Source organism: Oncorhynchus masou, chromosome 33, assembly GCF_036934945.1.
Source record: "Oncorhynchus masou masou isolate Uvic2021 chromosome 33, UVic_Omas_1.1, whole genome shotgun sequence".
Lineage (NCBI taxonomy): Eukaryota > Metazoa > Chordata > Actinopteri > Salmoniformes > Salmonidae > Oncorhynchus > Oncorhynchus masou.
The window spans coordinates 20,325,897-20,386,844 of NC_088244.1; the positions used below are offsets into that span (position 1 = coordinate 20,325,897).

General features: G+C 44.0%; 1 protein-coding gene across 1 annotated transcript; it reads left to right on the forward strand.

Moving 5' to 3' along the window:
- The first annotated feature begins 24,652 nt into the window (after positions 1 to 24,652).
- Positions 24,653 to 58,122, forward strand: LOC135527532 (dysbindin-like). The gene is made up of 4 exons (XM_064956032.1): positions 24,653 to 24,706; positions 50,654 to 50,803; positions 51,320 to 51,463; positions 55,659 to 58,122. The coding sequence occupies exons 1-4, from the start codon at positions 24,658 to 24,660 to the stop codon at positions 55,913 to 55,915; spliced, it is 600 nt and encodes a 199-aa protein (XP_064812104.1). The 5' UTR covers positions 24,653 to 24,657; the 3' UTR covers positions 55,916 to 58,122.
- Positions 58,123 to 60,948: the final 2,826 nt, after the last annotated feature.

Sequence of the window (60,948 nt, forward strand, 5' to 3'; positions counted from 1 at the left end):
GCACCTTTCACGAACGTTTGTGTACACACACACACACACACACACACACACACACACACACACACACACACACACACACACACACACACACACACACACACACACACACGGACACACACGGACACACACGGACACACACGGACACACACGGACACACACACACAGACACACACACTCTCTCACAGTCACCATGCTTATTAATATAATGTTTTAGTTCCACAACCCTGCAGAGAAGTGCAAGTAAGGCAGTTTTGATTCGGGGGACCATAGATGACGTTACTCCTCTGGGGGTAAAGTTACGTAAAGTAGCGACTGAAACTGCCCATTTCTTCCTGGAAGGCCATGGTTTATGTGAGTGGCATGACTGAGTGTGAGAAGACCCCTCCACCCGCTAGATACACCCCCCTACAGATACACCCCCCTACACACACACACTACACAAACACACACACGCACGTGTGTGTGTGTGTGTGTGTGTGTGTGTGTGTGTGTGTGTGTGTGTGTGTGTGTGTGTGTGTGTGTGTGTGTGTGTCCGTGTGTGTGTGTGTGTGTGTGTGTGTGTGATTAGTGCAATACAACGTTTTGTGACTCAACAATTTATTTTGCACTCCCACAGACATAGAGACTCATCTGAATCAATCCACCTCCACAGACATAGAGACACACCTGAATCAGTTCACCCCCACAGACCTAGACTCACCTGAATCAATCGCCTTCCACAGACCTAGAGACAGACACCTGAATCAATCCACTTCCACAGACCTAGAGACTCACCTGAATCAATCCACTTCCACATACCTACAGTAGAGACTCCAATACAGCATGTCAGACAATATTAGGAGACACTCACACAAAAACATTCCTTTCTTACAGACATACGCACACGCACAAACACACACACACACACTTTCTTTTTTGATCTAATATCTCTGCCAGTGTCAGCATCTGAGTGAGTCTGAGTAACTCTTAAGCTGCGGGGCCAGAGAGAGAGATAGAGCCAGAGGGAGGGATAATACAGGAACACTGCTGCTGTTGAGACGTGACCCAGTCATTCTTTTGTTCTGTTTCTGTATCCCAGTCGTTCATTTTAAATGTTCCATAGCCGTTCTGGCTGGCAACGTTCTTATCCAGTGCTTGCTAACAAGCCTAGCTAACTTACAGTCACGTCAAACAGTGCAGCCAGAATAACAACAATATTTTTTAAGCTGTTTTCTAGTTACATTTATGTGGACACATCCATATCAATGAGCTAATGAGGCGTGATTTCGCTTGACATTGAAAATGTGCTCTCGTCAGCACATTGTTGTTCAGAGGAGCTAGCCAACAACACCGCTAACACAATCACTTCAAACTGAAGCTGGAAAGACGGCAAACTAGCTGCACTTTGTTTAATTTGATATTTTTTCAACTGTCAACTGTCACTTTGTATATATCCATAAAAATGATGCCAGTTGATTGATGATTTAGACCGGCTGAAAACCGTTGCCTGTCTGTCTGTCTGTCTCGTTCCGACTCACGACATGTTCATTACTATGGGACAGCTGGAGATCCAATTTGAATATTGAAACAATGTTGCACATGTGGGCGAGACAGACAGCAAGGTTTATATTATATTATTAATATGAGGAAATATTAGTCTAAAAAGAAATGTGAGATAACGTCTAAATAATGTCTAAATGCTTTTTATAGTAGCGTTTATAAATTGCCTGGCTGGGCTGATTAGACAGTGGATTGCACAGTCAGATGGAACAGAGTAAATGGGTGTTTTAGATTTAGCTGGTGGTAACTTGTGGAATAGACACCAGCTGGAATGCGGTTTTAACAAATCAACATTCAGGATTAGAACCACTCGTTGTATTATCGCACATAATTCTGAAATTCCACAGAAATTGTCACAATGGTTTTGGGAATATATTCTTTCCTACTGCATTTATTCTACTAACCACTACTGTTTATCACAATATTCACTATTTTCACTCACTGTCAACTAGCTAGTTCTGCTCTGCACACATATTGTGCTCATTGTGAATAATATGACTCAGAATGGCCTTTAGTTTCACTGAATTAAACCTTCACACACATGGGAGAAACAAATCGAAACAAAGAGTAAGTACAAGACATGGTGAGAATGAGAGATTCAGAGACTAATACAGATACAGAAACAGAGACAGAGACAAAAACAAAGACAGAGATTGACAGACATAGACACAAACAAATAAAGAGACAGACTGACAGACAGAGACAGACATACAGAGAATTAGAGACAGATGCATAACAGAGACAGAAACATTGATAGAGACAAATACAAAGACAGAGAAAGAGACAGAAACAGAGACAGAAACGGAGACAGGAAAAAGAGCCATAGACAGAGACAGAGACAGACATAGACAAATACAAAGACAGAGACAGAGACAGAAACGGAGACAGGAAAAAGAGACATAGACAGAGACAAATACAGAGACAGAAACAGAGACAAATAGAACGACAGAGACAGAAACAGAGACAAATACAAATACAGAGACATAGACAGAAAGAGAGACAGAGACAGAGACAAATACAGAGACAGAGACAGAAAGAGAGACAGAGACAGAGACAAATACAGAGACAGAGACAGAATGAGAGACAGAGACAGAGACAGAGACAGAAAGAGAGACAGAGACAGAGACAAATACAGAGACAGAGACAGAAAGAGAGACAGAGACAAATACAGACAAAGACAGAAAGAGAGACATAGACATAGACAGAAAGAGATACAGAGAGACAGAGACAGAGACAGAGACAGAGACAGAGACAGAGACAGAGACAAACACAGAGACAGAAAGAGAGACAGAGACAGAGACAAATACAGAAAGAGACAGAGACAGAGACATAGACATAGACAGAAAGAGAGACAGAGACAGAGACAAATACAGAGACAGAGACAGAAAAAGAGACAGAGACAGAGACAAAGACAGAAAGAGACAGAGACAGAGACAGAGACAGAGACATAGACATAGACAGAAAGAGAGACAGAGACAGAGACATAGACAGAAAGAGATACAGAGAGACAGAGACAGAGACATAGACATAGACAGAAAGAGAGACAGAGACAAATACAGAGACATATACAGAGACATAGACAGAGACAGAGACAGAAAGAGAGACAGAGACAGAGACAAATACAGAGACAGAGCCAGAGACAGAGACAAATACAGAGACATAGACAGAGACAGAGACAGAGACAAATACAGACATAGACAGAAAGAGAGACAGAGACATAGACATAGACAGAAAGAGATACAGAGAGACAGAGACAAAGACATAGACCAGAGACAGAGACAGAGACATAGACCAGAGACATAGACAGAGACAGAGACAGAGACAAATACAGACATAGACAGAAAGAGAGACAGAGACATAGACATAGAGAGAAAGAGAGACAGAGACAGAGACAAATACAGAGACATAGACAGAAAGAGAGACAGAGAAAGAGACAAATAAATAGACAGAGACAGAAAGAAAGACAGAGACAAAGACAAATACAGAGACATAGACAGAGACTGAAAGAGAGACAGAGAGAGAGACAAATATAGAGACAAATACAGAGACAGAGACATAGACAGAAAGAGAGACAGAGACAGAGACAAATACAGAGACATAGACAGAAAGAGAGACAGAGACAGAGACAAATACAGAGACAGAGACAGAGACAAATACAGAAACAGAGACAGAAAGAGAGACAGAGACAGAGACAGATACAGAGACATAGACAGAGACAGAAAGAGAGACAGAGACAGAGACAAATACAGAGACATAGACAGAGACAGAAAGAGAGACAGAGACAAATACAGAGACAAATACAGAGACATAGACAGAAAGAGAGACAGGGAGACAGAGAGACAGAGACAGAGAGACAGAGACAGAGACAAATACAGAGACAGATACAGAAAGAGAGACAGAGACAGAGACGAAGACAGAAAGAGACAGAGACAGAGACAGAGACATAGACAGAAAGAGATACAGAGAGACAGAGACAGAGACATAGACAGAGACATAGATAGAAAGAGAGACAGAGACAGAGACAAATACAGAGACAAATACAGAGACATAGACAGAGACATAGACAGAGACAGAGACAGAAAGAGAGACAGAGACAGAGACAAATACAGAGACAGAGACAGAAAGAGAGACAGAAAGAGAGACAGAGACAGAGACAAATACAGAGACAGAGACAGAAAGAGAGACAGAGACAGAGACAAATACAGAGACATAGACAGAGACAGAGACATAGACAGAGACAGAGACAGAAAGAGAGACAGAGACAGAGACAAATACAGAGACAGAGACAGACAGAGACAAATTCAGAGACATAGACAGAGACAGAAAGAGAGACAGAGACATAGACATAGACATAAAGAGATACAGAGAGACAGAGACAAAGTCAGAGACAGAGACAGAGACATAGACAGAGACATAGACAGAGACAGAGACAAACACAGAGATAGAAAGAGAGACAGAGACAGACAAATACAGAAAAGGAGACAGAAAGAGAGACAGAGACAAATACAGAGACAGAGACAGAAAGAGAGACAAATACAGAGACATAGACAGAAAGAGAGACAGAGACAGAGACAAATACATAGACATAGACAGAAACAAATACAGAGACATAGACAGAGACAGAGACAGAGACAAATACAGAGACAAATACAGAGAAAAATACAGAGACATAGACATAGACAGAAAGAGAGACAGAGGCAAATACAGAGACATAGACAGAGACAGAAAGAGAGACAGAGACAAATACAGATACATAGACAGAAAGAGAGACAGAGACATAGACAGAAAGAGATACAGAGAGACAGAGACAAATACAGAGACAGTTACAGAAAGAGAGACAGAAAGAGAGACAGAGACAGACAGAAAGAGAGACAGAGACAAATACAGAGACAGAGACAGAAAGAGAGACAGAGACAGAGACAAATACAGAGAGAGACAGAAAGAGAGACAGAGACAGAGACAAATACAGAGACAGAAAGAGATACAGAGACAGAGACAAATACAGAGACAGAGATAGAAAGAGAGACAGAGACAAAGACAGAGACAGAGACAAAAAGACAGACAGAGACAGAGACAAATACAGAGACTAGAGACAGAAAGAGAGACAGAGACAGAGACATAGACAGAAAGAGAGACATAGACATAGGCAGAACGAGAGACAGAGACAGAGACAGAGACAGAAAGAGAGACAGAGACAGAGACATAGACATAAACAGAAACAGAGACAGAGACAAATACAGAGACAGTTACAGAAAGAGAGACAGAAAGAGAGACAGAGACAGAGACATAGACAGAAAGAGATACAGAGAGACAGAGACAAAGACAGAGACAGAGACAGAGACAGAGACAAACACAGAGACAGAAAGAGAGACAGAGACAGAGACAAATACAGAAAGAGACAGAGACAGAGACATAGACATAGACAGAAAGAGAGACAGAGACAGAGACAAATACAGAGACAGAGACAGAAAAAGAGACAGAGACAGAGACAAAGACAGAAAGAGACAGAGACAGAGACAGAGACAGAGACATAGACATAGACAGAAAGAGAGACAGAGACAGAGACATAGACAGAAAGAGATACAGAGAGACAGAGACAGAGACATAGACATAGACAGAAAGAGAGACAGAGACAAATACAGAGACATATACAGAGACATAGACAGAGACAGAGACAGAAAGAGAGACAGAGACAGAGACAAATACAGAGACAGAGCCAGAGACAGAGACAAATACAGAGACATAGACAGAGACAGAGACAGAGACAAATACAGACATAGACAGAAAGAGAGACAGAGACATAGACATAGACAGAAAGAGATACAGAGAGACAGAGACAAAGACATAGACCAGAGACAGAGACAGAGACATAGACCAGAGACATAGACAGAGACAGAGACAGAGACAAATACAGACATAGACAGAAAGAGAGACAGAGACATAGACATAGAGAGAAAGAGAGACAGAGACAGAGACAAATACAGAGACATAGACAGAAAGAGAGACAGAGACAGAGACAAATACATAGACAGAGACAGAAAGAAAGACAGAGACAAAGACAAATACAGAGACATAGACAGAGACTGAAAGAGAGACAGAGACAGAGACAAATATAGAGACAAATACAGAGACAGAGACATAGACAGAAAGAGAGACAGAGACAGAGACAAATACAGAGACATAGACAGAAAGAGAGACAGAGACAGAGACAAATACAGAGACAGAGACAGAGACAAATACAGAAACAGAGACAGAAAGAGAGACAGAGACAGAGACAGATACAGAGACATAGACAGAGACAGAAAGAGAGACAGAGACAGAGACAAATACAGAGACATAGACAGAGACAGAAAGAGAGACAGAGACAAATACAGAGACAAATACAGATACATAGACAGAAAGAGAGACAGGGAGACAGAGAGACAGAGACAGAGAGACAGAGACAGAGACAAATACAGAGACAGATACAGAAAGAGAGACAGAGACAGAGACAAAGACAGAAAGAGACAGAGACAGAGACAGAGACATAGACAGAAAGAGATACAGAGAGACAGAGACAGAGACATAGACAGAGACATAGATAGAAAGATAGACAGAGACAGAGACAAATACAGAGACAAATACAGAGACATAGACAGAGACATAGACAGAGACAGAGACAGAAAGAGAGACAGAGACAGAGACAAATACAAAGACAGAGACAGAAAGAGAGACAGAAAGAGAGACAGAGACAGAGACAAATACAGAGACAGAGACAGAAAGAGAGACAGAGACAGAGACAAATACAGAGACATAGACAGAGACATAGACAGAGACAGAGACAGAAAGAGAGACAGAGACAGAGACAAATACAGAGACAGAGACAGACAGAGACAAATTCAGAGACATAGACAGAGACAGAAAGAGAGACAGAGACATAGACATAGACAGAAAGAGATACAGAGAGACAGAGACAAAGTCAGAGACAGAGACAGAGACAGAGACATAGACAGAGACATAGACAGAGACAGAGACAAACACAGAGACAGAAAGAGAGACAGAGACAGACAAATACAGAAAAGGAGACAGAAAGAGAGACAGAGACAAATACAGAGACAGAGACAGAAAGAGAGACAAATACAGAGACATAGACAGAAAGAGAGACAGAGACAGAGACAAATACATAGACATAGACAGAAACAAATACAGAGACATAGACAGAGACATAGACAGAAAGAGATACAGAGAGACAGAGACAAATACAGAGCCAGTTACAGAAAGAGAGACAGAAAGAGAGACAGAGACAGACAGAAAGAGAGACAGAGACAAATACAGAGACAGAGACAGAAAGAGAGACAGAGACAGAGACAAATACAGAGAGAGACAGAAAGAGAGACAGAGACAGAGACAAATACAGAGACAGAGACAGAAAGAGAGACAGAGACAAAGACAGAGACAGAGACAAAAAGACAGACAGAGACAAATACATAGACATAGACAGAAACAAATACAGAGACATAGACAGAGACAGAGACAGAGACAAATACAGAGAAAAATACAGAGACATAGACATAGACAGAAAGAGAGACAGAGGCAAATACAGAGACATAGACAGAGACAGAAAGAGAGACAGAGACAAATACAGATACATAGACAGAAAGAGAGACAGAGACATAGACAGAAAGAGATACAGAGAGACAGAGACAAATACAGAGCCAGTTACAGAAAGAGAGACAGAAAGAGAGACAGAGACAGACAGAAAGAGAGACAGAGACAAATACAGAGACAGAGACAGAAAGAGAGACAGAGACAGAGACAAATACAGAGAGAGACAGAAAGAGAGACAGAGACAGAGACAAATACAGAGACAGAGACAGAAAGAGAGACAGAGACAAAGACAGAGACAGAGACAAAAAGACAGACAGAGACAGAGACAAATACAGAGACTAGAGACAGAAAGAGAGACAGAGACAGAGACATAGACAGAAAGAGAGACATAGACATAGGCAGAACGAGAGACAGAGACAGAGACAGAAAGAGAGACAGAGACAGAGACATAGACATAAACAGAAACAGAGACAGAGACAAATACAGAGACAGTTACAGAAAGAGAGACAGAAAGAGAGACAGAGACAGAGACGTAGACAGAAAGAGATACAGAGAGAGAGACAAATACAGAGACTAGAGATAGAAAGAGAGACAGAGACAGAGACAGAGACAGAAACAGAAAGAGAGACAGAGACATAGACAGAAAGAGAGACAGAGACAGAGACAGAAACAGAAAGAGAGACAGAGACAGAAACATTGACATAGACAGAAAGAGAGACAGGGACAGAGACATAGACAGAAAGAGAGACAGAGACAGAGACAAATACAGAGACAGAGACAGAAAGAGAGATAGAGACAGACATAGACATAGACATAAAGAGAGACAGAGACAGAGACAGAGACAGAAAGAGAGACAGAGACAGAGACATATACATTGGCAGAGCGAGAGACAGAGACAGAGACAGAAAAAGAGACAGAGACATAGACAGAGACAGAAAGAGAGACAGAGACAGAGACAAATACAGAGACAGAGACAGAAAGGGAGATAGAGACAGAAAGAGAGACAGAGACAGAGACATAGACAGAGACATAGACAGAGACAGAAAGAGAGACAGAGACAAATACAGAGACAGAGACAGAAAGAGAGACAGAGACAGAGACAGAAAGAGAGACAGAGACAGAGACAAAGACAGAAAGAGAGACAGAGACAGAGACATAGACAGAAAGAGAGACAGAGACAGAGACAAATACAGAGACAGAGACAGAAAGAAAGACAGAGACAGAGACAGAGAAAGATACAAATACAGAGACATAGACATAGACAGAAAGAGATACCGAGAGACATAGACAGAGACAGAGACAGAGACATAGACATAGACATAGACAGAAAGAGATACCGAGAGACAGAGACAGAGACATAGACAGAGACATAGACAGAAAGAGATACCGAGAGACAGAGACATAGACATAGACATAGACAGAAAGAGATACCGAGAGACAGAGACAGAGACATAGACAGAGACATAGACAGAAAGAGAGACAGAGACTGAGACAGAGACATAGACATAGACAGAAAGATATACAGAGAGACAGAGACATAGACATAGACAGAGACATAGACAGAAAGAGAGACAGAGACTGAGACAGAGACATAGACATAGACAGAAAGATATACAGAGAGACAGAGACATAGACATAGACAGAGACATAGACAGAAAGAGAGACAGAGACTGAGACAGAGACATAGACATAGACAGAAAGATATACAGAGAGACAGAGACATAGACAAAGACAGAGACATAGACGGAAAGAGAGACAGAGACTGAGACAGAGACATAGACATAGACAGAAAGATATACAGAGAGACATAGACATAGACAGAGACATAGACAGAAAGAGAGACAGAGACTGAGACAGAGACATAGACAGAGACATAGACAGAAAGAGAGACAGAGAGACAGAGACAGAGACATAGACATAGACAGAAAGAGAGACAGAGACTGAGACAGAGACATAGACATAGACAGAAAGATATACAGAGAGACAGAGACATAGACATAGACAGAGACATAGACAGAAAGAGAGACAGAGACTGAGACAGAGACAGAGACATAGACAGAAAGAGATACCGAGAGACAGAGACAGAGACATAGACAGAGACATAGACAGAAAGAGAGACAGAGACAGAGACATAGACAGAGACAGAGACATACACAGAAAGAGAGACAGAGACAGAGACATAGACAGAGACATAGACAGAAAGAGAGACAGAGACTGAGACAGAGACATAGACATAGACAGAAAGATATACAGAGAGACAGAGACAGAGACATAGACAGAGACATAGACAGAAAGAGAGACAGAGACTGAGACAGAGACATAGACATAGACAGAAAGAGATACCGAGAGACAGAGACAGAGACATAGACAGAAAGAGAGACAGAGATAGAGACATAGACAGAGACATAGACAGAAAGAGAGACAGAGACTGAGACAGAGACATAGACATAGACAGAAAGAGATACCGAGAGACAGAGACAGAGACATAGACAGAGACATAGACAGAAAGAGAGACAGAGACTGAGACAGAGACATAGACATAGACAGAAAGATATACAGAGAGACAGAGACAGAGACATAGACAGAGACATAGACAGAAATATATACAGAGAGACAGAGACAGAGACAGAGACAGAGACATAGACAGAGACATAGACAGAAAAAGAGACAGAGACTGAGACAGAGACATAGACATAGACAGAAAGAGATACCGAGAGACAGAGACAGAGACATAGACATAGACAGAGACATAGAAAGAGAGACAGAGATACAGAGACAGAGACATAGACAGAGACATAGACAGAAAGAGAGACAGAGACTGAGACAGAGACATAGACATAGACATAAAGATATACAGAGAGACAGAGACAGAGACATAGACATAGACAGAAAGATATACAGAGAGACAGAGACAGAGACAGAGACAGAGACAGAGACAGAGACATAGACATAGACAGAGACATAGACAGAAAGAGAGACAGAGACTGAGACAGAGACATAGACATAGACAGAAAGAGATACCGAGAGACAGAGACAGAGACATAGACAGAGACATAGACATAGACAGAGACATAGACAGAAAGAGAGACAGAGAGACAGAGACAGAGACATAGACATAGACATAGACAGAAAGAGACACAGAGACTGAGACAGAGACATAGACATAGACAGAAAGAGATACCGAGAGACAGAGACAGAGACATAGACAGAGACATAGACATAGACAGAGACATAGACAAAAAGAGAGACAGAGACTGAGACAGAGACATAGACATAGACAGAAAGAGATACAGAGACAGAGACAGAGACATAGACATAGACAGAGACAGAAAGAGAGACAGAGACTGAGACAGAGACATAGACATAGACAGAAAGAGATACAGAGACAGAGACAGACAGAACGAGAGAGAGAGACAAACATAAGCCGGTGTAAGTTGTGTGTGTGTGTGACTGATATCTTCCACAGGAGAATATGAAGGTCGCTCTTCTCTGCTCAATTCTCCAGGCAGTCAAACCGATACTGTCAGTCAGCCAGCCTCAACAGCCTGCACTCTCTCAATGACTCACCAACCCTCATTTAGACACAGAACAAACACTGCCTACCTTGCCATATATCACCATCCTCGTCACAACACCTACTAAATAGAGAAGACCTAACCAGGGGCCTTACGTATCAAGCATCTCAGAGTAGCAGACCTGACTTGATCAAACCTGATCAGTTTTGCCTTCTAGATCATAGGGACAGGGGCAACCTCATCCTATATCGGCACTCCTACTCTGAGATGCTAGATACTTACAGACTCAGATCTCCTACCTGTCCCTTAGATCACAACCCAACAGAGACATAACCCTACAGAGACATCAGCCTACAGAGACATAACCCTACAGAGACATAACCCTACAGAGACATCAGCCTACAGAGACATAACCCTACAGAGACATAACCCTACAGAGACATAACCCTACAGAGACATAACCCTACAGAGACATCAGCCTACAGAGACATAACCCTACGGAGACATAACCCTACAGAGACATAACCCTACAGAGACATCAGCCTACAGAGACATAACCCTACAGAGACATAACCCTACAGAGACATAACCCTACAGAGACATAACCCTACAGAGACATCAGCCTACAGAGACATAACCCTACAGAGACATCAGCCTACAGAGACATAACCCTACAGAGACATAACCCTACAGAGACATAACCCTACAGAGACATAACCCTACAGAGACATAACCCTACAGAGACATCAGCCTACAGAGACATAACCCTACAGAGACATAACCCTACAGAGACATAACCCTACAGAGACATAACCCTACAGAGACATCAGACTACAGAGACATCAGCCTACAGAGACATAACCCTACAGAGACATAACCCTACAGAGACATAACCCTACAGAGACATCAGACTACAGAGACATCAGCCTACAGAGACATAACCCTACAGAGACATCAGACTACAGAGACATCAGCCTACAGAGACATAACCCTACAGAGACATAACCCTACAGAGACATAACCCTACAGAGACATAACCCTACGGAGACATCAGCCTACAGAGACATAACCCTACAGAGACATCAGACTACAGAGACATCAGCCTACAGAGACATAACCCTACAGAGACATAACCCTACAGAGACATAACCCTACAGAGACATCAGCCTACAGAGACATCAGACTACTCTCAAACATGTATAGAAAGGCCCCAAAAAACAGAAACGTATCAAACGTCTCAGAGTAGCAGACCTGACTTGATCAAACCGGATCAGTTTTGCCTTCTAGATCATAGGGACAGGGGCAACCTGATCCTAGATCGGCACTCCTACTCTGAGATGCTAGATACTTACAGACTCAGATCTCCTACCTGTCCCTTAGATCACAACCCAACAGAGACATAACCCTACAGAGACATCAGCCTACAGAGACATAACCCTACAGAGACATAACCCTACAGAGACATAACCCTACAGAGACATCAGCCTACAGAGACATAACCCTACAGAGACATAACCCTACAGAGACATAACCCTACAGAGACATAACCCTACAGAGACATCAGCCTACAGAGACATCAGCCTACGGAGACATCAGCCTACGGAGACATAACCCTACAGAGACATAACCCTACAGAGACATAACCCTACAGAGACATCAGCCTACAGAGACATCAGCCTACGGAGACATAACCCTACAGAGACATAACCCTACAGAGACATCAGCCTACAGAGACATAACCCTACAGAGACATCAGCCTACAGAGACATCAGCCTACAGAGACATCAGCCTACGGAGACATAACCCTACAGAGACATAACCCTACAGAGACATAACCCTACAGAGACATAACCCTACAGAGACATCAGCCTACAGAGACATCAGACTACAGAGACATCAGCCTACGGAGACATAACCCTACAGAGACATAACCCTACAGAGACATAACCCTACAGAGACATAACCCTACAGAGACATCAGCCTACGGAGACATCAGCCTACGGAGACATAACCCTACAGAGACATAACCCTACAGAGACATAACCCTACAGAGACATAACCCTACAGAGACATAACCCTACAGAGACATCAGCCTACAGAGACATAACCCTACAGAGACATAACCCTACAGAGACATAACCCTACAGAGATATAACCCTACAGAGACATAACCCTACGGAGACATCAGCCTACGGAGACATAACCCTACAGAGACATAACCCTACAGAGACATAACCCTACAGAGACATCAGCCTACAGAGACATCAGCCTACGGAGACATAACCCTACAGAGACATAACCCTACAGAGACATCAGCCTACGGAGACATCAGCCTACGGAGACATAACCCTACAGAGACATAACCCTACAGAGACATAACCCTACAGAGACATAACCCTACAGAGACATAACTCTACAGAGACATAACCCTACAGAGACATAACCCTACAGAGACATAACCCTACAGAGACATAACCCTACAGAGACATAACCCTACAGAGACATAACCCTACAGAGACATCAGCCTACAGAGACATCAGCCTACGGAGACATAACCCTACAGAGACATAACCCTACAGAGACATAACCCTACAGAGACATAACCCTACAGAGACATAACCCTACAGAGACATAACCCTACAGAGACATAACTCTACAGAGACATAACCCTACAGAGACATAACCCTACAGAGACATAACCCTACAGAGACATAACCCTACAGAGACATCAGCCTACGGAGACATAACCCAACAGAGACATAACCCTACAGAGATATAACCCTACAGAGACATAACCCTACAGAGACATAACCCTACAGAGACATAACCCTACGGAGACATAACCCTACGTAGACATAACCCTAAAGAGACATAACCCTACAGAGACATAACCCTACAGAGACATAACCTTACAGAGACATCAGCCTAAGGAGACATCAGCCTACGGAGACATAACCCAACAGAGACATAACCCTACAGAGATATAACCCTACAGAGACATAACCCTACAGAGACATAACCCTACAGAGACATAACCCTACGGAGACATAACTCTACAGAGACATCAGCCTACGGAGACATAACCCTACAGAGACATAACCCTACAGAGACATAACCCTACAGAGACATCAGCCTACAGAGACATCAGCCTACGGAGACATAACCCTACAGAGACATAACCCTACAGAGACATAACCCTACAGAGACATAACCCTACAGAGACATCAGCCTACAGAGACATCAGACTACAGAGACATCAGCCTACGGAGACATAACCCTACAGAGACATAACCCTACAGAGACATAACCCTACAGAGACATAACCCTACAGAGACATCAGCCTACGGAGACATCAGCCTACGGAGACATAACCCTACAGAGACATAACCCTACAGAGACATAACCCTACAGAGACATAACCCTACAGAGACATAACCCTACAGAGACATCAGCCTACAGAGACATCAGCCTACAGAGACATAACCCTACAGAGACATAACCCTACAGAGACATAACCCTACAGAGACATAACCCTACGGAGACATCAGCCTACGGAGACATAACCCTACAGAGACATAACCCTACAGAGACATAACCCTACAGAGACATAACCCTACAGAGACATCAGCCTACGGAGACATCAGCCTACGGAGACACAACCCTACAGAGACATAACCCTACAGAGACATAACCCTACAGAGACATAACCCTACAGAGACATAACTCTACAGAGACATAACCCTACAGAGACATAACCCTACAGAGACATAACCCTACAGAGACATAACCTTACAGAGACATCAGCCTAAGGAGACATCAGCCTACGGAGACATAACCCAACAGAGACATAACCCTACAGAGATATAACCCTACAGAGACATAACCCTACAGAGACATAACCCTACAGAGACATAACCCTACAGAGACATAACCCTACGGAGACATAACCCTACGGAGACATCAGCCTACGGAGACATAACCCTACAGAGACATAACCCTACAGAGACATCAGCCTACAGAGACATCAGCCTACAGAGACATAACCCTACAGAGACATAACCCTACAGAGACATAACCCTACAGAGACATCAGCCAACAGAGACATAACCCTACAGAGACATAACCCTACAGAGACATAACCCTACAGAGACATCAGCCTACAGAGACATAACCCTACAGAGACATAACCCTACAGAGACATCAGCCTACAGAGACATAACCCTACAGAGACATAACCCTACAGAGACATAACCCTACAGAGACATCAGACTACAGAGACATCAGCCTACGGAGACATAACCCTACAGAGACATCAGCCTACAGAGACATCAGCCTACAGAGACATAACCCTACAGAGACATCAGCCTACAGAGACATAACCCTACGGAGACATCAGCCTACGGAGACATCAGCCTACGGAGACATAACCCTACAGAGACATAACCCTACAGAGACATAACCCTACAGAGACATCAGACTACAGAGACATAACCCTACAGAGACATAACCCTACAGAGACATAACCCTACAGAGACATCAGACTACAGAGACATAACCCTACAGAGACATAACCCTACAGAGACATAACCCTACAGAGACATAACCCTACAGAGACATAACCCTACAGAGACATAACCCTACAGAGACATAACCCTACAGAGACATAACCCTACAGAGACATCAGCCTACAGAGACATAACCCTACCGGATCACACTAACCATGACAGACAACGTCATGATCACAAGGAATCCCAGATGATCACAGAAGACCACAGAGAAATATTGGACTTGTTGCTTGTTTATTGTGCAGCAGACTAAGCTATGGCTTCCTTGGAGAAAGTGTAGAATGGATGCTCACTTAGTTTAATTTGAAGTGACAGACTTAACAAGTGGCCTTTACTGTCTGCCCAACAGGGGGTTTAGTGCAGGTGGTCTACAGGCAACAACTAAAAGGAGAAGGACACATTCTGCCTACCGCGTTAAAAGCATGTCTTTAAGACACATTGTGTCACGGAATACCTCTCTCTGACGTTCTCTCTCTCACCACTCTCACTCACAATATAAGGTTCTCCTACAGTAGACATGGTGATTAATGTAGTTTATTTTCATTGTTTAGTGAGCACAATCATCTCGCCCTTCCAGAAGCACGACAGCTAATTAGCACTGTTACAGACTCCTCTATTGAAACAAAGACAGCTACTGTATGGCTGTTCTCACCTCACAGAACTAGCAGACACAGACACAAACTGTGTGTGGCATGTCGATGTCTGTTACCATGGTAACATAAAGATAAACACATTGGCTAGATGGTGTACGGTGATAGATAAAAAAAATATTTAAAAAATAAGAAATATTAAAGAAGGTACGAGCACAACAATTATGTCAGCAGACTTATTGAGTCATCTGATGTATTGCTGAAGTCTAGTGAATGAGAAAGGTGTGTGTGTGTGTGTGTGTGTGTGTGTGTGTGTGTGTGTGTGTGTGTGTGTACGTGTGTGTGTGTGTGTGTGTGTGTGTGTGTGTGTGTGTGTGTGTGTGTGTGTGTGTGCGTGTGTGTGTGTGTGTTTACCACAACAACAACTAATGAGCCACATCAGAGACTACGCTGCAGCACATTGAGACTCCACAGTTTCATACAGGAAGGCAACACTGATAGAGAGCAAATCATTTGCTCAAAGAGAAAATAAGCACACGCACGCATACACGCACACACACACACAAACACACACACACACACACACACACAATAGTGTGGAGCATCAATAGTGGAGAATCAATTTTGTTTTTGATCATGTGGCAGTAAAAATATCCTTTAAATATTATTTTGAACCGTTTTCAAATTGAATGAATGTATTTCTCCATTATTAACACAAATACATGTTGATCTTTTTTACGGAATGTGTTTTGGTTTGTGAGTGTGCAAGCCCAGCTTGATCCTTATCGTTAGTTTCTGATGTGTAATACACAATCCCCTCCACTAGGTGGTGAGAAACACCAGCAAATACAGCCAAAAACTGAGGAAATCTGTTGAAGTGAACACACCAAAGATTCACTTTACTGTAATTCCACTTGCTGGACCTTAGGTGACAATGTATTATAGCAGTGATCAAGTGTTTTGGGAAGTGTGGCGTTGCCGCTTCTGTCTCTGTGTATCATAACTGCAGATGGATTCTTCCCTAAATGCCATCGTAATGTAATCCTGTGTTGACCTACCCGTCATGTCCCTTTATTACATTGGTACAGTATTGCTGTAACTCTCCCTTTGACTCTTTTTAACAGTGTAATGTCTCTGGTTAATCATGGTGCAGCCATGTCTGAAATGTCTCTCTCCCTCACACACACACACACACACACACACACACACACACACACACACACACACACACACACACACACACACACACACACACACACACACACACACACACACACACACACACACACACACACACACACACACACACACACACACACACACACACACACACACACACACACACACACACACACACACACTAATCATGATGCAGCCATGTCTGGTATGACTATCTCTGGGGATTTGTCAGTTCCACCAGTTCAGATTGAGGCTGTTGTGAAGGAGATTATTACATTTGATTACAATAGACTCTCTCTCATTCACCCACTCTTTCCTGCAATTGGTTTTACCACTGTAATTTCCCTCCTCATTCCTGATTCTCTATCGCTTTATCTCTTCTTCCCCCATGCCATTATCCCTTCCCCTCCCCCTCTCCTCTCTCTCGCCCCCTCCTTCCCTTCCTGTCCTTGTCTTATCAGACAGATGTAATCCCTGCAGCAGGTGCTCTAGTCTGTTAGAGATGTATGAGTGGACAGCTAGGAGAATACAACCCCCACCATAACATCACAGTAAAGATGGGTCATCCCAGCACCACAACATAACTATGTCATAAAACATCATAGCCCAATTCCCTGTATTTTATACCTTTATTTAACTATGCAAGTTAGTTAATAAGGACACATTTTTATTTTCAACAGCCAAGGAACAGTGGGTTTAACTGCCTTGTTCAGGGGCAGAAAGACAGATTTTTACCTTGTCAGCTTGGGGATTCGATCTTGCAACCTTTCGGTTACTAGTCCAACACTCAAACCCCACCGCTTTACGCTGCTGCTACTCTCTGTTTATTATTTATGCATAGTCACTTTAACATTACCTACTTGTACATATTACCACAAATACCTCTACTAACCGGTGCCCCCACACATTGACTCTGTACCGGTACCCCCTGTATAAAGCCTTGCTATTGTTATTTTACTGCTGCTCTTTAATTATTTGTTATTGTTATTTTTGTACAACAAATTTTACATTTTTTACTTAACACTTATTTTTCTTAAAACTGCAGTGTTGGTTAATGGCTTGTAAGTAAGCAATTCACTGTAAGGTCTATACCTGTTGTATTCGGAGTATGTGAACCCAGTGCGCAACAGATTAAGAAGGAGTTTTATTGGTTAGCTGATGAGTTGCCTCATGTTTCCCAGCTGCATGTTTGATGCAACTTAGCCCCTTACTAGAGAAAGGCCTTGTCAGAACCCCTCAGGTTCAACTGCTCATAAACCACCCCCAAGGGCCCATAGTTAATTTGCTGTGTGTGTGTGCGTGTGTGCGTGCGTGTGTGTGTGTGTGTGCGTTTCTTTATTTCAATTGTCTATGGTGCAGCAGGAGAAGTCAAGCTCACAATTACCCTACAATGGAGCCGGCCACTTACTGCAAGAAACTTGCTGGTAAAGAGACATACAGTTGAAGTCTGAGGTTTACATACACTTTGGTTGGAGTCATTAAAACTAGTTTTTCAACCACTCCACAAATTTCTTGTTGACAAACTATAGTTTTGGCAAGTCGGTTAGGACATCTATTTTGTGCATGACACAAGTCATTCTTCCAACAATTGTTTACAGACAGATTATTTCACTTTATCACTGTATCACAATTCCAGTGGGTCAGAAGTTTACATACACTAAGTTGACTGTGCCTTTAAACAGCTTGGAAAATTCCAGAAAATGATGTCATGGCTTTAGAAGCTTCTGGAGGTGTACCTGTGGATGTATTTCAAGGCCTACCTTCAAACTCAGTGCCTCTTTGCTTGACGTCATGGGAAAATCAAAATAAATCAGCCAAGACATCAGAAAACAAATTGTAGACTTTCACAAGTCTGGTTCATCCTTGGAAGCAATTTCCAAACACCTGACGGTGCCATGTTAATCTGTACAAACAATAGTATAGACACCATGGGACCACACAGCCGTCATACCGCTCAGGATGGAGATGCGTTCTGTCACCTAGAGATTACTTTAGTGTGAAAAGTGCAAATCAATCCCAGAACAACAGCAAAGGTACTTGTGAAGATGCTGGAGGAAACAGGTACAAAAGTATCTATATCCACAGTAAAACGTGTCCTATATGGACATAACCTGAAGGGCCGCTCAGCAACGAAGAAGCCACTGCTCCAAAACTGTCAGAAAAAAGCCAGACTACTGTTTGCAACTGCATATGGGACAAAGACTGTCCTTTTTGGAATAATGTTCTCTGGTCTGATGAAACAAAAATAGAACTGTTTGGCCATAATGAACATCAATATGTTTGAAGGAAAAAGGGGGAGGCTTGCAAGCCGAAGAACACCATCCCAAATGTGAAGCACGGGGGTGACAGCATCATGTTGTGGGGGTGCTTTGCTGCAGGAGGGACTGGTGCACTTCACAAAATAGATGGCATCATGAGGTAGGGAAAACTTTGTGGATATATTGAAGCAACATCTCAAGACATCAATCAGGAAGTCAAAGCTTGGTCGCAAATGGGTCTTCCAAATGGACAATGACCCCAAGCATACTTCCAAAGTTGTGGAAAAATGGCTTAAGGACAACAAAGTCAAGGTATTGGAGTGGCCATCACAAAGCCCTGACCTCAATTCTATAGGATATGTGTGGGCAGAAATGAAAAGGCGTGTGCAAGCAAGGAAGCCTACAAACCTGACTCAGTTACACCAGCTCTGTCAGGAGAAATGGGCCAAAATTCACCCAACTTATTGGGGGAAGCTTGTGGAAGGCTACCCGAAATGTTTGACCCAAGTTAAACAATTTATAGGCAATGCTACCAAATACTAATTGAGTGTATGTAAACTTCTGAACCACTGGGAATGTGATGAAAGAAATAAAAGCTGAAGTAAATCATTCTCTTTACTATTATTCTGACATTTCACATTCTTAAAATAAAGTGGTGATCCTAACTGACCTATATTTTTACTTGGATTAAATGTCAGGAATTGTGAAAAACAGAGTTTAAATGTATTTGGCTAAGGTGTATGTAAACCTCCGACTTCAACTGTATATATAAATATATGGATGAGCAATGATCGACCAGCAAATGCAAGATGCAATAAATGGTATAAAATACAGTATATACTGTACATATGAGATGAGTAATGCAAGATATGTAATCATTATTAAAGTGACTAGTATCCATTTCTTAAAGTGGCCAATGATTTCAAGTCTGTATGTAAGCAGCAGCCTCACTGTGCAAGTGATGGCTGTTTAACGGTCTGATGGCCTTGAGATAGAAACTTTTTTTCAGTCTCCCTGTCCCAGCTTTGATGCACCTGTACAGACCTCGCATTCTGGATGGTAGCGGGGTGAACAGACAGTGGCTCAGGTGGTTGTTGTTGTTGATGATCTTTTTGGCCTTCCTGTGACATCGGGTGCTGTAGGTGTCCTGGAGGGCAGGTAGATAGCCCCCGATGATGTGTTGTGCAGACCGCACCACCCTCTGGAGAGCCCTGTGGTTATTGGCGGTGTAGTTGCCGTACCAGTCGGTGATATAGCCCGATAGAATGCTTTCAATTGTGCATCTGTAAAAGTTTGTGAGGGTTTTAGGTGACAAGCCAAATTTCTTCATTCTCCTGAGGTTGAAGAGGCGCTGTTGCACCTTCTTCACCACACTGTCTGTGTGGGTGGACCATTTAAATTTGTCCGGGATGTGTACGCCGAGGAACTTAAAACTTTCCACCTCCTTCACTGCTGTCCTGTCGATGTGGGTAGGTGGGTGCTCCCTCTGCTGTTTCCTGAAGTCCACAATCATCTCCTTTGTTTTGTTGACGTTCAGTGAGAGGTTGTTTCCTGACACCACACTCCGAGTGCCCTTACCTCCTCCATATTGGCTGTCTCGTTGTTGTTGGTAATCAAGAATACATATACTTATATAAAAAATTGAAACTGAAATATTTATTCAACATCAGAGTACTTAACTGGTTTAGGGAGAGAGGTAGTGAGCTTCCTGTAAGTGATACCATTTTCCATTTTAAAACATTGCTGCTTAATATACATTAGCAACAAGGTCATCAGCAAGCTGCACCACGTCACTTTTTCCCTCAAGAGCTACATATTATGTACAACTCTGGAGGAATGAGAGATGCAGAATGTGTGCATCCAAAGCTACATGTATTATGTACAACTCTGGAGAAATGAGAGAATGTGTGCGCTTAGAAGGTCAGGGCTTGTTACATGTTGATGCACAGCCTGTCCTGTACTCTGTCATTCAGTGTCAGATAAGTCTAAATAATCCTCGCTGCATTACCTTTCCTTCCCACCATGCACATGAACAGAAGAGTGAACCAAAGATGAGGATGATATTTAGTTAATCTTAGGAGACAATTAACCCCCTAGAGTCGATTGACGCACCAGTGCCTCAATCTAAGTTACGCAACAAATCAATCCCCATCAAAATCCGCCAATTCGTTTTTTTTTTACATCCGATGCATCTCAATCAACCCCATCCACCAGTGTCTCACTTCCGCATCTGCGGTGAAAGGTGGCAGAGCTAGAGCGATGTATGCTCTACGACCCACACAAGTATCATGGGACTCATCTGAAGGTAACCGGTAATGATGAAAAAAAAGTATGAAAGTAGTTTTGTGCCTACCCAAAAAAAGGGTTAAACATGAGTAAAAATATATTAACAGTACCAGTCAAAAGTTTGGACACACCTACTCATTCAAGGGTTTTCTTTATTTTCACATATTTTATTTTTCATTGTAGAATAATAGTGAAGACATCCAAAATATGAAATAACACATATGAAATCACGAAGTAAACAAAAATGTGTTAAACAAATCAAAATATATTTTATATTTGAGATTCTTCTAAGTAGCCCCCCTTTGCCTTGATGACAGCTTTGCACTTTCTTGCCATTTTCACAACCAGCTTCACGAGGAATACTTTTCCAACAGTCTTGAAAGAGTTCCGATTATATAATGAGCACTTGTTGGCTGCTTTTCCTTCACTCTGCGGTCCAACTCATCCCAAAACAAGTGTATTGAGATTGGGTGATTGTAGAGGCCATGTCAACATATGCACTCCCTTAGTCAAATAGCCCTTACACAGCCTGGAGGTGTGTTGGGTCATTGTCATGTTGAAAAACAAATGATAGTCCCACTAAGCACAAACCAGATGGGATGGCGTATCGCTGCAGAATGCTGTGGTAGACATGCTGGTTAAGTGTGCCCTAAATTCTACATAAATCACAGACAGTGTCACCAGCAAAGCACCCCCAAACCATCACACTTCCTCCTCCATGCTTCGTGGTGGGAACCACACATGCGGATATCATCTGTTCACCTACTCTGCATCTCACAAAGACGTTGAAACCCAAAATCTCAAATTCGGACTCGTCAGACCAAATGACGGATTTCCACTGGTCTAATGTCCATTGCACATGTTTCTTAGCCAAAGCAAGTCTGTTCATCTTATGAGGGTCCTTTAATAGTAGTTTCTTTGAGGCAATTCGACCATGAAGGCCTGATTCATCCAGTCTCCTTTGAACAGTTGATGTTGAGATGTGTCTGTTACTTGAACTCTGTGAAGCATTTATTTGGGCTGCAATCTAATGAACTTATCCTCTGCAGCAGAGGTAACTCTGGGTCTTCCTTTACTGTGGTGGTCCTCATGAGAGTCAGTGTCATCATAGCGCTTGATGGTTTTTGCGACTGCACTTGAAAGTTCTTCAGATTTTCCGCATTGACTGAAATTCATGTCTTAAAGTAATGATGGACTGTCGTTTCTCTTTGCTTATTTGAGCTATTCTTTCCATAATATGGACTTAGACTTTTACCAAATAGGGCTATCTTCTGTATACCACTCCTACCTTGTCACAACACAACTGATTGGCGCAAACGCATTAAGAAGGAAATCAATTCCGCAAAATAACTTTTAACAAGGCACACCTGTTAATTGAAATGCATTCCGGGTGACTACCTCTTGAAGCTGGTTGAGAGAATGCCAAGAGTGTGCATAGCTGTCATCAAAGACAAAGGGTGGCTACTTTGAAGAATCTCAAATGTAAAATATATTTTGATTTGTTTAACACCTTTTTGGTTACTACATGATTCCATAAGTGTTATTTCATAATTGTGATGTCTAAACTATTATTTTACAATGTAGAAAATAGTACAAATAAATAAAAATCCTAGAATGAGTAGGGGTGTCCAGACTTTTGACTGGTACTGTATATATTTTTGACTGTCCTTTTTGCCATTTATGATATTAAATGTGTTTCTATGGGCTTCAATAGTAAAGGTCAAAACCAATATTTCATCAAATATTTTTTAAATATATTTTTTATACCAAAATTACCATCTTAAAACAATCCCATGTGAGCTTAGCACCCCCACTCCCCCCAATGGCTTAGACTCTAAAGAATGAAAGTGTCTCTTCTTTATTTTTTATATTTTTTATTGACATCCACTTAAATTTTCCTTCAAGAGTTGCTGAATATTTTCCTCATATTTACTATTTGTCAGATACAAAGCTTCTGTTTTTTTCACCCTGTCCCTTAGATAATTACAGATCTATATTTTTATACAGAGTAGGGGTTTTACTTATCCTGGTACGTTCCTCCACATTATGTAAGAAGCACTGCTCCACCTTATCCTATCACATGCTGTCCCCTCTGTGGGTGTCCACTTGGTACAGGCCGCACTGCCTTAACCCACACTCTCTCCCTCTGTTCCTAAGCTGCAGCTCTGCACCGCTCTGCACTACCCTACCAGATTTGAGAGAGAGAGAGAGCCGCAAGAAAGAGAGAGAGATAAAGACAAATATAAAGAGAGATAAAGAGAGAGTGTGATAAAGAGAGAAATATATAAAGAGATAAAGAGAGAGAGAGAGCTGCTGAAAGAAAGAGTAGCAAAAGAGGACGGAGAGAGGGAACTACAAAGCCAAATCAGGTGAGAGAGTAAAAAAGACAGGACAGACAAGAGGAGAACAGAAGGAGTGTTTTCCTGTGAGGCCTATCTCAATGTTCTTGTTTTTTAAGCATTCTCAACAGATCTAGAGACGAGATGACCAGGCTTTACACACCGCAGTGTCCTGTCCTGGAACTCTGACAGGAGTGGACACACACTCATACACGCACTCCCTCTCTCGCACACATACCTGCATACACAGAGGGTAGACATTCTCCATCACTGTCTGCAACCCCCCCCTCGATTGGACCATGTCCACGTCCTCGTCTGGATCGACCAACCACAACAAGCGTCAGTCATGTGAGTAACTCACTTCATGTTGCCGGTCTCTACCAGCTCTGAAAGTAATTTAAAGTGGTAGTAGTTATACCTAATAGACTGGAGGGAGTTCATCACAATGGTGCATTTATATTCAATTATGTAAACAATTATGTCTACCACTGTCCTGTAAATTCCCCAAACTTACGGTAAGCATATCATTTCTGGCCAATAAGTTAATAATTATGCTTTAATTGTGATCCTAATCATACTGTAAATCAAATAGATTTTTTAAAATCATTTTAGGATATTAGGCTTCAGTAGGACAGTCATATTACACTGTAACGGTCTTTGGATAACTTTCCATGTCTAATTAATAGCTGTCTGTCCTTCTTTCTGTACTGTAGATTGGTTTAAACTGATACATACTGTACTAAAGAAATGGATACTGAGATTAGTCCGAAAATAAGATACATATATATTTAGTATTCCACAATAGGCTTGTGTGCGACTGCCCAACCATGGAAATCCCTTTCCTAAAGCTCCTGACGAACAGTTATTGTGCTGACATTGCTTCCAGAGGCAGATTGGAACATGTTAATGAATGTTGAAACCGAGGACAGACGATTTTTATGTGCAATATGCTTCAGCACTCAGCGGTCCCTTTATGTGAGATTGTGTGGCCTGCCACTTTGCAGCTGAGCCATTGTTGCTCCTAGACGTTTCCACTTCACAATAAGAGGACTTACAGTTGACCAGAGCAGCTCTAGCACGGCAGAAATTTGACGAAGTGACTTGTTGGAAAGGTGGCATCCTATGACGGTGTCACATTGAAAGTCACTGAGCTCTTCAGTACGGGCCATTCTACTGCCAATGTTTGACTATAGAGATTGCATAGCAATGTGTTCAATTTTATACACCTGTCAGCAACGGGTGTGGCTGAATTAGCTGAATCCACTAATTTGAAGGGGGTGTCCACATACTTTTGCCCATGTAGTTACAACCCTAGTGTAGATGATTGAATATCTACTTGAAGGAGTTGGTGGTCTGACATCAGCAACAGTCAGTTGAATTAATCCTGTGGTAGATTGTAACAGTCTCTGGTTGGCAAGATGTTCTCAGGTCTCTCACAGTATGGTGTATGGTCTAACAGGTGTATGTCTCTCCAAGACAACACCATGTCCATACCTCCCTACATAATATGAGTTGATCAAGCAGGATCTGATAGGTGTGAGAGATTTGTTGAAAACCTATCCATTGTTTTTAGATCTACCAAATGTGGCAATGGGTAGAGGGGCACAGGGTTCATATGGAACCAGACAGTACAGTCTGGGCACCTCACGTTAACCCTTCCACAGCCAGTCCACAGCTGAACTATGCATCTTAAGATACTCAGACATATTGTCAACCTACCAAACAACATGACAAACAAAATAAGAGTCTTCAGTGGGTCTGTTATTGGCTGCCTTACTGTTATCCACAAGGGGGGTGTCTCAGTTTGGATGTATGTACAGTTTGGATGTATGTACAGTTTGGATGTATGTACAGTTTGGATGTATGTACAGTAGGCTACACACCACAGGAGACTGCTGATGGCTCAAAACAATGTCTGGAATGCAGTGAACGGAATGGTATCAAACACATGTGTTTGATACCATTCCATTTATTCCTTTCCAACGATTACTATGAGCCTGTCTTCCCTAATTAACCAGACACCAGCCGCCTGAGCTACACACATAGTAAGGGGTTAACACTCTAACACCATTATTTCACTAAGCCAGAAAAGGACTGCCTAACTGACTTAGACTAGACACGCTATAACATACCTCCTCCATCTAAGCTATAGGAAGAAGTGTCTGGTTTAGCTACCGGCTTAGCATGCTAACACTAATCTGTAGAAGGTGTCAAATGTAGCCAAATTTGGTAAGCAAGCTAAATCCTCGAAAATAATACTGTTTTGATTGTGTCATGAAGACAGTAGATTAAGTGTGAGTGGATAATGGTGTAGTCATTCTGCCAATAGGCCTAAGTGATATCATTTGCAATAAGCTAAATGTTAGCTAACAAAACCTAAGATGTGTTTGAAATGTGTTTGAGTGTTGGGCTGGGAATGGGGGTATGTGTGAGTTTATTTGGCACCAGACCGTTTCATCCCTGGAGGTTTAGCATCTCTATTCTAAGTGTCTGTGAAGGTTATGGAGACCGAGTTAGAGACCTGCTCTGATTGAACTAAATGTGCAGCCTTGGGAAGGGATGAAGGTCAAACATTTACCCCTCACTGAAGTGCTTTAATGGCTCTGGGAATACAGGTCTACAGGATTAGCCCATGGTCATAGAGTGGACCTCCCTCTTCTGACTAAGGGAGAAGAGAAATGGAAGAATCAGAGAGATGGACAAAGAGATTAGCTAGAAGGATGATGGATAACCGATCTCATCCAGTACTCTATTACCACTAAGCCTGAATGTATACTGACAGGTCTTCATAGCCCCATGATATATGTGTCTCACATAATGGCTTAGGGCGGGAGCAGTGTGTATTTGAAGTGCCCTAATGGTGATGGTGGTTGGGGGAAGGGCAAAAGTAGCGCTGACCATTATCGCTCTACTCTACTGTATGAGTGTTGTGCTAATGATACGACCATGTGAAGGAATAGTTAACAGGCCATTATGGTGCTGCAGTGAGCAATCATGTATCCCTATTCAGACTGCTGTGGCTGAGGGGAGTGGGAGAGAGAGAGAGAGGGATTGGGTCTGTAAATAATGACAGTAATAATGAGAGATAGGTCAGCTAGAAACCGTAAAGAGGTGGGGTAGACTATCACTGCACCCCCAAGGGGAGAGGATTGGGTGTGAGCCAGAGAATCTCTACTCCCTCTCTTTCTCTTTCTCTTTCTCTTTCTCTCTCTCTCAAACACACACACACACACACGGTTTGCTACTGCTTGGCCCTCACAAGATATGGTCAGGGAGAAAGGAAGAGGAAGAGGAAGAGGAAGAGGAAGAGGAAGAGGAAGCGGAAGAGGAAGCGGAAGAGAAGAGAAGAGAAGAGAAGAGAAGAGAGAAGAGAGAAGAGAGAAGAGAAGAGAAGAGAAGAGAAGAGAAGAGAAGAGAAGAGAAGAGAAGAGAAGAGAAGAGAAAGGTCAGATCACGGATGGGTAACCATGGGGATGAGGGATAATCATGTGGTCCAGCTCCCCCAGTCAGTCTCCCCACTCCCCCAGTCCCTTTAACCACTACCTCCCCCCTCATCCCCCTCTCTTCTCTCTCTGCCTCTTCGCCTTCTCCTCTACATGCTGGGAAGAAATTCTTGGAGAGATTAATCTGCTACACAGAAAAATAGAGAGGAAAATGAATGCATCTCTAAAGGAAACCTATTAGTTTTTTGACCCGCAGAGTTCGTGCAGCAAATCAAAGTCTTTCATTGTGTAGCTCGCCTCAGGGTTTTTGGTTGTATACTATTCAGTTCTACTTGGTCCTATTCTGTTCTACTTGACCCTATTCAGTTCTACTTGGTCCTATTCAGTTCTACTTGGTCCTATTCAGTTTCACTTGGTTCTTTATGTTAAATAGATGATCTTCTGTAATGAAATAACAAAAAATACACTCAGTGTACAAAACATTGCGGATACCTGCTCTTTCCATGACATATACTGACCAGGTGAATTCAGATGAAGGCTATGATTCCTTATTGATGTCACCTTTTAAATCCACTTCAGTCAGTGTAGATGAAGGGGAGGAGAGAATTGAGACATGGATTGTGTATTTTTTCCATTTAGAGGGTGAATGGGCAAGATAAAATATTTAAGTGCCTTTGAACAGAATTTGGTAGTAGGTGCCAGGAGCACCTGTTTGTGTGAAAAACTGCAACGCTGCTAGGTTTTTCATGCTCAACAGTTTCCAGTGCGTATTAAGAATGGTCCACCACCCAAAGGACAGCCAGCCAACTTGACGTATCTGTGGGAAGCATTGGAGTCAACATGGGCCAGCATCCCTGTGGAAAGCTTTTGATACCTGTTTTGTACACTCAGTGTATATAACATTGTAAAACTGTAAATATAAAAAATGACTGAATATCTAGTCTTCTTTTGGTTGACCTCGATATACACAATGGCATTAAAATACATGAAATCAAGTGCTATTGGGGTAAACACTCAAACACAGCTCACAGCTCAAAGCCTTTACAATGAAGGACAAAAACATCAGACATAAAGTACACTAAGGCACAGACACTTGGGTTGCGTAACATCACTGTCCCTTTTATTTTACTGACAAGCACACACACACACACACACACACACACACACACACACACACACACACACACACACACACACACACACACACACACACACACACACACACACACACACACACACACACACACACACACACACACACACACACACACACACACAGCATGTGTATGGGTCCACCACCCAAAGGACATCCAATCAACTTGACTTAACTGTGGGAAGCATTGGAGTCAGCATAGGCCAGCATCCCTGTGGAAGGCTTTCAATACCTTATAGAGTCCATGCCCCTACTCAATATTAGGAATCTGTTCTTAATATTTTGTACACTCGCTGAATATAACATTGAATAAGAATTTGTTAATAACTGACTTGCCTAGTTAAATAAAGGTAAAACAAAAAAAATGGATCACTGTAAAACCTAGAGGGCTTGTCTATGCATTATGTCAGTGACGGGGGGCTTGTCTATGCATTATGTCAGTGACGGGGGGCTTGTCTATGCATTATGTCAGTGACGGAGGACTTGTCTATGCATTATGTCAGTGACGGAGGGCTTGTCTATGCATTATGTCAGTGACGGGGGGCTTGTCTATGCATTATGTCAGTGACGGAGGGCTTGTCTATGCATTATGTCAGTGACGGAGGGCATGTCTATGCATTATGTCAGTGACGGAGGGCTTGTCTATGCATTATGTCATTGACGGAGGGCTTGTCTATGCATTATGTCAGTGACGGAGGGCTTGTCTATGCATTATGTCAGTGACGGAGGACTTGTCTATGCATTATGTCAGTGACGGAGGGCTTGTCTATGCATTATGTCAGTGACGGAGGGCTTGTCTATGCATTATGTCAGTGACGGAGGGCTTGTCTATGCATTATGTCAGTGACGGAGGGCTTGTCTATGCATTATGTCAGTGACGGAGGACTTGTCTATGCATTATGTCAGTGACGGAGGGCTTGTCTATGCATTATGTCAGTGACGGAGGGCTTGTCTATGCATTATGTCAGTGACGGAGGGCTTGTCTATGCATTATGTCAGTGACGGAGGGCTTGTCTATGCATTATGTCAGTGACGGAGGGCTTGTCTATGCATTATGTCAGTGATGGAGGGCTTTAAGGTAATTATGGACCAGTATGGTTGAGACAGAAGGAAGAGGACTTGAGGTGGCAGAGGTCTTGCTGTGGATCAGAAGTATTGTGGAATGGCGGAGAGTAACTCATTGGATCAAATCAATGCCAGCTTTGTGGATGGCTTAAGTTGGGGTAATGGCCTACTACTCCGGCCTGTACAAGCAGTTGAGGCGTTCTGTGATGTTATGTCTCCAAGGTCGTTTCATAGGATGATGAGAGCTTGAAACTGAGTCACAATAGCTTGTCTGGAGAGGAGGCTAACACAGAAAAGTGTCTTTGACATGCTCTAGTTACTGAACAGGTCCTTGCCAGTATGTGTTGGTCATACATTGGTCTGTGGAGAGAGATAGAGCAGGAACAGGGGGGAGAAAGAGAGAGGGGGAAGACAGAGAGAGGGGGAAGACAGAGAGAGAGAAAGAGAGAGAGGGAGAGAGAGATGGAGGGAGAGAAAGAGAGAGGGAGAAGAGAGAGAGAAAGAGAGAGGGGGAAGACAGAGAGAGGGAGAGAGAGATAGAGGGAGAGAAAGAGAGAGGGAGAAGAGAGAGAGGGAGAGAGATGGAGGGAGAGAAAGAGAGAGGGGGAAGAGAGAGAGGGAGAGAGAGATGGAGGGAGAGAAAGAGAGAGGGAGAAGAGAGAGAGGGAGAGAAAGAGAGATGGAGGGAGAGAAAGAGAGAGGGAGAAGAGAGAGAGGGAGAGAGAGGGGTAAGACAGAGAGAGGGAGAGAAAGAGAGAGAGCTCTGCTATCAGACTGCTGATCTGCTGCTGGCTATTGTTTTGCCATCAGAGCCAGAACTATGTTAAGACTGCTGGCCTTGCTGCTAGTGACATTATTCTATGTTGCTGTAGTCTTAGACGTTACTATTTTATGACCAGTAATGTCATACAAAATCTAATCAAATCAAATTGTTTTGGTCACATACACATGGTTAGCAGGTATTAATGTGAGTGTAGTGAAATGCTTGTGCTTCTAGTTTCGAAAATGGAGTAATATCGATCAAATAATTTAACAAATTCACAACGACTACCTTATACACACAATGTAAAGGAATGAGTAGGTCTATGTCCATATAAATATATGGATGAGCGAAGGCCGTGCAGCATAGGTGAGATACAGTAGATGGTATAGAATATAGTATATACATATTAGATGAGTAATATAATATGTAAACATTATTAAAGTAGCGTTATTTAAAGTAACTAGCGATACCTTTATTAAGTAAAGTTATTAAAGTGGCCAGAGATTTGAGTCTGTATGTTGGCAGCAGCCTCTCTATGTTAGTGATGGCTGTTTAACAGTCTGATGGCCTTGAGATAGAAGCTGTTTTTCAGTCTCTCGGTCCCAGCTTTGATGCACCTGTACTGACCTCACCTTCTGGATGATAACCGGGCAAACAGGCAGTGGCTCGGGTGGTTGTTGTCCTTGATGATCTTTTTGGCCTTCCTGTGATATCGGGTGCTGTAGGTGTCCTGAAGGGCAGGTAGTTTGCCCCCAGTGATGCGTTGTGCAGACCGCACTACCCTCTGGAGATCCTTGCGGTTGAGGGAGGTGCAGTTGCTGTAGCAGGTGGTGATACACCCCGCCAGGATGCATCTGTAAAGGTTTGTGAGTGTTTTAGGAGACAAGACACATTTATTCAGCCTCCTGAGGTTGAAGAGGTGCTGGTTCGCTTTCTTCACCACGCTGTCTGTGTGGGTGGAACATTTCAGTTTGTCAGTGATGTGTACGCTGAGGAACTTAAAACTTTTCACCTTCTCCACTACTGTCCTGTTGATGTGGATGGGGGGGGGTTCTCCCTCTGCTGTTTCCTGAAGTCCACGATCATCTCCTTGTTTTGCTGACATTGAGTGAGAGGTTGTTTTTCTGACACCACACTCCAAGGGCCCTCACCTCCTCCTTGTAGGCCGTCTCGTCGTTGTTGTTAATCAAGCCTACCACTGTAGTGTCATCTGCAAACTTGATGATTGAGTTGGAAGTGTGCATGGCCAAGCAGTCATGGGTAACAGGGAGTACAAGAGGGCTGAGAATGCACCCTTGTGGGGCCCCAGTGTTGAGGATCAGCGGGATGTTGTTTCCGACCTTCACCACCTGGGGGTGGCCGTCAGAAAGGACCCAGTTGCACAGGGCGGGGTCGAGACCAAGGGTCTCAAGCTTAATGACGAGTTTGGAGGGTACTATGGTGTTTAATAGAACATAGAACAATAGAACATACCAAGATGGCATAGCAGTCAGACATCCTTTGTCCTTATCTTGTCGTGTCCCGTGTATATATATACTTACATCTTTCTTTGCATATCTTTTATATATTTTCTTTTACAAAAACTCAACTTCAAAACACTCTCCTGCAACCCGCCTCACCAAAAAAAAGTATTATTTACCTCAAATCTGAATTCAACAATAGCCAGAAGCTAGCCAGAAGCTAACCAGAAGCTAGCCAGAAGCTAACCAGTTTACTGGCTAACGTTAGTATTCAGCTAACCACGGTGTGTGGTCATCAGCTATCCTTTAGCTCGAAAACCTATCGGCAGTTTTGTACAACGCGACTCAGACCAGAACATACCGGACCTATTTTTCTCTCCATATCCCTGGATATCAACCGCAAGCTGCTATCTCTCTGACTATTGGCTTACTTCGATCCCGGAGCAAACATAAATTATTCCGGAGCTAGCCAGCTGAAGAGTTCCATCAGCTCTAATGGGCTACAATCACATATCTGGACCTGTTTAACTGCCGATGCGGAGCCCCACCGGGCCTTCATGACTTGACTACCAACGTTATCTGCCCGAGGGAGTTATCCACCTGGCACATACGTCGCTACGTTACCTGAACATCCATCTGCGGCCCGCTAATCGTTAGCTGTCTTATCGGCTGCTATCTGAATAGGTCTATCGGACAATTTTTCTTGGGTCACTATAACTATATCTATTTTGCCATTTGGATTGATCCCCTCTACCACACGGAACCCCACTAATCTACCGACGGAAACGCACGAGGTGGCTAAAAACAGTCCTCCATCCTATGCTAGCTTGCTACCGATGGCCTGGCTAGCTGTCTGAATCGCCGTGACCCCAACCAACCTCACTAATCACTGGACCCTTATGAACACTTGACTAAGCATGCCTCTCCTTAATGTCAATATGCCTTGTCCATTGCTGTTCTGGTTAGTGTTTATTAGCCTAGTGGTTAGAGCGTTGGACTAGAAACCTAAAGGTTGCAAGTTCAAACCCCCGAGCTGACAAGGTACAAATCTGTCGTTCTGCCCCTGAACAGGCAGTTAACCCACTGTTAGTTCCACCACCCACATATGCGATGACATCACCTGGTTTCAATGATGTTTCTAGAGACAATATCTCTCTCATCATCACTCAATACCTAGGTTTACCTCCACTGTATTCACATCCTACCATACCTTTGTCTGTACATTATACCTTGAAGCTATTTTATCGCCCCCAGAAACCTCCTTTTACTCTCTGTTCCGGATGTTCTAGACGACCAATGTCGAGGTGAATCCAGGCCCTGCAGTGCCTAGCTCCACTCCTATTCCCCAGGCGCTCTCTTTTGATGACTTCTGTAACCGTAATAGCCTTGGTTTCATGCATGTTAAGATTAGAAGCCTCCTCTCTAAGTTTGTTTTATTCACTGCTTTAGCACACTCTGCCAACCCGGATGTTCTATCCGTGTCTGAATCCTGGCTTAGGAAGGCCACCAAAAATTCTGAAATCTCCATCCCTAACTAAAACATTTTCAGACAAGATAGAATGGCCAAAGGGGGCGGTGTTGCAACCTACTGCAAAGATTATTTATTTATTTATTTATTTAACCTTTATTTAACCAGGTAGGCTAGTTGAGAACAAGTTCTCATTTGCAACTGCGACCTGGCCAAGACAAAGCGTAGCAATTTGACACATACTGTCAGGATTTGGCCAGGGTTGTTCCGGGTTTTGGTCACTAGATGCCCCCATTGTGCTTTTTGACCTTATGTTTTTTCCCTTGATTCCCATTATTATTTGCACCTGTGCCTCGTTTCCCCTGATTGTATTTAAACCCTTAGTTTCCCTCAGTTCTGTGCTCTGTGTTTGTATGTTAGCACCCAGCCCTAGTGTTCTGTGTATTCTTGTCGATTCCGGTGGACGCTCTTGTGGAATTCTGTTTTTGTTTTTTGAGTATCTCTTGAGGCTTTTTTGTGCTATACCTACCACCTTTTGGATTTGCCATTTTGTATTGAAGGACTTCTCCTTTTTACTTTATTAAATACACCGTCTTAAGTACTGCTGTGTCTGCCTCATCTTCTGGGTTCTGCTGACTATTCGTGGCTCAGTTGGTTAAGTGACTGTTTCTCACTCCGGAGACCCAGGTTCGTAACCAGGTCCTGACACATACAACAACACATAGTTACATATGGAATAAACAAAACATACAGTCAATAATACAGTAGAACAAAAGAAAACAAAAGGTTTACAGTGAGTGCAAATGAGGTAAGTTAAGGAAATAAATAGGCCATGGTGGTGAAGTAATTCCAATATAGTAATTAAACACTGGAATGGTAGATTGGCAGAAGATGAATGTGCAGGTAGAGATACTGGGGTGCAAAGGAGCAAAATAAAATAAATAAATACCAGTATGGGGATGAAGTAGGTAGATGGGCTGTTTACAGATGGGCTATATACAGGTGCAGTGATCTGTAAGCTGCTCTGACAGCTGGTGCTTAAAGCTAGTGAGGGAGATGTGAGTCTCCAGCTTCAGAGATTTTTGCAATTTGTTCCAGTCATGGGCAGCAGAGAACTGTAAGGAAAGACGACCAAAGGAGGAATTCGCTTTGGGGGTGACTAGTGAGATATACCTGCTGGAGCGCGTGCTACGAGTGGGTGCTGTTATGGTGACCAGTGAGCTGAGATTAGGCAGGGCTTTACCAAGCAGGGACTTGTAGATAACCTGTAGCCAGTGGGTTTGGCGACGAGTATGAAGCGAGGGCCAGCCAACGAGAGCATATAGGTCTCAATGGTGGGTAGTGTATGGGGCTTTGGTGACAAAACAGATGGCACTGTGATAGACTGCATCCAGTTTGTTGAGTAGCGTGTTGGAGGCTATTTTATAGATGGCATCACCCAAAGTCGAGGATCGGTAGGATGGTCAGTTTTACGAGGGTATGTTTGGCAGCATGAGTGAAGAATGCTTTGTTGCAATATAGGAAGCTGATTCTAGATTTAGTTTTGGATTGGAGATGCTTAATGTGAGTCTGGAAGGAGAGTTTACAGTCTAACCAGACACCCAGGTATTTGTAGTTGTCCACGTATTTTAAGTCAGAGCCGTCCAGAGTAGTGATGCTGGTCAGGCGAGCAGGTGCAGGCAGTGATCGATTGAATAGCATGCATTTAGTTTTACTTGCGTTTAAGAGCAGTTGGAGGCCATGGAAGGAGAGTTGTGTGGCATTGAACCTCGTCTGGAGGTTAGTTAACACAGTGTCCAAGGAGGGGCCAGAAGTATACAGAATGGTGTCGTCTGCGTAGAGGTGGATCAGAGAATCACCAGCAGCAAGAGCAACATCATTGATATATACAGAAAAGAGAGTCGGCCCAAGAATTGAACCCTGTGGCACACCCATAGAGACTGTCAGAGGTCCGGACAACAGGCTCTCCGATTTGACACACTGAACTCTATCAGAGAAGTAGCTGGTAAACCAGGCGAGGCAATCATTTGAGAAACCAAGGCTGTCGAGTCTGCCAATAAGAATTTTGTGATTGACAGAGTCAAAAGCCTTGGCCAGGTCAATGAATACGGCTGCACAGTAATGTCTCTTATCGATGGCAGTTATGATGTCGTTTAGAACCTTGAGCGTGGCTGCGGTGCACCCATGACCAGCTCTGAAACCAGATTGCATAGCAGAGAAGGTATGGTGGGATTCGAAGTGGTCAGTAATCTGTTTGTTAACTTGGCTTTCGAAGACCTTAGAAAGACAGGGTAGGATAGATATAGGTCTGTAGCAGTTTAGGTCTAGATTGTCACCCCCTTTGACGAGGGGGATGACCGCGGCAGCTTTCCAATCTTTTGGAATCTCAGACGATACGAAAGAGAGGTTGAACAGGCTAGTAATAGAGGTTGCAACAATTTCGGCAGATCATTTTAGAAAGAGAGGGTCCAGATTGTCTAGCCCGGCTGATTTGTAGGGGTCCAGATTTTGCAGCTCTTTCAGAACATCAGCTGACTGGATTTGGGAGAAGGAGAAATGGAGAAGGCTTGGGCTAGTTGCAGTGGGGGGTGCAGTGCTGTTGACCGGGGTAGGGTAGCCAGGTGGAAAGCATGGCAAGCCATAGAAAAATGCTTATTAAAATTCTCAATTATAGTGGATTTATCAGTGGTGACAGTGTTTCCTATCCTCATTGCAGTGGGCAGCTGGGAAGAGGTGTTCTTATTCTCCATGGACTTTACGTGGTCCCAGAACTTTTTTGAGTTTGTGTTGCAGGAAGCAAATTTCTGCTTGAAAAAGCTAGCCTTGGCTTTTCTAACTGCCTGTGTATATTGGTTTCCAGCTTTCCTGAAAAGTTGCATATCACGGGGGCTGTTCGATGCTAATGCAGAACGCCATAGGATGAACGAACTACAAAAATCTCTGAAGCTGGAAACACTTATCTCCCTCACTTGCTTTAAGCACCAGCTGTCAGAGCAGCTCACAGATTACTGCACCTGTACATAGCCCATCTATAATTTACCTCTCCATCTACTGTATTTATTTATTTTGCTCCTTTGCACCCCATAAAATCTATCCCTCGGCTGCCTGTTGAACACACATCCTCAGCCTTTGTCACCTTCTATTGTGATAAGGTGCATCGCGGTTTGAGGTGTAGGAGTCAGGCGCAGGAGAGCAGGGATTTCTGAGAAGCGTGTTTATATATATATATATATATATATATATATATATATAGTCCACCAATACAAAAATGGCACAGACGAAAATCCAAAACTACGCTCTCGAAGGAACAGAAACTCGTGCCAACACACAGAGGAACAACCACAGTTCCGCCACTTACATACAAGTGCCTAAATAGTGAAAACGCACAACAAACTCAGGTCCGAAACTTAACTACACGTGCATAATAGTGAAAACAATAAACATCAAAGTTAATCGCGCGCAAATACACACAAGCTTAATCACAAATTAAGGCAGGCAACAGGTGCCCTATATACACACAGAAATAAATGCAAATGAAACCAGGTGTGAAAAGGAACACAGACAAAACAACCAGAAAAGGAAAAAGGGATCGGTGGCGGCTAGTAAACCGGTGACGCCGAGCGCCACCCGAACAGGGAGAGGAGTTACCTTCGGTAGAAGTCATGACAGTACCCCCCATGACTCGCGGCTCCTGCTGCGCGACGACGCCAGTCTCGAGGACGACCCGGAGGACGAGGCGCAGGGCGATCCGGATGGAGGCGGTGGAACTCCCTTAGCATAGGTTGATCCAGTACGTCCTCCACCAGCACCTAGCATCTCTCCTCCAGACCATACCCCTCGCAGCCCACCAGGTATTGAAGACCCCCCACCCGACGTCTCGAGGCCAATATGGACCGAACTGCATACGCCCCCCCCCCGATGTCCAGAGTCCTCCTGCACCTCATCTTCTTGAAGCGGACCAGCCACCACAGGCCTGAGGAGAGACAGATGAAACGAGGGGTTAATACAGTAATAAGGGGGAGCTGTAACCTATAACACACCTTGTTTATTCTCCTCAGGACTTTGAATGGCCCCACAAACCGCAGACCCAGCTTCCGGCAGGGCAGGTGGAGGGGCAGGTGGAGGGGCAGGTGGAGGGTCGAGAGCCAGACCCGGTCCCCTGGTGTGTACCGGGGCCTCGCTGTGCCTCGCTGCGGTGACGGTCGGCACTGGCCTTCTGCCGCCCTTCGGCCCGTTTAAGGTACCCGTGGGCGGCCTCCCAGGTTTCCCTTGAGCGTATCACCCAATCGTCCACCACAGGAGCCTCGGTCTGGCTCTGATGCCATGGTACCAGGACCGGTTGATAGCCCAACACATATTGGAAGGGCAACAGGTTCGTAGAGGAGTGGCGGAGTGAGTTCTGGGCCATCTCTGCCCAGGGGATGTACTTCGCCCACTCCCCTGGCCGGTCCTGGCAGTACGACCGCAGAAACCTACCCACATCCTGGTTCACTCTTTCCACCTGCCCATTACTATCAGGTTGAAAACCAGTGGTAAGGCTGACCGAGACCCCCAAACGTTCCATGAACGCCTTTCACACCCTGGACGTGAACTGGGGACCCCAATCAGAAACAATATCCTCAGGCACCCCGTAGTTCCGGAATACATGAGTAAACAGGGCCTCCGCCGTCTGTAGGGCTGTAGGGAGACTGGGCAAAGGGAGGAGACGACAGGACTTAGAAAACCGATCCACAACGACCAGGATCGTGGTGTTGCCCTGTGATGGTGGCAGATCGGTCAAGAAGTCAACCGACAGGTGTGACCAAGGCCGCTGTGGAACGGGAAGGGGTTGTAACTTCCCTCTGGGCAGGTGCCTAGGAGCCTTGCACTGAGCGCACACTGAGCAGGAGGACACATAAGCCCTCACGTCCTTGGCTAAAGTGGACAACCAGTACTTCCATCTAAGACATTGCACCGTCCTATCAATCCCCGGGTAACCAGAGGAGGGATATGTGTGAGCCCACCAAATTAGCCTGTCTCTAACCTCCAGCGGAATGTACACCTGTCCCGCTGGACACTGTGGTGGAGTAGGCTCAACACGCGATGCTCACTCAATGTCTGTGTCCACCTCCCACCTCACAGGTGCCACTAGACAAGAAGCCGGGAGGATGGGTGCAGGATCTATGGCCCGCTCCTCCGTATCATATAGTCGGGACAGTGCGTCTGCCTTAGTGTTCTGGGAGCCTGGTCTATAGGAGATGGTAAACCTAAATCGGGTGAAAAACATGGCCCACCTTGCCTGATGCGGGTTCAGTCTCCTCGCTGCCTGAATGTACTCTAGTTTACGGTGGTCAGTCCAGATGAGAAAAGGGTGTTGGGCCCCCTCAAGCAAATGTATCCACACCTTCAGGGCTCTGACAACAGCCAGCAGGTCCCGATCCCCCACGTCATATTTTCGCTCCGCCGGGCTGAGCTTCCAAGAAAAGAAAGCACAGGGGTGGAACTTCGGTGGTGTACCCGAGCGCTGAGAGAGCACGGCTCCAACCCCAGCCTCGGATGCGTCCACCTCCACTATGAATGCCAAAGAGGGGTCCGGATGCGCTAGCACGGGAGCCGAGGTAAAAAGAGCCTTCAGGCGACCAAAAACCCTGTCCGCCTCAGCCGATCATCCCAGACGCACCGCCCCCCCCTTCAGCAGTGACGTAATGGGAGCAGCCACCTGCCCAAAACCCTGGATAAACCTCCGGTAGTAGTTGGCAAACCCTAAGAACCGCTGCACCTCCTTTACCGTGGTTGGAGTCGGCCAATTACGCACGGCTGCAATGTGGTCACACTCCATCACCAACCCCGATGTGGAAATGCGATACCCAAGGAAGGAGATGGCCTGTTGGAAGAACAAGCATTTCTCAGCCTTGACGTACAGGTCATGCTCCAACAGTCGCCGAAGTACCTTGCGCACCAGAGACACATGCGCTGCGCGTGTAGTGGAATACACCAGAATATCATTGATGTAAACCACCACAGCCTGCCCGTGCAGGTCCCTAAGAATCTCGTCTACAAAAGATTGGAAGACTGCTGGAGCATTCTTTAACCCGTACGGCATGACGAGGTACTCATTATGGCCGGATGTTGTACTAAACTCTGTCTTCCACTCATCTCCCTTCCGGATACACACCAGGTTATATGCACTCCTGAGATCCAGTTTTGTGAAAAACCGTGCTCCGTGAAATGACTCAATCGCAGTGGCAATGAGAGGTAGCGGGTAACTATACCCCACCGTGATGGAATTTAGACCTCTATAGTCAATGCACGGACGCAGACCTCCCTCCTTCTTCTTCACAAAAAAGAAACTCGAGGAGGCAGGTGAGATGGAGGGCCGAATGTACCCCTGCCCCAGAGATTCAGATATGTATGTCTCCATAGCCACCATTTCCTCCTGGGACAGGGATACACGTGACTCCTGGGAAGTGCAGCGCCTACCAGGATATTTATCGCACAATCCCCTCGTCGATGAGGTGGAAATTGGGTCGCCTTCTTTTTACAGAAGGCGATAGCCAAATCCGCATATTCTGAGGGAATGCGCACGGTGGAGACTTGGTCTGGACTCTCCACCGTTGTAGCACCGATGGAAACTCCTACACACCTGCCTGAGCACTCCTCCGACCACCCATGTAAAGCCCTCTGTTGTCACGAAATCCTGGGGTTGTGACGGGCCAACCTGGGGATCCCCAACACCACTGGAAACGCAGGAGAATCAATGAGGAAGAGACTAATTATCTCCTCATGACCCTCCTGCGTCACCATACCCAGTGGAGCCGTGGCCTCCCTGACTAGCCCTGACCCTAATGGGTGGCTGTCTAAGGCGTGTACTGGGAAGGGTTGGTCAAGCTGAACAAGGGGGATCCCTAACCTGTGCACTAAACCGCGGTCAAAAACATTCTCCGCCGCGCCTGAATCTACTAGCGCCTTATGCCGGGAAAGAGGGGAAAATTCAGGAAAAACAATCCATACATACATGTGACCAACTGGGGGCTCTGGGTGAGCCTGGTGCCGACTCACCAGAGGTGTCCGAGCAGTGCTCGGCCTGGCGTCTCTGCTCCATGGAGGACCCCCCCAGCACCGGTCAGCAGTATGCCCTCTGCGACCACAGCTGGCACAGGAAAGGCCCCCTTCTCCGGTCGCCCTCGCTGCAGCACCTCCTAGCTCCATGGGTGTTGAGGTGGTGGAGCTGGGGGATGGAACTGACAGAGCCCGATCTGGACGTCCGCGGGTCGCCAGCAAGTTGTACAACCGAATGGACATGTCGATCAACTGGTCCAAGGAGAGGGTGGTGTCTCTACAGGCCAGCACCCTACGGACGTCCTCACACAAACTACACCTATAGTGATCGATCAAGGCCCTGTCGTTCCATCCTGCGCCAGCGGCCAAGGTCCGGAAATCTAGAGCAAAGTCCTGAGCACTCCTCTTCTCCTGCCTCAGATGGAACAGCCGTTCACCTGTCGCTCAACCCTCAGGTGGGTGATCGAACACGGCCCGAAAGCGGCGGGTGAACTCTGGGTAGTGGTCCCTCACCGAGTCAGGATCGTTCCATACCGCGTTGGCCCACTCCAAGGCTTTATCTGAGAGGCAGGAGACGAGGGTGTTCACGCTCTCACCTCCCGAAGGAGCCGGACGAATGGTCGCCAGGTATAGGTCCATCTGGAGTAAGAACCCCTGGCACCTGGCCGCCGTCCCATCGTACTCCCTCTGGAGGGCGAGTCGAATCCCACTATGCCCCAGGCAATGAAGGAGAGGGTAGTGGTACTGGTTGGGGTGTGGCTGATAAAGGTGTGGGGGATGGCCACCTCTCTCCCATCTCTCCATCGTCGCCATCACCTTATCCATGGAGGTCCCCAGCCGGTGTAACACTGCAGTGTGGTGTTGAACTCGATCCTCCACGGACCTTGGGAGTGCGTCTGCTCCTGCTGACTCCATGACTGGTGCGTGATTCTGTGATAAGGTGCGTCTTGGTGAGAGGTGTAGGAGTCAGGCGCAGGAGAGCAGGGATTTCTGAGAAGCGTGTTTAATATATACAGTGGGGCAAAAAAGTATTTAGTCAGCCACCAATTGTGCAAGTTTTCCCACTTAAAAAGATGAGAGACGCCTGTAATTTTCATCATAGGTACACTTCAAATATGACAGACAAAATGAGAAGAAAATCCAGAAAATCACATTGTAGGATTTTTAATGAATTTATTTGCAAATTATAGTGGAAAATAAGTATTTGGTCAATAACAAAAGTTTATCTCAATACTTTGTTATATACCCTTTGTTGGCAATGACAGGAGTCAAACGTTTTCTGTAAGTCTTCACAAGGTTTTCACACACTGTTGCCCATTCCTCCATGCAGATCTCCTCTAGAGTAGTGATGTTTTGGGGCTGTTGCTGGGCAACACGGACTTTCAACTCCCTCCAAAGATTTTCTATGGGGTTGAGATCTGGAGACTGGCTAGGCCACTCCAGGACCTTGAAATGCTTCTTACGAATCCACTCCTTCGTTGCCCGGGCGGTGTGTTTGGGATCATTGTCATGCTGAAAGACCCAGCCACGTTTCATCTTCAATGCCCTTGCTGATGGAAGGAGGTTTTCACTCAAAATCTCACGATACATGGCCCCATTCATTCTTTCCTTTACATGGATCAGTCGTCCTGGTCCCTTTGCAGAAAAACAGCCCCAAAGCATGATGTTTCCACCCCGTGCTTCACAGTAGGTATGGTGTTCTTTGGATACAACTCAGCATTCTTTGTCCATATGACAGTCTCCCAATCTTCTTCTGGATCATCCAAATGCTCTCTAGCAAACTTCAGACGGGCCTGGACATGTACTGGCTTAAGCAGGGAGACACGTCTGGCACTGCAGGATTTGAGTCCCTGGCGGCATAGTGTGTTACTGATGGTAGGCTTTGTTACTTTGGTCCAAGCTCTCTGCAGGTCATTCACTAGGTCTCCCGTGTGGTTCTGGGATTTTTGCTCACTGTTCTTGTGATCATTTTGACCCCACGGGGTGAGATCTTGCATGGAGCCCCAGATTGAGGGAGATTATCAGTGGTCTTGTATGTCTTCCATTTCCTAATAATTGCTCCCACAGTTGATTTCTTCAAACCAAGCTGCTTACTTATTGCAGATTCAGTCTTCCCAGCCTACAGGTCTTGTTTCTGATGTCCTTTGACAGCTCTTTGGTCTTGGCCATAGTGGAGTTTGGAGTGTGACTGTTTGAGATTGTGGACAGATGTCTTTTATACTGATAACAAGTTCAAACAGGTGCCATTAATACAGGTAACGAGTGGAGGACAGAGGAACCTCTTAAAGAAGAAGTTACAGGTCTGTGAGAGCCAGAAATCTTGCTTGTTTGTAGTTGACCAAATACTTATTTTCCATCATAATTTGCAAATAAATTCATTAAAAATCCTACAATGTGATTTTCTGGAAAAACAATTCTCATTTTGTCCGTCATAGTTGAAGTGTACCTATGATGAATATTACAGGCCTCTCTCATCTTTTTAAGTGGGAGAACTTGCACAATTGGTGTCTGACTGAATACTTTTTTGCCCCACTGTATATATATATATATATAGTCCACCAATACAAAAATGGCACAGACGAAAATCCAAAACTACGCTCTCCGAAGGAACAGAAACTCGTGCCAACACACAGAGGAACAACCACAGTTCCAACACTTACATACAAGTGCCTAAATAGTGAAAACAATACAGAAACTCGTGCAAAACGCACAACAAACTCAGTTCTGAAACTTAACTACACGTGCGTAATAGTGAAAATAATAAACATCAAAGTTTATCGAGCGCAAATACACACAAGCTTAATCCCGCACGAATTAAGGCAGGCAACAGGTGCCCTATATACACACAGAAATAAACGTAAATGAAACCAGATGTGAAAAGGAACACAGACAAAACAACCAGAAAAGGAAAAAGGGATCGGTGGCGGCTAGTAAACCGGTGACGCCGAGCACCTCCCGAACAGGGAGAGGAGTTACCTTCGGTAGAAGTCATGACATCTATAGGAATTTAACGACTGCTTAGGGCTATGTTTTGGATGACTGGCTGCGAATGTTTATTGAATTGTTTTATTTCTGCCTTTTCTATTCCAGACATTCTGAAATTCACTAAAGCATCCCATGTATGTAACTTTAGTCTTTCACTTTTCAATGATTTTGCACAGACTTTGCACATTCTTCCACTGCAAATCTACCATTCAAGTGTTTTACTTGCTTTATTGTATTTACTTCGCCACCATGGCCTTTTTTTGCCTTTACCTCCCTTATCTCACCTTATTTGCTCACATTGTATATAGACTTATTTTTTTACTGTATTATTGACTGTATGTTTGTTTTACTCCATGTGTAACTCTGTGTTGTTGTATGTGTCGAACTGCTTTGCTTTATCTTGGCCAGGTCGCAATTGTAAATGAGAAATTGTTCTCAACTTGCCTACCTGGTTAAGTAAAGGCGAAATAAAATATAATTAAAAAAATGCTGAGCTGTAGTCAATGAACAGCATTCTTACATAGATATTCCTCTTGTCCAGATGGGATAGGCAGTGTGCAGTGTGATGGCGAATGCATCGTCAGTGGACCTATTGGGGCGGTAAGCAAATTGGAGTGGGTCTAGGGTGTCCGGTAGGGTGGAGGTGATATGACCCTTACTAGTCTCTCAAAGCACTTCATGATGACAGAAGTGACTGCAACGGGGCGATAGTCATTTAGTTCAGCTACTTTAGCTTTCTTGGGAACAGGAACAGTGGTGGCCATCTTGACGCATGTGGGGACAGCAGACTGGGATAGGGATTGAATATGTCCTGAAATGCACGTATAGATACTGTGTGACGGGTACAGACTATATGGATTTACATGTATCATGTCTATGCAACAGCTACTGTAACTGAGTGTTCAACTTTGTGTTAGTCACAGAACAACCACTGACAGAACTCTGACCTGGCTGCAGTATTCTGACCTCACCATCTGGTCTCTGCAGATTAAGAAAAACATGTAACCATGAAAATGCATTAATTTAATAAGTACAGTTTGTGGGATAAAAGTAATAACATGACACAATCACCAAATGAGAATGGGAACCTCCATTAAATGCATATTTGGTTTATGTGAGCACCCAAACTCAACAGTCAACAAAAGCACTTACCCAGTGGAAATGTTGAGTGCTCTGAAGAAAAGCCACTGGGACTTATGTGATCTTTTGTCGCATTATTGTATAACCATGCATTGGCTTATTATTGTGGACCGTTGCATAAGACAGTGTGTCAGAGGTGCATGGCATATATCAGGACACAGATGCAGCAGGGGTCTCACAGTCACATTCAAGCCCAATTGATGGTAATATTACTCACTGTTGTCCCCATTGGCCGGTTTTGAAGGCATTTCCCGACGTCCTCAGGACATGGAAAGACGTACAATTTCAACGTCAAAATACACTTTATGACACTGTCATGAAGCATTATGACCGTCATGTGTCACTTTACTTAGACTAAGAAAAAGCACATTGTCAAGAAGCATTATGGCCATCATAATCATATAAGCCAGATAGGCCTATCAGGTACATGCCCTTATGTCAGTCATCAGTCACAAAGAGGGTGTCTTCTCCTGTACCTGAAATCTGCTCCGGCATTTATCCCAGTCATCAGCAACAGAGCATTGGGGTAGGTGCATGTCTGACATCAATGTGTGAGCAATAACAATGATAATTCACAAAATGTTAAACAGCATAAACAGACTGTTGAAAAGTAGGCTATGGTGTAATGGATTGTTTTGCCTTGTGTGATAGGTTTTGTGGGTTTTTACACTATTAGGTTTTGTGGGTTTTTACACTATTAGGTTTTGTGGGTTTTTACACTATAGTGTTGTTGTCACAACCAGCCATAAACTAACGCAATATATGTCACAACAGGTTTAAATATATGTGTCATGACAGTGTTATGATCATATTATAACAGGTTATGACCGTGTCATAATGTGTTGTGACGCTGGATGTTAACTAAAGTGTTACCAAACTTACATACTTTACAGCAGTTTCCCAAATACTTCTACATGGCTGATGAGTCTTGACATATACATAATCACTAACAGCAAGTTGAACAATGAACTCCCATACTCAGTGTCTGACTCAGTCTCATCGCCCTTGACTGAACTGGCCCTGAACGTCAAGCCCAGTCTTTGAAGTTGCCCACTTAGAGATGAATGGAAAATGCATCATTGTTATACCACGCTCATTATACAATGATCACTCATTACATTAGATTCACATGCCTCTGATTAGTGCGTATCTATCTGTGGAACCTTGTCTGAGCCAGCCTACTTACAGAAATTATGAGGGTAAGTTTAGATGATATTCCAGTTAATTTAATATTTCTACATGTTGAAACATCATTAGTGGACTAAGACAGATGCAGGGAGTGGGAGAACAAAGTTTCTGTGTGTATGTGTGTGTGTGCGTGTGTGTGTGTGTGTGTGTGTGTGTGTGTGTGTGTGTGTGTGTGTGTGTGTGTGTGTGTGTGTGTGTGTGTGTGTGTGTGTGTGTGTGTGTGTGTGTGTGTGTGTGTGTGTGTGTTTCTGCTTGCCTCAATGTGTGGGACCTCTTTGACAGATCCGTGGGTTCGGTGGCTAAGGGCGCTGTAGTTTACATAAGCTGTACAGTCAAGTCATCATCAACCGTCTCTTAGCTCTTAGTTGCCGTGGTATTCCTGTGTGACTCTCTTATTAGAGTGACCCCCCCCCCTCGTTTTGTGGGTGTTCCCTTCTGCATAGGGCACAATCCAGGCTGCATGGCATGAGACACACATAACTCTCAGCCTGCCTCCTAAAGCAGACAGACCTCACAGGTTAAATACAGCAAAAATTCTCAACCTCTTTTTTAATGAAATATACAGGCTGAATGCATCTTTTCTCCATGGTAATATCCCCTATATCAACAGATGGTCTAACAAACTGGAGCCAGAAAAGGTCTCTGCCTCCAACAAATGAGCGAATTACAGGCTTCTAGAAGGAATGAGTGACAACTTACTAACTTCAGTATCAGGAGTGTTGATTGATGACACTTGTGATTGACAGCGTGAAAACAGACCATATAAGAACTCTGAAGTAGGATGGCCACTCAGATGGCATAAGTTAGTGTTTAAATGTTTAGCTGAATCCACAGCCAAGTCCAATGTCAGGTCATTTGCATGCACACACACATGCAGTCATGCACACAAACACAGTCACACACACAAGATCACACACATGCACACGCAGTCACACACATACACACACAAACACACAAGCAGTCATGCACACACACACACAAGGTCACACACACACGCAGTCACACACACAGGGGGTGACATGAGTCACAGTGTCAGCTCATTAAGCCCAGTGGGAGTGTAACTGGAGTGTGCTGAGGAGGACATAACACAGTTATACAACCCCAGCTGGTTAGCCCAGGACAAGACAGGACTGACTGGAGGTGTGCCTTGGGACATGTGTCCTCCCTTTCTCCTGGGAATAGACTGCAATTTGTTACCCACATTTTGGATTCCAGAATGGCTCCAGTGAAATGGCATAAATTACATTCGCGAAAGAAACGCATAAATCAAATCAAAGCAAAGTTTGTCATGTGCACCGAATACAACAGGTGTAGACCTTACAGTGAAATGCTTACTTACAGGCTCTAACCAATAGTGCGAAAAAAGGTGTGTGTGTGTGTGTGTGTGTGTGTGTGTGTGTGTGTGTAGGTAAGTAAAGAAATAAAACAACAGTAAAAAGACATTTGAAAATAAGAGGCTATATACAGACACCGTTTAGTCAGGCTTAATGAGGTAGTATGTACGTGAACGTATAGTTAAAGTGACTATGCATATAAGATAAAGAGAGAGTAGCAGCAGCGTAAAAGAGGGGTTGGGGTGGCACACAATGCAAATAGTCCGGGTAACCATTTGGTTACCTGTTCATGAGTCTTATGGCTTGGGGGTAAAAACTGTTGAGAGGCCTTTTTGTCCTAGACTTGGCACTCCGGTACCGCTTGCCATGTGGTAGTAGAGACAACAGTCTACGACTGTGGTGGCTGGGGTCTTTGACAATTTTTAGGGCCGTCCTCTGGCACCGCCTGGTGTAGAGGTCCTGGATGGCAGGTAGAGGTCTCTGACCTCCTCCCTATAGGCTGTCTCGTCGTTGTCGTTGATCAGGCCTACCACTGTTTGCCGTCTGCAAACTTAATGATGGTGTTGGAGTCGTGCCTGGCCATGCAGTCGTGGGTGAAAAGGGAGTACAGGAGGGGACTGAGCACGCACCCCTGGGGAGCTTCAGTGTTGAGGATCAGCGTGGCAGATGTGTTGCTACCTACCCTCACCACCTGGGGGCGGCCCATCAGGAAGTCCAGGATCCAGTTGCAGAGGGAGGTGTTTAGTCCCAGGTTCCTTAGCTTAGTGATGAGCTTTGAGGGTACTATGGTGTTGAACGCTGAGCTGTCGTCAATGAATACCATTCTCACATAGGTATTCCTTTTGTCCAGGTGGGAAAGAGCAGTGTGGATATAGAGATTAGAGATTGCATAGAGTGGATTTGTTTCTGCGGTATGCTATCCAGTGCCATCTCCAAGCACCAGCCCTCCGATGGCAGCCCCCTGCACCAGGCTGTCTCTCCGTCTCATCCCTACAGGAGCTCCCGCCTGTCCAGCACTGCCAGAGCCTTCCTCCTGCCCAGCGCTGCCAGAGTCTTCCATCTGTCCTGAGCTGCCAGAGTCTCCCGTTTGTCCTGAGCCGTCAGAGTCTCCCGTCTGTCCTGAGCCGCCAGAGTCTCCCATCTGTCCTGAGCCGCCAGAGTCTCCCGTCTGTCCTGAGCCGCCGGAGTCTTCCGTCTGTCCTGAGCCGCCGGAGTCTCCCGTCTGTCCTGAGCCGCCGGAGTCTCCCGTCTGTCCTGAGCCGCCAGAGTCTCCCTTCTGTCCTGAGCCGCCAGAGTCTCCCGTCTGTCCTGAGCTGCCAGAGTCTCCCGTCTGTCCTGAGCCGCCAGAGTCTCCCATCTGTCCTGAGCCGTCAGAGCCGCCAGTCTGTCCTGAGCCGTCAGAGCCGCCAGTCTGTCCTGAGCCGTCAAAGCCACCAGTTTGTCCTGAGCCGCCAGCCAGCCAGGAGCCGCCAGAGCCGCCAGCCAGCCAGGACCCGCCAGAGACGCCAGCCAGCCAGGAGCCGCCAGAGCCGTTAGCCAGCCAGGAGCCGCCAGAGCCGTCAATCAGTCCGGAGCTGCCCCTTAGTCCGGAGCTGCCCCTCAGTCCGGAGCTGCCCCTCAGTCTGGAGCTGCCCCTCAGTCCGGAGCTGCCCCTCAGTCCGGAGCTGCCCCTCAGTCCGGAGATACCCCTCAACCCGGAGATGCCCCTCAGTCCGGAGATGCCCCTCAGTCTGGAGCTGCCCCTCAGTCCGGAGCTGCCCCTCAGTCCGGAGCTGCCCCTCAGTCCAGAGGCGCTCCTCAGTCCAGTGGGGCCTTTAATTAGGGTCTTAGACCCAAGGTCGGAGGCGAGGGTCGCCACTCTAAAGAGGCCCTTGAAGAGGGTAATGACTATGGTGGAGTGGGGTCCACGTCCCGCGCCAGAGCCGCCACCGCTGCCAGATGCCCACCCAGACCCTCTCCTATAGGTTTAGGTTTTGCGGCCGAGGTCCGCACCTTAGGGGGGGTACTGTCACACTCTGACCATTATTTGAGTTGTTTGTTTCTATGTTTTGTCTGGTCAGGGTGTGATATGAGTGGGCATTATATGTTGCATGTCTAGTTAGTCTGTTTCTATATGTTTTGGCCTGATATGGTTCTCAATCAGTGGCAGGTGTTTGTCGTTGTCTCTGATTGGGAACCATATTTAGGTAGCCTGTTCTGTATTGTGGTTCGTGGGTTATTGTCTATGTGTAGTTGCCTGTGTCTGCACTTGTTGTCATAGCGTCACGTTCATTTTGTTGTTTTTGTTTAAGAGTTCTTCGTGTTTTTTCGTCATTCAATAAAATAATGGATTCACACCATGCTGCACTTTGGTCTACTCCATTCAATGAACGTGACAGGTATTACAGACTCAATCAGGGACACGTTGAAAATGTCAGTGAAGACACCGGCCAGTTGGCCAGCACATGCCTGGAGCACACATCCTGGGAATCCGTCTGGCCCCACAGCCTTGAGTATGTTGACCTGTTTAAAGGTTCTACTCACATCGGCTACGGAGAGCGTAATCACACAGTTGTCCGGAACAGCTGATGCTCTCATGCATGCCTCAGTGTTGCTTGCCTCAAAGCGAGCATAGAAGTGAGTTAGCTCGTCTGGTAGGCTCGTGCCCCTTTGTAGTCTGTAATAGTTTGCAAGCCCTGCCACATCCGACGAGCCTCGGAGCCGGTGTAGTATGATTCAATCTTAGCCCTGTATTGACGCTTTACCTTTTTGATGGTTAGTCACAGAGCATAGCGGGATTTCTTGTAAGCTTCTGGGTTAGAGTCCCCCACCTTGTAAGCGGAAGCTCTACCCTTTAGATCAGTGCGAATGTTGCCTGTAATCCATGGCTTCTGGTTGGGGTATGTACGTACAGTCACTGTGGGGACGATGTCCTCAATGCACTTATTGATAAAGCCAGTGACTGATGTGGTGTACACCTCAATATCATCGGAAGAATCCCGGAACATGTTCCAGTCTGTGATAGCACATGTTTTATTCCATGTTCAAAGAAATGCATTGTTATTGGTCTCCTCATCCTGAGTATATCCCACGTTTTAAATGGGTTTTCTCAAACTGATATCGATGCAATCCAATACATTCAGGTAGTCCCAAGCTGAAAATGTTGATGTTTTACCGCCCTCTGTTGGCCTGATAATGTAAACGTCAACCTATACAACACATACCTGTTGAGGATTTTGATTGACATTTGGGTTGTATGTGTTATGTTTTGATTGCTAGTGGAGACAGACAACTCGCAGATTGTGTTGGACAATGACTCAGCCCAGCATCTGAAGCTGAGGGAGAGACAGCGCTTCTTTGAGGAGGTGTATCAGCACGATATGGACATACTCCTGTCCTCGGCTAACCTGCACATTGACAGCAGGAAACGTAAGAGATGCTCAACGCGCACACCTACACCTACACACACACCTACACACCCACACCCGCACACTCACAACCACACACACACACACCCCACATACAGTCTTGTACAGCTAACCTTGTGGGGACACACAATTCGATCCCATTCAAAATCCTATTTTCCATAACACCTAACCCTAACCCAAAAACCTAACCTTAACCATAAACCTAAACCTAGCTCCTAACCCTAACCATAAAACTAACCCTAGTTCCTAACCCTAACCCTAATTATAACCTTAACCCTAAACCCCTTAGAAATAGCATTTGACCTTGTGGGGACCAACAAAATTTCCCATTTGGTAAAATGTTGGTTATTTTACTATTATTGTGGGGACTTCTGGTCCACAAAGGATAAGCCTCTATTAGGTAATCTATGGACTTATTAGAACGCACATTCCAGTCCAAATAAACAGCACATAATTGATTTAATGATAAGTAGTAGATATACAGCCAGTATCTGAGTGTGATGTGTTGTCCATACAGCTCCCATGGGCAGTATCTCCTCTATGGAGGTGAACGTGGACATGCTGGAGCAGATGGATCTCATGGACATCTCTGACCAGGAAGCTCTGGATGTGTTCCTCAACTCTGGGGCCAACAACAGCCCACTGGTCTCCCCTTTACCAGGTAATTATGCCACCTTCCTAGCCCCATAAATAACATACTTACCAGGTGTGCTTTTAGGGGAGGGGATCCATAATTGGTCACTTCGTTTCTTAAAATAAGGTTTAAATGTGGAGAGATGTTCTTTCTAGAGTGGAATGTACAATTAGCCATTCTAGAGTGGAAATCAGGTCATTATAAAAAAGTAACAAAAGCAGTAGTGACTTTATACTTAGAATTTGAGGAGGATCGAGGACATTTTTTGGGAAAAAAATATCATATTTTTCATCAAGTTGTTAGTAATTTCCCTGCGCTCACTATAACATTGCAGCACCAATGTGCATTGTTTACGTCTGGCATCAGCAAGCCCTAAATTACGCCATAGTCGAGAGCTAGCTAGTAGCTAGCTAACATGCTCATGTATGCACAATTGCAGCACAAATAAAAACACAGTCTTACCCTTTTGAAATGAACTCCATTGTGAAACATGCTAGCTATAGTATGCTTAGCTAACTTGAAAATGTCTATGTATTCTTCTCTGAATTAAAAATCTCTCTCCCTATATTGATCTTCTGAATCAAGCATGTGGGCTACAGCATGTGAGATTATTCAATTATTTGATTGGATGCGAAAGAAAAAAGTACTTGCTACTGCAAGAGATCTGATTGGTTACCTGTTCATTCTCCCTGGGTTTGAACTGGAGTCAATTGAGCTGGAGGACAAACTTTGCCTTCCTCCCGTATATGAGGTGCTGTTGAGACTACCTTGCAAAACTTTTTTTGTGACATGCATTTACATTTAAGTCACTTAGTAGAAGTTATTTTACAGAGCGACTTACAGTTAGACGTTTTAAGATATTTAGTATATCAAAAATGTATACATGTTTTCATGTTTCATGCTTCTTTTAAAAATTGTTTAAAAAAATTCAGATAGAAGAGGATGGTCGCACACTTCCAACAATGACCAGTCTCTTCTGAACTAGAATGTAGAACTGTTCTGTACTTGAGTGCAAAGGCCTATCAGTTCCATTGGTGGTTCCAGTGGTGGTTCTAGTGGTGGTTCTAGTTGTTCTAGTGGTGGCTCTAGTGGTTCCAGTGGTGATTCTAGAGGTGAATCTAGTGGTTCTAGCGGTAGTTCTAGTGGTGGTTCTAGTGTTTCTAGTGGTAGTTCTAGTGGTGGTTCTCATGGTTCCAGTGGAGATTCTAGTGGTTGTTCTAGTGGTTCTAGTGATGGTTCTAGTGGTGGTTCTAGTAGTTCTAGTGGTAGTTCTGGTGGTTCTAGTGGTAGTTCTAGTGGTTCTAGTCTTGGTGCTAGTGGTGGTTCTAGTAGTTCTGGTGGTGGTTCTAGTGGTTCTAGTGGTAGTTCTAGTAGTTATAGTGGTGATTCTAGTGTTTCTAGTGTTGGTTCTAGTGATAGTTCTAGTGGTTCTAGTGGTAGTTCTGGTGGTTCTAGTGATTGTTCTGGTGGTGGTTGTAGTGGTGGTTCTAGTGCTTCCAGTGGTGGTTCTAGTTGTTGTAGTGGTGGTTCTAGTGGTGGCTCTATTGGGGGTTTTAGTGGTGGTCTAGTGGTTCTGGATGGAACCTTATTATCTCTCTGGTTTTCCTGCTCCTGTCATTGTGACCCTACAGGTTTATCAACTCATCCCTGTCCTCTTACAAAACTCTGCTGCTCTACCCTCAACCACAGAGACTTCACAATCTGATTGGTGCAGTATCTCATTTAAGATGTGAAACTAAAGATAGAAGTATGACACAAGAGATTGAACCTGCTTTTGTATTGTGTATGTGTGAAATGTCTGCATCACCCAGAAAAGGTTGTTGTGTTTCTCTTTCATGCAAACTGACATATGGCAAATAGGGATTCTGTTTTCAGAAGCAGTTTTATTTACCCTGGTATCAGATCACTGTGGTGAGAGAGAGGGATCAGGGGTATCGAGACTCTCAGCGAGGAAATCGGTGCAAACCTTTTGGTTTGTTTTATATATATATCAATAACTCAGTATGAAAGGAACAGTTTTATTTACCCTGGTATCAGATCACTGTGGTGAGAGAGAGGGATCAGGGGTATCGAGACTCTCAGCGAGGAAATCGGTGCAAACCTTTTGGTTTGTTTTATATATATATCAATAACTCAGTATGAAAGGAACAGTTTTATTTACCCTGGTATCAGATCACTGTGGTGAGAGAGAGGGATCAGGGGTATCGAGACTCTCAGCGAGGAAATCGGTGCAAACCTTTTGGTTTGTTTTATATATATATCAATAACTCAGTATGAAAGGAACAGTTTTATTTACCCTGGTATCAGATCACTGTGGTGAGAGAGAGGGATCAGGGGTATCGAGACTCTCAGCGAGGAAATCGGTGCAAACCTTTTGGTTTGTTTTATATATATATCAATAACTCAGTATGAAAGGAACAGTTTTATTTACCCTGGTATCAGATCACTGTGGTGAGAGAGAGGGATCAGGGGTATCGAGACTCTCAGCGAGGAAATCGGTGCAAACCTTTTGGTTTGTTTTATATATATATCAATAACTCAGTATGAAAGGAACAGTTTTATTTACCCTGGTATCAGATCACTGTGGTGAGAGAGAGGGATCAGGGGTATCGAGACTCTCAGCGAGGAAATCGGTGCAAACCTTTTGGTTTGTTTTATATATATATCAATAACTCAGTATGAAAGGAACAGTTTTATTTACCCTGGTATCAGATCACTGTGGTGAGAGAGAGGGATCAGGGGTATCGAGACTCTCAGCGAGGAAATCGGTGCAAACCTTTTGGTTTGTTTTATATATATCAATAACTCAGTATGAAAGGAACAGTTTTATTTACCCTGGTATCAGATCACTGTGGTGAGAGAGAGGGATCAGGGGTATCGAGACTCTCAGCGAGGAAATCGGTGCAAACCTTTTGGTTTGTTTTATATATATCAATAACTCAGTATGAAAGGAACAGTTTTATTTACCCTGGCATCAGATCACTGTGGTGAGAGAGAGGGATCAGGGGTATCGAGACTCTCAGCGAGGAAATCGGTGCAAACCTTTTGGTTTGTTTTATATATATATCAATAACTCAGTATGAAAGGAACAGTTTTATTTGTTAGACACCATTGACATACTGAAGACAAAGACCTCATTATTTCTCTATTATAGCCAATATTACTGTCATTAACTGGTTTACCCATCACACCCACTAGAAACTCATTACAAACAGTTGAGGAATGCTCACTTGAAAGCATGTGGTTTGCCCCACCTATCATCAAGGGATTTATGGTCACACTTTATTTGCTCTACAGATGGTCATACTGTCTGTTGATAAGTAACTGTTGATAAACAACTGAAGATCTGTTGATAAGCAGCTGCTTGCTAAGGTTACCGTTAGGTTAAGGTTTAGATTAAGTGCTCAGGTAAAGGTTAAGGTTAGAGTTAAGGCTAGGGCTAGTAGATAGTGTGGTTAACCGTGGGTGTTGGGTTGAGCGTGCAGAGATTGACACAGAGACAGGGAGGTTTTAGTCAGCAAAAACAACTTTACTAGGACAGAAAATAAACATAACAAAGAAAATCACTTTGGTTTGGTCCTTCTCCTCTACTTTTGCTTGGTGTCGTCTCTCCCCGTTCTCCCTCGCGGTGTGCCACAGTCCTCCTTTTATTTGGCCTCCACTCCTGGTTGGCACTTTCCCCTAATTACCTCCACTTGGAGCTGTCCGTGTCGGGGTGCCCATCTGCCGTATTCCCAGGAGAGGGAGTCAACGTCGCCTCACGTACCTCCCCTCTATTACCATTCCCCGGGGTAGACCTGCTGGGATACCACGATAGTTACTTGAAATGTTACTGATAGTTTGTAGAACATCTACAGATGGACTATCCAAATATAGTGTTACCATTTTTTCATCAGTCTGTTACTGCATTTGATTTAATAATAGAGATGGTATCAACAGAACATAAAACTTCCATCTCAAATGTTATGGCAGTGCGACTGACGACGTCTTGTTGTTTACAAAACACTGAGAAAATGGTGAGGTACTTTGAAAGGATGGTAAATGTAAGTGGCATTTCAAATGATCCCAACAAAGACTGTCTGGATTGATACAAATTCCTTTCAGTGGTAATTACAGTCTTTTCATATCATTTCTATGCCTTGAATCTCAGTGTCATGATGTTTGTTCCTTTTCCTATTATTTTCTACTCATGTCTTCTGTCTGCTCCTCTGGCCCACACCAGAGGTAGACGATGAAGAGGAAGATGAGGAAGACGAGAGTAAAGAAGTTGTCTACAGGGAGCGTGTGCCAACTTGCGACATTCACCGGGGGTCAAAATCTCGCATGTCATCCACCTCTTCTGGTTCCAGTGACACCAGCGGGGGCGGGACCGACACCCATGTGGTCCAATCAGATGATGAGGAGGTGCACGCAGACACCCTGTTGCTGACCTCCGTGCCTCGAACAAAAGATGAAGAGGCAGAGGAAGAAGAGAAGTGAGGCCTGCCTGCTCCATTGTCATAGACACAAGCCACTTGCTGTTCTGACTGTTGTCAATGACAACAAGGAGATGGTAAACAGACTAACTCGGAGATCCATACATATACAGTACCATCACTTCCTCTTTACATGTTACTGACGCCCCTGGAATTCCTTGTGGGAAACCCCTAGCATGGACAACCCTTGTTATTCTTTGGTGTGTTGTTATCGGTCAACCCACTGGGCACAGACACCATTTAAACATCAAATGTTTATTTACATTTGGTTGAAATGTCAACTAATGTGAATTCAACATGAAATAAACAAAAAATGTCACCATGTCATGTGATTTAGGTTAAAAGTTGGGTGAAAGAAAGACTAAATTCCCTTACGTTGAAGACTTTTTGCAAATCGAATCAGTTTTCCACATTTGATTCATTGTCATCAGATTGCATTTTTTGGTTGAAATTATGTTTAAACAACATTGATGCAACCAGTTTTTGCCCAGTGGGAATTGATTCTCTGCGTAACTATGAAACTACTTATTGATGACTCCTCATTGTTTCTACTTAGCACTATTATAAGGAACACTCAGTTTTCACCGTTTTTTCTTCTGTTGCTTCAGAGCAATATACGTGTATTGTGTTCAACCATTATCAAGGTGCCAATATTGTGTTCTGCATATTTATCATACACAGAATATCATTGTTTGAGGGAGGAATGTCCAGATAGATATCTGTCTCACATAAGAACCTGTGAACAACAACTTTAGTAAGACTAAATTCTAGATCCAATCCTATCCATTCATTAATGCTGCTATATAAACACTGAATTCTAACATGACTCTTTGCTGCATGATTTGGAACAGTTAGTAGGGGAAGTCTCAAGCGGTTTGGTTTCATTTGTTCTCAGTCAAGGTATTTACCTCCCTTTATGTGACAGTTGACAGAGAATCCAACATGTAGTAACATAACACAGTCAACTCACACACACACACACGCACTAGTCTACATTAGCATACTGGATTCTCTTCTTTGGTTTCTGCTATTGCTATTCCCTCCAGCTCAGGACACCTTGACCACGGCCATTTCAAATCTTTAAGTCGGTTATCTACAGTAGCTATATAAATTATTTTACTTATAAGTTAATGACATGTACCCAATGATTCTTGAAGAACTTATAAATGCCTCATGAGCTTAGCTCAACTGTCGTACCCCATCAGAGCCCAAAATGTAAGCTTATTTTACTTTGTAAACAAAGTAAATGTAAACAATTTCTCCAGCCCCATACCTCAGCTTGCCCCTTTAAGAGGGTCAGAAAGATTTAAGAGTGGTATTTAGAAGTACAATCATCCCTGTGTGGCATTCCCCTATGTCAGAATGAGTTAAGGCAATGTCTCACCAGAACAACACCTTGGTATTGGTAAAGGCCTTGGTCTCATTCAGACAATACCAGCCAGTTACAGGAAATTCACGACACTAGCTACTAGACTAGGGAGGCGTAACCTTACCCAGACTTTTGTTTCTGCTTGGTTGGAGCAAAATCCTGCACCCACACCTGCCATCACAAGGTAAGGTTTTAATTCAGTACATACTGATGTTTTAACTGTAAAAGAAAAGTAGAGAGCAGGAGTGAGCCACACAGTCCCCAGCCTCATGTTGTCTGGTTATACTCATCTGAGTACCATGAAATGCATGCCACATTGTAAATGTACTGTATGTTCTGTAAAGTTCTGATCATCTGCTATGAGGTGTATCATTTCCAGTGTTTTTCCTGGCACTTCAGATAAAATTGTATGCCTATCTATGCATGAAGCAAGTCTTGTGAGGACAAACAGGGCGTCTTTCCTCCCTGTAGCCTCCTATTGAGCTGAATGTTGAGGGTTGGATATGTAGACACTGTAGAAACTTGGCACACAAAGTGGTTTATGCCAGTTTTTCGGGTGTTAGAGTATATCAACAAGCTGGAATGGTTTGTGTGTATGTGGGGTGTGTGTGTGGGTGTGCGCATGCATGCATGTGTTCATTGCAAGAGAACAGTAGAGAGCAGCCTCATGTTGTCTGGTTGTACTCCTCTCACCATGAATGTGACTGTGTTTGTGAGTGTACATGTGCTTTCTGGTTTTATAATGGTCCTTTTTTGACAGTGGAAAACATGGTTGTGTGTATAATTTCCCTCTCTTTATGAGCTCCCAATCAAGATAAAGAATAAAATGAATACAATTGCCAAACAAATACAACATATTTTCTTTCTTTTTTAAGAGTGCCATACATGTTGGTGTGTGTGTTCAAGCTCTCTACTAGAAAAAACATTGTGGGTCTCCTTCTGACACTGTGCTGTTAGTATATAATAACAATTTGAGACTTGAATTCTTCTATATACCTCTATGTTCATTTTAATGACCTCCACATCACAGTCTGGGAATCACATTAAAAAAACAGAGCCAAGATGAGGACCAACCAGTTTTCAGTCTGATTTCCAACCTCAGGAGTCTCTTCCTGGAGTTGAGGATGGGTGGAAAATAGAAAAGTTAGTCACTGGCAAGTTGTTTTAAGTCCGGGGGCGCTAGTGGCACGTCTGGAGTTGAAGATGAGAACAGGATTGAAACTGAAGGTTGTTCCAGTTACTTTTATAATGAGAAATTATAGGGAAATCATAGGGTTTAGATAGCGTGACATCTGGGTGTGAATCTCGGGTCATTTAGAAGGGAGGAGTTTGTTGTTAAGTACCTCTCAACAAATTACTCTTTGCCTCATTGACAACAAAGTATACTTGATACGTAGCATTTGGATTAACCCAGTAATTCCCACACTATCAAGACACTAAGAAGATGAACAGGTTTACTCAGTGCCTATACTGTTCACAGTAGGCCTGCATAAAAAACAAAAATATACCATTGAAGTCAAATCCATACCTTTTCACTTCTGGACATAACCTCAGCTAAAACATCTCTAGCCTACACTCTAGCCAACATCCCCAGGACACAAAGCATATCATTGTTTTACGTACTGTACAGAAAATACCCGTTGGCACATAACTCTATTCTGATACTTGTGAAAAGCCATAAAAAGCCATGCAAATCTTAAATTAAGAAATAGTAAAGGTTGAGGAGAAGGATCGGTTAGGTTACTGTAGAATTATGTTTACTGTGTGCACTGTAAAAAAAACTATTCTGATGAAACCTGGGCACTATTCAACTTGGTCACACTTTATTTGGAAAGTCTGGATCTTCCATCTTTAGATGCACTACAGATTGTCATACTATCAACAAACTATCTGTTGATAAGCAGCTGCTTGCTAAAGTTATGTTTAGAGTTAGGTTTAGTATAAGGGTTAGAGTAAGGGTTAAGGTTAGGCTTAGGTTTAAGGTTAGGAATAAGGGTTACGGTTAGGGTTAGAGCTAGGGTTAGCAGATAGTTAGTTGAAATGTTACTGATAGTCTGTCGATGACATACAGATGGACTATCCAAGTAAAGTGTTACCTTCAACTTTATTGGATGCTCTGTACAGTTTTCATACGCTTGCATTTTGTCTGTAAATTGATCTGAAACTAAGTTCAGGTCATTTAGTCAAGTTCATAATAGTTGTTCGATGTCATTGCCAGTCACATATATCTCCAAATGCTCAGTGTTTGGTATTTAACCCATACATTTAAGCCCTGTCAAATTATTTTTGACCTTACTGCTATTAGCCCAAACAAATACACTCACTACATGGATCAACACCTAGTCCCACCAAAATCTAAAGGAAGTTTGTTCTGAAGTGTCTATCCTATATCTGAGAGATATCACACATTTTTTTATTTTCTTTTTACATGTATTTAACCTCTTTTGTTCCCCACTAAACAGAGACATATATACTGTACTTCCATAAATATTTTCAACTGGCACCAGAGGGGCCTTCAGATGAGTTTTGAGGCCTGTGGGCATCCTAGAGCCAAACAACAGCCATGTAAATTTGCACAAAGGGTTGTTATTAGTGTGATATTATTGTGTAGGCCAAACCATTTGGACACTACAGACGATTTTGTGAGAAGACAGACTTTCTGGACGTCTCAGATATCTCTAGCTTAAACTGAAAGATTTTTATGTGGATTTGTGTATGATGCTAAATTTGACATCAACCTTATGTGTTTTAAAATACTATCACCTAGTATTATATATCAGAGTGGCACTGACAAGCTAATGTTGTGGTTGGCATGCAAGACAATGGCACAGTTTACCCTACAGCTCTAGACAATAGAGTAATGTTCTAAATCATGACCTGTAAATGGAATCTGGACTGGTCCCAGCTCTCAGAGTGCTGTCATTTCTTACAGGGCTCAGGGGTGGGTTCATGTCTGGGAGGAAGAACAGTCAATGTTTTTTTATTTTACCTTTATTTAACTAGGCAAGTCAGTTAAGAACAAATTCTTATTTTCAATGACGGCCTGGGAACAGTGGGTTAACTGCCTGTTCAGGGGCAGAATGACAGATTTGTACCTTGTCAGCTCGGGGGTTTGAACTCGCAACCTTCCGGTTACTAGTCCAACACTCTAACCACTAGGCTACCCTGCTGCCCCCGGTAAGACATCACATTTCACAACTGGTTTAATGAGTCTCCTAGAGTGTTTTTTCTGCACCCATACAGAGGTTTCCATGCTCCATCACAGACCCACAGGCCCTGTCAAGAAACAACCCTTCATATGAAATGGTTGCATTGATATATTTGGTATTTGGTATTTTATTAGAATCCCCATTATCTGTTGCAAAAGCAGCAGCTACTCTTCCTGGGGTCCACACAAAACATGAAACATGACATAATACAGAACATAAATAAACAAGAACAGCTCAAGGACAGAACTACATAAAAAAAATTGTAAAGGCTATCTAGGTCAAATATGGGAGAGGTGTTGTGCCGTGAGGTGTTGCTTTATCTGTTTTTGAAACGAGGTTTGTTATTTATTTGAGCAATATGAGATGAAACAGAGTTCCATGCAATAATAGCTCTATGTAATACTGTACGCTTTCTTGATTTGATCATTTGGGGACTGTGAAAAGACCCCTGGTGGCATG

Bases quoted from the DNA above. Each gene is read 5' to 3' on its own strand.
- LOC135527532 (XM_064956032.1), top strand. From the start codon at position 24,658: ATGTCCACGTCCTCGTCTGGATCGACCAACCACAACAAGCGTCAGTCA. The intron at 50,804-51,319 runs GTAAGAGATGCT...TTGTCCATACAG, and splicing joins GCACATTGACAGCAGGAAAC to CTCCCATGGGCAGTATCTCC. The intron at 51,464-55,658 runs GTAATTATGCCA...GGCCCACACCAG, and splicing joins ACTGGTCTCCCCTTTACCAG to AGGTAGACGATGAAGAGGAA.